This window comes from Dipteris shenzhenensis, chromosome 7 (assembly GCF_047967505.1).
Source record: "Dipteris shenzhenensis isolate YYH24624 ecotype China chromosome 7, Dip_SZ_1.0, whole genome shotgun sequence".
Lineage (NCBI taxonomy): Eukaryota > Viridiplantae > Streptophyta > Polypodiopsida > Gleicheniales > Dipteridaceae > Dipteris > Dipteris shenzhenensis.
The window spans coordinates 53668267-53740355 of NC_141602.1; the positions used below are offsets into that span (position 1 = coordinate 53668267).

Consider the following 72089-nt stretch of genomic DNA (forward strand, 5'->3'; position numbering starts at 1 on the left):
CTAGTCACATGGTAGCAATGGTGCCAAATGTTTGATGTTTCCCATGGCTTCTGTAGGAAGAGCAGGGCATTCTTGGTATGCAGGTTTCTGAGGCTTTTTGTCACCTATAGATATATCGGTGTCGTCGTTTGTAGTATGTGTAGCTTAAGACCTCGAGTCGTATTCCGATGAGAAACTTAGGCTTAAGTATGGTAAGCAAGCATAGTGCATGCATGTGTGAAAGGAACGTGCATCATCATGATTGGGTAATGAAGGCTTTTGCCTTCATTGGGGGTTGAAGGGTTTAGGAGGAGTTTTAAGGGTTAGAGGGAGGTTCAAGGGTCAGAAGGAGTTTCCAAGTTTTAGAAGAGGGTCTAGGGTTTAGAAGAGGTTCCAGGGTTCAAAAGGAGGATCCAAGGTTTAGGGTAGAGTACATGGCAGAGAACTCGTCTCCCTCGTAGATCATAGAGGTCAAGGGTTGAGGGACTAAGGTTTTTGGGGGGTTATAGGAGTGGGAGGGAAAGAAGGTGTAAGACTAGGGGGGAGAAGGAGAGGATGGAGAAGGGAGGAGGAAAGGGAGGAGAAGGGAAGAGGAGGAGGGAGAAGAAGGGAGGAAGAGGAAGGAGGAGGAGGAGGAGGAGGAGGAGGAGAGGAGGGGTTGCAAGGTTGGAGGAGAGGGGAGGAGGAGTTGCAAGGTTAGGACATGCTTTTGGACATGGAGTGCAAGGGAGCATGGAGACTTGGAGACAATTGCTTGGAATACCAAAGTAGAACTCAACACAATGCCCGAAAGAGTGTGGGCTTCATTCCATTATGGGTAATTTATACAAGTTGGATAGCTTCTCTCTCTGCATGTAGGAATTGTAAGACATTCTCTCTCTACATGTAGAACTTGCATCTAGAAGTTGCATGTAGGAGTTGCAAGTTGTTGCATGTAGGATGTAGGACATGCATGTAGAACATGCATGTAGGAGTTGCATGTTGGAGATGCATGTTGAGGATTCCTAAGAGAGATTATTCCTAGCCTTATGCAAGTACAAGCAGAGCTTTGCTGCTACTCTACACACACATTCTGTGCTACCTATGTCCATGTTGGCATAGAGACAACTCTCTCTCTCTCTCTCTCTCTCTCTCTCTCTCCACATGCCCCGACTGAGAAGATGCCTCAGAACCCTTGGTACAATGATGAATGTAAGGAGATGAGAGCTTACCTCACATGTAAGCAAGCCCTAGGACACTTGTCCTCATTTGAGGCACATCGCATCTCACATCGAATGACACGACGTAAGAAGCGAACTTTTCTCACTCGCAAGATTGATGAGGTTGTCGGATCCTTTCGAGGGGTAGACCTGACTATCGGCTGGGGACTCCTATCAGAGGGGAAACGGCCTATTCCCATCACAGACCCAGAGATTTGCATAGATATGGATGCTCCTTATATGACATCCTAGGTCAGATGGCACCAGATATGTCCTCTATGCCCAGACCTACTACTTGTTTTGATACAACACGGTATGTGCAGGTGTCCACATGGTTTGATAGTCACGATATCCAGATGGATAGGCTCCCCCCCTTTCAGTACAGCATGGATGCACCATCGGAGCTCATTCCATATAATGAGATTAACCATATCATTCGGTTAGACCTTCTCCAGCTTCACACATTTTGGGCTTGGGGGGGATCAGGAGTTCCCCACCAAGACCCATTTCTATCATGTCCACTTTCTGAGGATATCGAAGCATGGTCTCATCATTAGGCCCCAGTACCTCGAGGATAGGAGAGTCTCACATGCCTTTTGGATTGCTTTTGGAGAGATATGATTCTCGTCCCACCAGTAGAGGATTGAGGCTGGGAGAGCAGCCGGCATACCTAGAGAACAACGGGTCTGTAGACTATGCACGATGGGGGAGGCTGAGATAGAGGAGCATTTTCTCTATGTCTGTCTGGACTACTATGAGATCTGAGTGTGATACCACTGTCTCTTTTAGGAGGGGCTTGGCTTCGAACCACTCACATGACTGATACATTTCCCTGACCAGGTTTGCATTAGGCTCTACTTGATTGAGCTGTGGAGACATAGAGATTCCCTTGTACTTCAGGCTAGAGATCAAAGCTACAGTTGATGCCTTAGGACACCGAGCTAGACCAAGTACAAACACGTGTCACTAATTTTTACGGATCCGAGCCAGCACTAGATGAGATCGAGGGGGAGGAGCTCGAGGAGGCAAGAGCACTATGGATCAGCAGCAGTGAGACCCACGACAGAGCTCACATGATTTTTGGTGCCAAAATTAAAAGAGAAAAGAATATTTGGAGACCTTCGACATAGCTCATATGATTTTTGGTGACCTCCTCCGACATAGCTGGCTAGTGGTCTATGTCGGAGAGGGTCTCCAAAAATAATTTCTCTATTATTTTTGGCACCCTTCCAGGATAGCTTGCTAGCGAACTATGCTAGAGGTATGCCAAAAATAAAAGAGGAATGAATTTTTGAGACCCCCTCTGACATAGCTCGCCCGACGAGCTATGCTGGAGGTGGTATACACCAAGATGTGGCTGGATGAGAGACACGGAGACCACACATGACACGTGGGACGACCAAAGCATGCACAATTGAGGTTCGACCTATCTCAGCTCTCCTCAGAGGGGATCGCCAGAGACGAGGCATTACTCTCGATGTAGCCCATCAGATACAGAGATCCAAGAGAGCGTGCCCCTCACCACTGGGGGAGATAGCCCGATTGACACAAATACGTGAGCTCTTTGCATCACATCAGAGGGCCATCAGGGATTCGGGTTATATAGAGCCTGCACATATACTTGGAGCTCTGGTTAAGCAGTACTTGATTACTATTTTTCCTACTATATTTTGTACTAGCTTTTTGCATTTTTAGCACTTAGCACTCAGCAAGGGCCTTAGTGAGCCCTTTGCTTCAGCCCACAGTGGCTTGTATGCGTTACATATATCTTGTATCTTGTCTCATAGACACGCGAGGTCTGCTGAAGACGTTAATACACCTCTCTCTCTCTCTCTCTCTCTATCTAATCACTACTAATATGGATTGCTATGATGAAATGCCTAAATCTCTCTTAGAAGGAGACTTCCCAAAAGATATAAATAGGGACCAATGGCGATGCTTGGTTATTCACATCAAAATATTTTTTAATTGCGGGCCAAAGTTACCAGATTGGAATTGACCAACAAATTCATCATTGTATCACAATCATGAACAAGTTGCTGTATTGTAGGAAACTATCAATGTATCACAATCATGAACAAGTTGTTGTATTGCAAGAAACTATCAATGTATCACAATCATGAACAAGTTGCAGTATTGCAGGAAGCTATCAATGGATCAATGGCAGGAAACTATCAAGGAATCAATGGTATCTATTTTATAGGTGGAGTATCTTCCCAAAAAATCTATTAAATGGAGTACCTTCTCAAAAGATTTTCTCGGCTGAGTTGGTTACTTTTTTGTGGGCCACCATCACCATGCAAACTAAAAGCTAGATCCTATGGCTCTATCAAACTAAATGTGCCTTGAAAAATATTGAGAAAAAAGGTAGCTGCACAAATCAGTGCTTCATCAACATAAAACTCTAGCTCCAAGGTAGGTTCACTCAAATTGCCATTTTTAAATGCAATTTTTCCTCCACAACATGAGAAAAAGAAACGATCTTGAAGGAAAGCCTTGTCAATGCCAATCAAATCAAAGCCTCACGTCTCTCAAGTTTGGTGTATGGCGATCAAGGTAGTGTAGGGAGAGGGTGTGAGCTTGGGGTGAGCTTCGTTTTCTGTGCACCTTTCATCTCCTCGGGGGATTGAGTAGTAACGAGCTGAAGAGACATAGATGTGAGAGTCAGGATGGCAAGGATTCTGAGATGTCTTTTGCATTGGTAGAGGTTGGTAAATTAGTATGCTAACCCTTGTCAAAAAGCATGCCTGACTTTAGTTTTGGTTTTGAGTGCGATTCTAAGAAGGGGGATGATAGCCTTGGGGAGAAAGGAGAGAGTTCAAAGACGAAACCCCCGTGTTATGCAGAAATGGTTTCTCGTAAACCAAAGGCATGCTTTTCTCAATTGTCCAAGGAGGTTGTATGGGACATAGTTTGTGTGGATGTGGCAAAGAGAGAAGCTGAACCCTCGAAGCATGATCCCAGCGAGCATGGTGTTAAGCACTCGGTTCTTTGCTATCTTCATTTTGATGCTATTAAGCCTGAAGATGAGAAGTTGGCAAAAATGGGGGGTTTATGTCTGATCTTTTACTGGGAGAGTGCCTACGATCAGGGAGCTGCGAGAGTTTCTGGCTTACGAACGTGACATCCTTGAGGAAGCTTATGTTGCAAGGTTTATGGGAAGAGGTTTTTTCTTTTTCCATTGTGTCTCCGAGGAGATTAGGACTGATATTTTGGATCGTTCTTTTGTATTTATGGGTGCGGTGGTCCTCACTATTCCGTAGAGCCCCTCATTCAATGTGGATGAGTTTCTATCCAAAGAATGTCCACTATCGGTTGATTTCCTCGAGATGCCTGCATGGATGGGGAAATCATTCGATTTGGTGGCAAACTCTTTGGGGAGGATCTTGGTGGTTCCCCCATCTGCAAAAATGGTCTTCAGAGCAAGGAGGGCATGGATACTATGGGATCGCAGCCAGGCTGACTATGTTGTAGTGCATCTCCCAAAAGAGGTGGTGATTATTGAGAAAGTCCGTTTTGGTATGTCCCAGGACACATGATACTTGTGCAGATAGACGAGATATTATGCACATAATTGTCCCTCTAAAGAAGACAATACAAGCATTGCAAGGAAGGACGTGGATGATAACAAGAGAGGACATGAGATAGAACGTTCTGAATTCAAGGAATCGATTATGCAAGAGCAAGGAAATAGTCATGAGAACTCTAGGGGTCATAAGCAATTGGAGGCTACCACGAAGCTCTCATCTCCATCAACACAGACAATAGGCACAAATGGAGTTCAAAAGGAGGGCATGCACGAAAGGATTGAGATCATTAGAGGACGATCGGCATCAAAGAAGGTGCATGTAGAGCTTTCTCGTGAGTTGGATTCGCATGTAGTGGTGGAGTCGACTAAACGTCATGATGAGGGTTCACAAGATCAATGGAAGGTGGTGGGTCAAGAAGGTAAAACAAGGATTGAAGAGCTAGGTGTGGGAACTAAAAAGTTTGTGTGCCCTCTAGAGAGAAAAGGTTTGAATCCAAACCTTTTGTAGGAAGCCCAAGAAAACCATGAGGATGAGAAAGAGTTGCTAGATGCATATTGCCTACAAAGGAGTCTTGGAGGAGAGGCCTCAGGTAGCAAAGAACACTGATGAACAAAGTCCACCGGATAAGTTGCACTCGAATAGTGTTTCTAAAAGACTTAAAAATATGGCCAGGTCTATTGGAAGGAAAGAAAACAGATTGAACTTCATTAGAGATGCCTACAAAGCCATTGCACAATTTGAGAGATAGGGATATTCAGCTGAGAGTAACGGTGTTGTCTTGGAACATTCGCTGAAGTAGGACGGGTGGATTGTAGCCATTAGAAGATGGAGCCTAGATATTGTGGCGCTTCAAGAGATAAAATGCGGCCAGGATGAGGGTATATGAGTCGCCTTTAGGAAGCTAGGATTTGATGTTTTTGTGAACCCCCCTACTTAGGGTAAGGGACGTCTTGTGGTGTTGTCTTCGCCCAGACTAGGGGGGCAGGAAGTCTTTAGCAATTTAGATAGTCATTACTTAGCAATTGAGGTGTTAGCTTCGGGTTTTGCCTTCAATGTGCTTGGATTATATGCTCTGAATGAGTCTTCACTAAGAACTCATTGTTGGTTGTCCTTAAATAGGTTGATGAATGATGGGAAATGGTTGCTCGTAGGAGATTGGAATATGAACTTGTCGGATGATGATAGAACATCGATGGTGGGACATCTAATCGGGTCTGAGTGTGAAGCTTGGGAGGAACTTTGCTTAGACAAAGGTCTTGTTGATGCTATAGAGATAGATAGAGAGGCATTGAGTGGCTATACTTGGTCCAATAAAAGGAAAAGTGTAGAATTTTATGCTAGTAGGTTGGATAGATTTACTTCTCCAGTGAGGGATGGTGGATGTCTGCCTAGATGGGGGGAGAGGTTTGCCTGGATTCTAGGTTGTCGGATCATCTACCTATGTGGCACTTTGCTGTCTGGGGTTTGGTTGGAAGATCCCTAGACTTACCTTATAAGTTTGACAACAATTTGTTGTTTGTAGAGCTGGAGAGCATTGTGCAGGAGACTTTGGTGCTATGGAAACGTGAAGCTAACCCATTGCTTAATCCATGTGAAAGAAGGGGCATGGCCATTAGAGCTGTGGTTAAGACTACCAAACAATGGGAAAAGTAGTTGCAACAAGAAAAGATATGTCTAAATGAATCCTTGGTCGAATGAAGAGCTACTCTGATGGAGGCAAAGGCTTTAGATCTAGAAGATCCACTGGTAAGCACCCTACTTGTAGAGATTGAGGATGCCATTAGAGCTCTAGAATTGGAGAGAGCTGAGAAAGCAAGGATCAAGAGTAGGCTTTCATGGTTATGACTAGGTGATTGCCCTTCCAAGTTTTTCTTCCAGGCGGTGAAGTATAAGCATGCTATGGAGGCTATTGATAGTGTAGAAGACCACAATGGCAATTTGGTAATTGAATTTTGGCATTTGGCGAATGTCTTCAAAATGGAACTTTCTAAGATTGTTGGTGCTATGGGAGAAGCTACTACTTATTGGAGACAAGCATTGGAAGAGCTAATAGGGGGCTTGGAACCTAGGGTGTCAACTAGTCAAAGGGTGGGACTAGCCTACCCGTTTACTAAAAAGGGAATATGGGAGTCCCTGGATTTGCTAGAATATGACAAAGCTCCCGGTCCTGATGGTTTGACGAATACATATGTATTCTTTTGGAGTCTTATAAGGAAGGATTTTGTTGATATGGCCAATTGGGTGCTGTAACATGGAGGCCTCTCATATGTATTCTTCTGAAGTCTTATAAGGAAGGATTTTGTTGATATGGCCAATTGGGTGCTGTAACATGGAGGCCTCTCTGAAGACATCAATGTTGGGTTGACTAAACTATTCCCAAAAAGGTAGAATAGACTCAAGGTCAAGGATTGAAGACCCATCTCCATGTTGAATACCTCCTATAAGTTATTTGCAAAGGCTTTAGCTTGCAGAATTCGTGACATTTATATGACAATGTTGACAAAGAATAGAATGGATTCATTAAAAGGACATGGCATATATGAGAATGTGTTGAATGTTTGAGCTGCACTTGAGTATGCCAAAGCATCAGGGCAGACATGCATACTAATGGGTTTTGGCTTTGACGAGGCCTATGGTCCATTTTGGGATTTCATGCTGGCAATGCTCAAGTAGTTGGGATTTGGGGAAGGTTTTGCAGGATGGTCAGGGCCTTGCTGGCTAATGCTTTGATGATATTTTGTGTTAATGGAGGAGTAGTAGGTCAATTGAGATTGGTGAGGCAAGGTTGCCCCTTGGCTCCCTTGCTCTTTGCCATTTGTACCATTCCACTCATTTAGCTATCAAAAAAGAAGTTGTTAAGGGAAATATCAGAGGCGTGCAACTCCCCAATGGTAACCAATTTTGCTTGTAGTTGTTTTTGCTGACGATATGGTTGCACTTACATTGGAGTCCCAAGACAGTGTTGGGATTCTCTGCCTGCTTCAGTAGAAGTTTTGTGATGCATCAAGTTTGATTTGCAGTTGGCCCAAAACATTTACTTTACGCACTGATTCAGATCCACGTCAGCTGCTGTGGATGGATACCCTTACCTATAAAATGGATAGAAAAACGAGTTATAGTAAGATACTTGGGTGCGCTAGGTGTCGGCATTACACTTAGGCAGAGATTTGATTGATTCTGAGACAAGGTGTGGACAAAGATAAGGGCTTGGCATGGTGCCATTCTGGGTTGGAATGCCCGGGAGCACATAGTAAAGCATGTGCTTGCTGCCTCATCGACATACCTAGCCAGCCACATTTTACGACTACTCCCTAGTATCCTCTTTCCTAAATTGCTCCATATCTTTATGTTCAGCCTCATGGACTCCCTTCTCCATCAAGCCAACCTTATATGTCAAGCTAACCTTATCTCTCAACTACATCTTTGGCCTGTCATCAATGCCAAGGTGGTGTTGTCAATCCTTGATTTATGCCTAGGATCAGTTGAGCAATCCTAATTTCTAGACTGATAAGTCAACCCTCGAATTAGTGCTCAGAGTTCTTTGTCATTCGGGTCCCAGGGGCCGGAGAAAAGGCTGGATGCTTGACAGAAAGAATTTAAAAAAAAAGTTAAGCTGCAAGGATGCTGGGGATCAATCTTGGAGGGAGTAAGGAAGGTACATCGGGAGGTGGGCAGGTGACTGGCGGGAGCCTGCCCTGTTGGGACAGATGTGCCTTCCTAGTCATCAAGGGAAGCCGTGTCTTTAGAGGACTTCTCCACGCATGCTAGTGTGGCTATCTCAGCCCCACTAGCAGACAAGTCTCATAGCCCCATCGAGGGCTAGGGCTATGTGAGAATGCTAGGTTGGCATTGCAGCTCTAGCTTAGCATCTTGAAATTTCAGGACTCTGGCTCAGCCTTGCAATGCCCACAGCTTCTCATTGGCCCAAAAACTCCACTAGCTATGGGATGGGCTGTGAGAGCCTGCAACCAGCAATAAGCTGCATTAAAGAAACCGTCAAGAAGACAATGGATCTTCACGGGGTGGCGAATTCTGCCGGTTTAGTCAGTTGCGAGCGGCGGCGGTGGCGGACACGAACTTGGAAGGCAACCCACCCGAGGTAAAGAGGCTCTTAGTGTTGGAAAGGTCACCTCCCCATCTGTAAGCCCCCATATGAGGAGAGCATGGGGCGGGTGAACCTAGGGTTTGAGTGTCTGTCACATGGGCATCTGATTGGATGCCATGTGGGCAAGAATCAAAGAGATGGAGGGTACCTGGAGCTAGGATGGATCTGCAGCAGCAAAAGGCGAAGCAGTAGCCAGCACAAGGAACCCGGAATAAAAAGCAATCACATGGCGCTGACATCTACAGGGTGTACGGCTCTGTACGGAACTGGGAGAGGGCCTGGCAGAGGCGCAGTTATGGCAGGATGTGCAGGCGCAGATGTGGAGCAGTAAATATGGCTGTCAGTGGGCAGAAGGCATGCCTTATATAGGCTGGACCCCTGCCTTGAATGGAGGGCCAAAGGCCCTGGAAGTTTGGGCCATAAAAGCCCCGGGTTGTGAGCCCTTATAGGGCTGGACCAGGCACAAATTGGTCGGCCAGTCTGATCGGCCAGTCTGCTACAGGCTAGTCGGTATTTTTACCAGCCCTTGGGGCCCTATAAAAGGAGGTCCTTGAGGCCTCACTTCTCATCACTTGCAGCAGCAGGAACCAGCGGATTGGAGCAACCAAGGAACCCTCTCTTGGGCGTATATATCAGGAGGTGAAGAAGGTGACAAGGAGCTGCAGACTGAGAGCTGGGAGAGCTGCCCACCTAGGTTGGTGCAAAGACAGCAAGGTGGAAGGGATCTAGACGGAAAGTCTACAGAAGCTCGAGGTGGAGCACGCGGGCTCGAGTCTAGAGATAGCCAATAGATAGGAGAAGGACCTTGTGGTAAGAACAGAGGACCACATCATTGGTGGGACTCTGGATCTGTCTCTTTTGTATTGTGTCCATAGTTGTGGACGGAAATATATATTTTGGTGGTTTCTCTATTTGGTTGGTTCATTGTCTATTGATGAGTCTGCACACCTATTGTATGCACATAAGTAAAGAAGTTTGTGATTCCACACCCACACCCCACAGTGTCTGAGCTCTTGGGCATTACTATAAGTCTTCCGCTGCGTATACCCTCTGTTGGGTATTTTCTAACACTTAGTGCACGAGTAGGAGACATAAAACCTGTGTAACTTGCAAGTTATTAGGTGAAGGAGGAGAGCTTGTTTTCTTGCCACTGAGACTCTCACAGTCTTTCTCGTCTCCACCATGAATCGCAAGTTCAGCATTCAGATTAACCCGGAGCTCATCCTCAAGCTCACTGAGCCCGATCGCCATCGCCAAGATCGTCGCCATCGCCTCCCCACATCCCCCAGAAAGCCCAAGCCCCAGCCCCAATCCCCTCCCCCCCAGCCCTCCCTCCAGCCTCCCCCCCTCCCCCCTGCCCTCCTCCCTGGTTTCACTCCCCCTCGCCTTGACCCCCCTGACTCTGAACTCGAACCCTTCCGTAAAACTTTGGCGAAATGCGAGCACGCTCTTGAAACTCTTCGGAAACAGGAGGAATCCGACCTCCAGAATGTGCAAAGGCGGGCTCGCGAGCTGCACGAGAAACAGTACAGAGTTCATGAGCCCAAGCCGGTTCCATGTCAGGAGGCCAAGGAGGCTTGCATTCGGTGCTATCAGGACAATGCTGGGGAGCCCCTGAAGTGTGCGGAAAGCGTCAGAGCGTATGCGGAGTGCGCGCGGCAAGTCCGGCAGCGGTTCGTTGCGGCTGGTTTCGACTAACCAGCAGGTGGACTTCGATTTTGCCCTGTGTGGGTGATCTTTCGATGACCATTTTTAGGTTGAGTCTTGGAGCTATGAACTATAAAGCTTTTTAAAGATTAATCGATCGACTACAATATACCTGAATGGGGTGAAACAATCGATTCATGCCCCTACAAACCCTGTACCGCGTCCTACCATTACATCACCTTTGAATAAGTTCAGCTCTCTTTTTTGTGTGCACCTTTTAGCTCACCTGAAATCCAATAAACAACACGGATGTGTTGACTTGTGTTGCTGATCATACCGCTACATCAGAAGCATGAATCTCGACTTTACAGGTTTATTGGGTAGAGTGGAGCTCTAGCTTTTGATTCCAGACCTGCTAAACTGCTACAAGGTTTTGACGCCAAGAGAAGGACAAACATGGCCGTGTGAATCTTAGTCCATTAGTACGAGCATTTGTTTCTGAACTTTTGTCGTGCGTGTGATCTCCGCCGAATCCCCACTCCCTCTCTGCCCCGCTATGCCATTACCTAATTTTGTAGTCAAGGCTTGCTTTGTACATCTTTCTACATTGCATCCATCTTATACCTTTGCAAGCAAGAGATATTGCAAACTCCCAAAATCAAAGGCAGCTTTGTTGAGATCATGTGAGATGCTTTGCTTACACAAGGTGTTCTTTCATTTTATTGGTGACTGTCTCGGAAGTGCTTCTCTGGATAATTGAAATAAATCTGAATCAGACCTTGTGCAATAGGGGATGCACCAAGTGGATGTAATACACGCGTGGTGGATGGATAATTCTTGTGGATATCGAAAAACAGAATGGAAATTGAATGAGGCTTTGTGTATGAACATCCTATCTCATAAAATCACAAATGAAGTTGTATACAGAAGGAACAGGTCAACATCCTGAAGGGCTGAGAAACTGAGGAGCATAGCCCAAGGTAGAAAGAGGTCTATAAGCTAAAACACAGAGCTCTTTTGTCGGAGAAATTTGGCCTTATTTCAAATGCTCACAAGGGTTTGGGACAATGTTAGCCAAAGGGCTGAAGGCAAGGGATGACCTGAAAGTTAGAAAAATGTTCACGGACCCAACTGTGTTACACCATCAGCAACCTGTGTGCAATGTCTGTGCCTGTGTGGAGAGACATCTGCAGCAGTACGTGGCAGCACAGTGATGATGTTTGAGGAGCTTGGGCCTTTACTACTAGTACCTAGAAGAAGCCCGAGAGGAGCAGTACGACAGAGATGGTGGTGGCAAGGCCTTCCTTGCAAAAGTTAAAGGTGATAGAGGTAAGCTTGGAAAGGCAAGCCCAAGGATGATGACGACTTTTAAGAAAGCAAGCCAAAAGACACTGGAGGTGAGAAAAAGAGGAATCTGGACTAAGGGTGTTTCTTTTTTTTTCCCCAGAGAAAAGAAAATTCTATTAATGCTGGAAAAAAACTCCATACAAACAGCTTCCAAAAGGAGCTGTCGATGAAATACAAAAAATGGCTGCCAGCTATAGGGAAACTAGCTTGTTTTTGGTTCTCACGACTCACTGCCTAGAGAGATTTCGAAACATGAGCTAGCAACCATGGTGGTGGTCTATACATCCAGCAAATACCCCTCATGGAAAGGGTGTAGAAAATTCTTGCACGCTAGACCTTGCAGAAGTGTGTCATGATCTGTGACTTATTCCTTTCTCTATACCTTAGACTTATTGATGGTTTGATGAATGGACACTTGTGGAAGGGTATGCCCTTTTGACGGGACACTTCTTATGAGGCAGAACCTTTCACAAGAGACATTCTATTGAAGAGACACTACCATTGTAATGTACCCTCTCATCAAGGGTCACACCCTTCACAAGGGGTACACCCCTCTTCATGCACATACACTTTGGAGTACACACCTTTTCATGTGTGACTCTTCACTCTCTATGTAAGAGAGGCCCAACTGTATGGATGACACTACAGACACTCAAGCAATACAAATTTTCCTCGTTCTCTGCTATTGCAATCTCTTTTCTGTTCCTTAGCACATTTCTAAATATTTCTTACATTGGTATTGTTAGAAATGTCACTACCCCACCTATGAGCCCCTAATTGGAGCGGGCAAGGGGGCATGAGACTGTAGGGCTGAGGGTACCTGGCCGAGTGGAGGATTGCACCAGCACCATGCGGGGGTATATGCAGCAGTACCAGGACCAGCCAGCAGCAGCACAAAGGCCCAACATATGGGGCCTTACATAGGCCAGGAGGCTGGCCCAGAAACCAACCAAGGGGCGGCCATTTAGGCCCCTTCAAAGGTCGGTGCAGTTGGCTGCAGCCGATTGGCCTAGCTGGCCATTTTGAGGGCAGCAGGCCCTCCTATAAAAAGGGCTCCACTCCTCCCTCATTTCTCATCACCTGCACAGACCTGCCTTGCACTGGCAAGCGTGCAGGACGAGGAGTAGACTCAGGGGTTGGTCCAACATCCCGTGGCTGGTTGTATGCTCATCTTTGAGCTTTTGTCTGCCCACATCTATAGATGAATATATATCTGAGTTTTGCTATCTTTCTCTCCCCTTCTCTTTGAGTGTTGTTTGAGCTGCGATCGGGAGTGTGAGGAGTGAGTGATTCTATCCTTTATTTCCAACAGGGTATCAGAGCAGGGAACGGAGTTCCGCAGCAAGAAGGCGACTCCAATGAACACTCATGTGCCCTTATCAATTATACTTGAAACACACAGACTTTTCTTGTGCCTTTGTGAGGTCCTCAAAATCCTTCCATAATTGCTTGCACGTGAAGGCAAGTGTGTTCGATGTGTTTTGGTTGCAGACTGCAAGTGATTGCAATGCAAAACTGCTGAAAAACCTCTGCTCTTTACTGTTGATCAAAAAAACAATTTGAAGATATAGCTTATGCAAGAACTGCATTCTGGGCACTCCACACACAGGCTGGAATCTGTGCCTATGTAGACTGCAAGCTAAGTAGAACTGCACCTCAGATTGCTCTCTAGAGTGGCAGAAAATGTGCCACTAAGATGATTGAATACAAGGGCTAAAAGCAGGCTACTAACCTAGCCAGGTTCAGTTCGGATTGACCAACCTTGGTTAGGCTGATCCGACCCCTGGTTTGGGTGGTTGGCTGGGCCTGTGCAGCCCCAACCCAGCTGGCGATAGCCAGCCCTATCTGACCCCTTGACCAGGTCTTAACCAGGCCATAAACATCTCTCCAATTAGTCCTTAACTCAGCCCATAACCAGCCTGTTTTGTGTTGGCTAAATGCCTTTTGTTGCCCCAACTAACGACATATGTATAGGAAGATTCTAGTTATTATGTCGGCAAGCACACCCATGAAGAAGCCCTGGCTCCCTATAGTACACACATGAGATGGCCAACTTTAACAAGTGCAGCCCCTTTTTACTCGATTTTTCTTTCGACCCTTACTCGGTCCTTGAGATGGCAATGGACCAAGTGCACCTTTATCTCCTCGAGAGGCGATAATATCATTAAAAGTTTTGGAATAATGCATAATGTCTTCCAAGGTCTCAAGCTTGTTGCAGCGCACTTCATTCGGGTAGTCTTTGGGAGGACCAATATAGAAGAATAGGCACCGGACTTGATCAGAATAGGTAGGAAACTTCAAATAATATGTTAAACGTTTGAGTTTAATAAAGTTCTTAAACTCTCGGGTTCTTTATCGAACTTGGGAACACAGCTTGGAAGTCCTCCCACTTGAGAAGAATCTTGGATTTCCATTTGAATTCAGCAAACCATACATGCACCTTATCATGAAGATACATTTCCACGGGCGTTACTTTGTGGTCTCCAGGATATTGTGTAACGCAGACATATTCTGGTTGCTTGTCTTTTTTCTCACTGAACTCCTCAGGAGCGAATGAAGGATGTCTCACTTATATCAGAGAGGCATGTTGAAGTTGTTGCTGTCGTTGAAGAATCATGTGCTGCTTTTCCATCATCTTGTGCAAGCAGTTGGGTTATAGAAGGCTCTTGTGCTTGAGGTGCATCGCTATATTGCGAGCTGGAATGCAAATGCTCTTAATTTAAACCTTTAGCGAGGCATCTTCACTTATGCACCTGAGAGATAGAGAGTAGGAGATAAGGGTAAGAGATATAGAGTCGACAACTGATTGGGTCCTTGCACCCACTGAGGGGCCCCTCCCCCAATATAGGGGAGGATTTGCTTTAAACTTGGACAATCCAAATCCAAAAGACACTTTTCTAGAGCGCACAGAAATGCAACTTAGAAGAGACAATTGTGAACACATATAGCAGACCCAAAGACCTGAGAAAAGCTCCAGCCAACAACCAAGACATGAATGCTGATGTCTACTCTGTGAGGCTAGTGATGAGGTTGGTGCTGACTGTCCTTGGACTAGGGCTCATAATGGGGTCACGGCATACGACAAAATCACCTATAAGGGGATCTACTATTGTACATAAGCACTTGCTGATGATACCAGTGTGTCACAATGCACCTTAGTGCATGGGTGCATGGGATAGGAAAAGAGACCATCCAAGAAGAGAATTGGAGTGGCTCTCTCCCAATTGAAACATGCACTCAAGCATTTGTTAGCTAGGCCTATACTCGAGTGTTTCTCCAAGCACTCCATACCTGCAACACAACAACATTAGCAAGGACCACATAGGGGAGTTGGTGAGCTCACCTCCCAACTGTAGATATAGTATGTTAGATCTCTCACCGAGCTTGAGGCTAGGCTAGTACCAAGACCATGCACTCTTCAAAGGATCTACGTCCCATACCACAGATACACACCTGCCGGGTTTAGGGATCGACTAGGCTTAGGCTTGCTCTAGGCCTTGGTGTCTCGGGGAGCAAATCCTCGTGGGATCTCCAAATGTGAGCCCATGGCTCATGTTTATCCTTACCTAAGGGTGTCCCTAACTTTTAGGGTACCCGTACACTAGGTGTAGTATAGAGTTCATTAACTTTCCCTAACCTTTAGGGTACCCGCACACTAGGTGTAGTATATAGTTCATTAACTCTAAAGCACCCATTTAAACACATGCTAGGACCTAACTTCCATTCTTGTACTAGCTCATATTATGCCATGGGGGGACATAACACAATTGTTCTCTATGTTCCTGATTTTTGCAAGAATCTTCTTTCTTGATTTTTGCAAGAATAGGTTGAGTCAGAATTTGATGACGGAGAAGTCTTGATCCGATCAAAGGATATGGGAAAAGTCATGGCAAGACAAATATAGGAACACATGATGCACAAAATAAGGAAGTATTGGTCCACGTGGATGCAAACTGCTCAAAGTTGTGGCATGAGAGATTTAGGCACGTCAGCTTCGGGACTCTCTCAAATATGCAGGGTTGGTTCATTCTGACATATGCGGAAAGATGTCCACGGCATAATTCTTCGGAGCTGGGTACTATCTCACTTTTATTGATGATTTCAGTAGGATGACATGGATCTATTGCAGTGCAACACCTTCAATAAGTTCAAGGTGTGAAAGACTAGTGTCGAGAAAGAGTCAGGAGTCAAGACATTCCGAACCGATAGAGGGAGAGAACTCACATTAAGGGCCTTTGATGCCTACTTCAAGAAAGAAGGGATCTGTTAGAAATCTACCAACAGAGGGTACACACTGTGGTTTCTAGGTCAACATATCTGGTACTACTGCTGAGGTCAGCCGCCATGTGTCGCCATCATGCAGCCACTCCTCGCCTCTATCTGGAGCTCCAAATCCCCACGGATCCTGGACCTTCTCTAGATGTGCTGCCCACATGACAGCCATGATCCTGTCCATGTGGCAACCCCTTTCTCTCTTTTTCTGCGGGGTACTGCCCTAGTTCTCCCTCCCCCATGCTCTCCTCATATGGGGGCTTACAGATGGGAAGGTGACCTTTCCAACAGGATCAACAGACAATTGACTATGTCACACACATGCCAACAAAGCGATGTCGAAGTGAGCAAGAATTGAGGCGGTAGACAAAAACCATGGTGGTTGAGGGAGTACTCGATAGAGGCATACTATGGTTAGAAACCCATTTTTTATTCTTGCTTGTGTACATGTGAACAAAGCAGATAGAACAAAGTTGGATTCTAGGGGCAAGAAGCGCATCTTTGCTTGGTACATTGAGGAGTCAAAAGCTTATCGGCTATATGACCTTGAGACACAGAAGGTGGTGGTGAGCAGAGATGTGTTTTTCCAGGAGACACTGTCCGAGCCACAAGCAACCGCACCAGAAGCTCTAATTGGTCCCCAGAGGCACAGAGGCAGGCAGAAGAGGTCATGTTTATGGGCAGAAATGGAGCGGGCTTTATAGGCCCCCAAAAGCCTGCCCTGGTCAGCCAGGCCTCAACTGGGTTAACAGACCAGTTGGTTTGTTCCAGACTGGGTTGGCCCCTCTTTTTAAAATCCCCATGGGGGGGGCATAAGGCATTCAGTTCAGGCAGTCGCAGATTGCAGATCTGGTCTCCAGAAGCGTACAAATGTACTAGACAAGGTGGAGAAAAGCAGGAGCATACAAGAACTGCAACAAGGGCACTAGAGAAGGTGCAGACTACAGCAGCAGCAGGGTGCAGCAAAGGCTGTTGGGGTAAAGGCACATTGCCACCCCTTTTATTAAAGTTATGACACCTATGACTGTCTTAAGACAGTCATAGGGGGAAAAACCTAATCCTAATAAAACTTAAGAGTTTGTGGTGTGGCTCATCACTTCACACCCGCACATTTTGGAGTCTGCTCTCTCTCACTCTCTCCCTCTTGTACTTCTCCCACTCACCTTCTCCCTTTAACTGGTATCAGAGCCTACCCCTCCCTCTCTACCCCTGCCTACCTCTTTGCCCTAGTGGGCCAGCAAGGCAGCAGCGCAAGGTAGCGCGGGCTGCAGTGAGGCAGTGCGGGCAACGGCAGGGCAGCAGCGCAGCAGCAGCTGCATCGGCAGCGCAGGGTACCAGCGCAGGTTTGCAGCGGGGTAGTGCGGGCAGGAGCGCGATCTGCAGCAGGGCAAGGCAGCGCCGAACAGCGCCTGCAGCTGCAACAGCAGCTGCTAGTGTTGCAGCTGCTAGCTGCTACAGCTGCGAGCAGGCAAGGCGGCGCGCACGCGTGGGCGCAGGCAGCGCGAGCACAGAGGCGGCGCGCAGGTGTACGGACGTACGGTCGTCCGTACAGCCACACGGACAGCAGTCGTCCGTACCGTACGGACCTCCGTACGGATTGCGATAGGAAGGGATCTGCGTCTATTCTCCTTCGTCAAGATCTGCAGCAAGGGAAGTACATTTTTCGGAAATCTTTTTTTCTGAACCCTGCAGAAGTACAGCAGGTACACAGGTACTCTGCACAAGTACACTGGTACAAAAGTACAGCAGGTACATCAGCTCTTTTTTGGGAGAAAAAGCGAGGAGATTTGGATTTTTCCCGAGGTGCATTGTATTGCGTGAAGTACAGCAAGTACTTTTCCCGAGGTGCATTGTATTGCGTGAAGTACAGCAAGTACTTTTCTTTTATTTCCCTCCTGCTTGGAGGAGGACTTGTGCACAGATATCGTGATTTATGCATCTGACAGAGGATATATGCTTTTACTGGGTTTGAATCTCAGTTTACGGGTGAGCAGATCATAGGGCTTTTGCCCAGCAGTTGATGCTTTGTATGCCTTGAGGTAGTGTGGTGCCAGAGTGCACACATTTGTCTCGATTTCCGCAGTGTGGAGGTGACATTTTCTTGCAGGTCACATTTCTTGTGCAACACTCAGAGAACCTCAGTTGAGCCACGCTTGGCCAGGGCGCATCGAGTTTACTCGGTCCCTAACTGTCCATCGTTGACAGTGCTCAAAAGGTTCCTCATTGAGTGTTTGTACGTTGGGATCTGTGTATGTCATTTCTACACAGGGCAGTATTTGCATTACACTGTTAGTTGATTTTGTCAGAGAGATTTGCACATTGTATGCCTTATCCCTCATTGTTGAGGTTGTTTTCACTTGGTACAAGTGTCAGATCAAGGGGCTTTTGCCCAAATTTTGCTTGAGATCACTTGGGTTACTGTCAGAGATCTTCAGATGCATTTTATTCCCTTGGCAGAAGGGTAATTTCTTGGGATTTATCCCATTTTCTGTTGCAGGTTTTGTGACAGGCTGAAGTGTGTGGAGCTCTTTTTTTTTTTCGGTAAACAAAACAGTATATACCAAGTGGTTTATGCATATTAAATCAGTGCAATACCTCATCTGAGGTGGGAGAAGTGATCAGGACAGCAGTGCAGCAGTGTTTACAGCAGTGTTTTGTGCCCTGTCAGTTGATGATGCACTGTTAAAGCACTTGTGGAGCATCTGCAGCATTCTGAAATTACTGTTTTTTTAATGCCTATTTGAGCACGGTACAGTGTGTCAGAAGGTACAGTAACTGGAGAGAAATTTTTCTGTTGTGCTGCAGATTTTCTGACAGTAAAAACAGCACTATTGTGAGTGCTCCTGGCTCTTGATAGAGCAGGTTTTTTCTGAGAAATCAGAATTTTATTCAGTCTTTTTTTGACTTACAGGAAGTCAGGTACTTTCCTTATCTGATATGGCATCAGGGGGAAGTGAATCATCAATTCTGAACATAAAGAAGTTGGAAGGGGCACACAATTATGCATTATGGGCAGAACAGTGTTTGAATGTACTTCTGTTAAAGAAGATTTCTAAGCCCATAAGGGTGAAGGGTGTCAAGCCATCTGACATGACAAATGATGACTGGGAAGAGCTTGATTTGTCCGCAAGGGCAGCTATCATGCTTACTATTTCTGATACTCTTGTGTTCAATGTTCAGGCTGAAAAGACCTCTTATGGCCTATGGCAGAGGCTAGCAGAGTTATATGCCCAAAAGAGTTCAGCCAGTAAGGTTTATTGGTTGAAGAAGCTGGTTGATCTTCGCATGAAGGAAGGTACAGCTATGACCTCACACTTGAGTGAGTTCAATGCCATCTTTACACAGCTTATTGCAGAGGGATTGAACCTTGATGAGGAGTTCAAGGCTACTTTCTTGTTGTGTACCCTCCCTGAGAGTTGGGACACTTTCAAGACCACCCTGTCAAATTCGAATGTCACTCTTATGTATGCCGATGTAGAGAGCTCTCTCCTTATGGAGGAGATGAGCAGGAAGAATAATGCGAGCAGCAAGTCTTCAAATGCCTTGCAGGTACAGGATAGAGGCAGGACTCAGCAGAAGGGCAGATCTGCTAGTAAGTCCAAATCCCGCAGTCAGTCCCGTGGTAAAAAGGATATTGAATGCTTTTATTGTGGCAAGAAGGGACATGTGAAGTCTAAGTGCTTCAAGTTCATACGGGATCAGAAAGCCAAAAAGGCTGAAACAAAGGATGCAGGCAATGGAAGCAAAGGCAAAGGCAAGGCCAAGGTAGATGACTTGGATGCAGTGAATGTTGCAGCAGAGGACAGTGACAGTGACAGACATGAGGTATTATGTTCTTCTGCTGTAATTGCACATACCTTGGTTATTGATGACCATGACATGCACACCTGGCTCTTGGATTCAGGTGCTTCTTTTCATGTTACTCCTCATAGGGAGTGGTTTACTTCCTACACAGGTACTCATGGAGTTGTTCACCTTGGGAACAACTATGCATGTCAGATTGCAGGGATTGGCAGTATACAGATAGTGTTCCCTGATGGTCGCACATTTATGCTTGATGGTGTTCGCCATGTGCCGCAAATCAAGAAAAATCTGATTAGCACTGGCTTATTGAATGACAGTGGTTACCACACCACATTTGGGGATTCCAAATGGGTGATTACTGATGGCCAGGTTGTAGTGGCTGAGGGTTTTAAGAGTGATACCTTGTACCCTCTTTATGTTTCCAGTGTGGGTAATCATGTTGTTGCCATAACCGAGCTGCCAAAGGTTTCATTGTAGCATAGCCGGTTGGGACACATGTCTGTTAAAGGAATGCAAGAACTGTCACGTTTGGGTTATCTGCCGTCTCTTTCTTTTTCAGATTTGCCTACTTGTGATCATTGCATATTTGGCAAGCATTCTGTGACTCCTTATAAGAAAAGAACTCCCCAGAATAAAGCACCGCTTGATCTAGTGCACACTGATTTGTGTGAGATGCCACAGTTATCACTAGGGGGTGCAAAGTATTTCATTACTTTTATTGATGATGCCACACACAGAGTGTGGGTCTATTTCTTGAAGCATAAAAGCAATGCCTTAGATGCTTTCAAGAAGTTTGTCGCTCAGGTTGAGAATCGGACAGGTCGCAGGCTGAAATGCCTCAGATCCGATAATGGGGGTGAGTATGTGTCACATGCTTTTGTGCAGTTTTGCGAAGCTAAGGGCATCAAACAGGAACTCACAGCCCCTCATAATGCATCTCAAAATGGTGTAAGTGAGCGAATGAATCGAACTATTCAGGAGAAGGTTCGATGTATGTTGTCTTATGCTGCATTGCCCCATGGCTTTTGGGCAGAAGCCGTGCAAACAGCAGTTCACATTATTAACAGGTCGCCAAACAAGGCTTTGGAGTTGAAAGTGCCAGAGGAAGTGTGGTCTGGCAAGCCACCCTCATATAAGCACTAGTACTATGGTGGTAGCGCTCTTGGTAGCCTACGTGTATTTGGCTGCAAGTGCTTTGCTCATGTACGCAAAGAACTGCGCACCAAATTGGAGCCAAAGTCTATCAGATGCATCTTTATGGGTTATGGTGACGAAGGTGAAATGGGGTACAGGTTATGGGATCCCGTTAAACGGAAGATTATACGCAGCAATGATGTCATCTTTAAAGAGGATAGTGTACACAAGGAACCCGTGCAACCTGTGGAATACAGGAGGGTTATTTATGATGATGTTGGACAGCAAAGAATGCCTTTTTATATGCAGCAGCAGGCTGCTGCAGATAACCCTGTTCAAGAGGGTATACAGGCTGGAAATCAGCCAGATAATTTTGCCAATGATGCACCACTGGATATGCCAGCAGATGGGGCTGTAGAACAGCCAGATATGGTGGTACAGCCACCCGTCATGCATGACGAACAGGCTGGACAGCAGCCTAATCCGGAACATTTTGTTAGGAGGAGCACCCGTGTACAACGGCCTCCTGCCAGGTTTGTTCCAGGAGCCAATAATGTGGCTGATTTTATCATGCTGACAGATTGTGGTGAGCCTTCCAGCTTCAAGGAAGCTATGGGAAGAACAGAGAAAAGGAAGTGGGAGAAAGCCATGCAGTCTGAAATGGACTCTCTACTTCAAAATGATACATGGGACTTGGTGCAGCTACCTGCAGGCAGAAAGGTTTTGCCATGCAAGTGGGTTTACAAAGTCAAAGTGGATTCAAATGCTTTACCGAGGTATAAAGCCAGATTGGTTGCCAAGGGATTTAAGCAGGAGAAAGGTATTGGCTTTGATGAGATCTTTTCCCCTGTAGTCAAGATGATTACTTTGAGAGGAGTGTTAGCTCTTGTTGCTCATGAGGACATGGATTTATGTCAGATGGATGTGAAGACTGCTTTTCTTCACGGAGATCTACATGATGAGATCTATATGAGTCAGCCAGAGGGATATGCTGTTAAAGGGAAAGAGCAGCTTGTGTGTAAGCTCAAGAGGAGCTTGTATGGACTCAAGCAGGCACCAAGAGAATGGTACAAGAAGTTTGATGCCTTTATGCAGTCCCAAGGGTATCATAGGTGTGAGACCGATCATTGCTTGTACACTAAACGGGCAAAGGATGGCAGTTTGATGCTACTCATTCTATATGTGGATGACATGCTGATTGCCAGTAAATCTCAGCTTGAGATTAGTGCTTTAAAGAAACAACTGCATAAGTCTTTTGACATGAAAGACTTGGGTGATGCAAACCATATTCTTGGCATGCGGATTACTCGTGACAGGTCCAAGGGACTTTTGTTTCTGTCACAAAAGGAGTACATTGACAAAGTACTGCAGAGGTTTAAAATGGAGGGGGGGAAGTCTATTAGTACCCCGTTGCCTCCACATTTAAAACTCAGCAGTAAGGACAGCCCCAGATCAGATGATGATAAGGCTGAGATGGCCAAGGTTCCGTATGCATTTGCAGTTGGTTCTTTGATGTATGCCATGGTTGCCACTCGTCCGGATATTGCTTTTGTGGTGGGAGTCATCAGCAGGTATATGGCAAATCCAGGCAAGCGGCACTGGGAAGCAGTGAAAGGTGTCTTGAGGTATCTCAAGGGTACCAAAGACTTGTGCATATGCTATGGTAGGCAGGATGCATTGGTGCATGGTTTTACAGATTCAGACTATGCAGGGAATGCAGATAACCGGAAATCTACTACTGGTTATATTTTCACATTTGCAGGAGGTGCTATATCATGGGTGTCTCGGTTGCAGAAATGCGTTGCACTGTCAACCACTGAAGCTGAATATGTTGCAGCCACTGAGGCTTGCAAGGAAGCAATATGGCTTACTCGGCTGGTGGGAGACTTGGGCATTACAGGAGATATGCCAGTTTTGCATTGTGATAGTCAGAGTGCTATCATGTTGGCAAAGAATCCGGTCTTTCATCAGAAGACCAAGCACATAGATGTGAAATATCATTTCATCAGGGAGGTACTGGAAGACAAGCGACTTGAGCTTGTGAAGGTGCATACTGATGATAATCCTGTACATTTGCTCACGAAGAGCTTGCCTACAGAGCGGTTTGCACATTGCCGCCACATCATGGGATTAGGATGAGATCACTCTTATTTTATGGTCTTGTATACAGTAACTGTATATTGCTGTAATTTTTATTCTTTTCTCCCCTTTAGGCATATTGGCCTTTAGGTGGGAGGTTGTTGGGGTAAAGGCACATTGCCACCCCTTTTATTAAAGTTATGACACCTATGACTGTGTTAAGACAGTCATAGGGGGAAAAACCTAATCCTAATAAAACTTAAGAGTTTGTGGTGTGGCTCATCACTTCACACCCGCACATTTTGGAGTCTGCTCTCTCTCACTCTCTCCCTCTTGTACTTCTCCCACTCACCTTCTCCCTTCAACGGCACCAGCAGACCCTAGCACTTGTGAAGAGCTCAGCTAGTGAGCAGATCACAGAGGGGCAGAGGGAGGCTGAAGGAGAGTTTTGGGCTCCTCCTATAGCCACTGAAGACCTCATTGAGAGGCCCACGCGTGCGCATGCACACACTCTTTTTTTTGGGGGTGAAAACATGTGCACACACGCACGCACGCACGCATATATAGCAGCACAAGTGAGCAGCAGATTAGGGCAACAGTGGCTTCAATTCCAGAATTTTGTAGGTCCTGGTTTCGTATTCGCTTATTGGTTGCATATCTTGCTATCTATTCCAGATACGAAGATGGCTTACATTTCTACGTATGTGTGCATATCCTGGGTATGAGCTAGAGTACTCTGGTGTAATCTCATGTGTTACAACACACAACAAAAAATTGAATCATCTGGTGCGAGAAGCTAGGACTTTAGCTAAAGGTACATGTTCATATATTTTTTTAACAACCTGCATGAGCCAGTTGGTGGAATGGTGGTTCAACTCATTGACGCCCTGGGACAAGTCTATATTATAGTGATGTGCTCGCCACTAATGGCACCGAGTGGCAGCTTCACCTGAAAGATTGTATCCTGAGGCAGGCCACTCATGGAACCAATGTCAGCTTAACTTGAAAGATGTATAGAAGCAAGAATACAATTCTTGTTGACCTTGGTGGGGACCACATCGAAGTTATTTTCAAACTGGTTAATCCATGCAACTAAAAATCAAACGGTCAGTTTTACGGTCATACCTTTGGTTAAGCCATGCAACTAGAAATCAAACGGTGAGTTTTACGGTCATTCCTATATGTGAGAGAGAGAGAGAGAGAGAGATAGAGAGAGAGAGAGAGAGAGAGAGACTTTATTCCTGTTTTGTGGTTGTTTTTGTTTCTTGATTTTGTTATTTTTGCTTAGTCACCTTCTTCCTTTCTTCTTTATTTCTTGTTTTCTTTCTCTTTTGTTTTTTTGACGTATTGTAGTAAGCACTGGGTTTGCCCAAGAGACTCCGTGGGTCTTTAGAAACCCAGTATAGCTGCTTATGCTTGGGCACTGATAACGACATAAGTGTTGCTTTGTAGCTGCTTATGCTTGGGCACTGATGACAACACAAGTGTTGCTTTGCTTGCTGAGTATGTCTTCCTTTTGTTTTCAAAAAATTTTGTTACCTCTTTTTTTCTTCTCTTTCGTTTTCTCATTTACTTTCTGTGTAGATTTTTGGACTTTAGAACAACAAATTTTTCTAAATTTGTACGATTGGATAGATTCTAGTCCTACAAAGGTATACCTCTGGAAATTTGAGTTTCTCGTGGAAAGAAGTACTGAAGTGGCTGTTGATTCATCTCCCCTCGACACCTTTGCTTTGATCAGAGATAGGAGTAGAGTTTGATCCTGTTCTTTTGCCTTTTGTAGATCCTCACTGAGCTTTGAAGTCTTTCAGCTCTGCTGTAACAATGGACTGAGCTGAACTTGCTGACTGGTGTCGAAACAATGAGGGGAATGGCCTTTTTTTTATAGATTGCAAGGGCTGGTCTGTAACTGCCATTTTAGAGGGGTTTGTAACTGCTATTTCACATACTGGAGCAGTCTGTAACTGCTATTTCACAAACTACCCTAGTCTAAGTTTACAGGACAGATCTAGGCCAGGTTGAGCCTAAAAAGCCCATCGCCTACTCTTAACACTGCTGAAATTTGCTGCAAGGCCTCTTGCCTGTTCTCTTGTGTGGTTCTGCTGCACTTCTGCCCATGCAGGCTGCCACATGGGCTGCCCTAGATCAGTGTCTTGTGCTGTCCAAAGCTCCTACTACAACATAGGTAGCATGCCATGGCACTTCCTTTTTCAATGAGCTCTTCTATCACAGCTAGAGTTGCCTTTCTCTCATTCTGACCCTGGGTCTTCTCAATTCAATTCCCACACCGACTAGTAGAAGGTTTATAAGTGTGAGACACACCTAGATGTTAACAAAATACGAAAATAGAATTACCCCAAATCTCACAATAGTTAACGAGTGGCATGATAAGAGTGTGGTGTGTGTAGACTTTGGGATTTTTGCAAGCTTTTGAAAGTCAAGTAGGTCCAAAGGGGCCTAGAATCTATTGTTGGATTCTCTGGAAAAAAAGAATCTATTGTTGGATTCTCTGGAAAAAAAGAATCCTAGATATTTTTAGAGAATCTATATTTTTAGACATCCAACAATAGATTCTTTTTTTCCTATAGCAAAAGTTGTCTCTTTTAGCTCAAGTTATGTTAGTTTGATGAATTTCGTAAGTGTTTATCAATTTCTAAAAGGTTTTGGGTTTTCTAAATTTTCATGAAGCCATCTGTCACAATTCTAAGCCCTTATTTATGATTGATCTAAAGGCCTAGAACATGCTTTCGAAATTGGCTCAAAGCTTGTGATACAAAAGCATACGCTATTATAGGTTGTGAGATTTTCTTTCCTCAACTAATTAATCTCATCCATGTGCCTTATGTCTTCCTTTCTTTGTAGCCTCTGAAACTCCGTTGCATTGTCTTAGATGGTGGATGACTGTTCTCGATACTTAAAAAACTCTTCTATACCAAACACTCAATGTAGCCCATTTTCACCTTCTCCTTCCCTCCCTTATTTCCTTTCCCGTCTCTAGCTTTACTATCATTTCCTCACTTTGAGTCCTTTATTCTTACTCTTTAAACCCTCACTTCTCGTTCATTTCGCTGTATCTTAACCCTTACTTCATTAGGAAAAAACGGAGCTCATTTTTTCCTTTCCCGTCTCTATCATTTCCTCACTTTGAGTCCTTTATTTTTACTCTTTAAACCCTCACTTCTCATTCATTTCTCTGTCTCTTTGTTAGAAAAGACCCAACAGAGGGTACGCACAGCGGAAGACTTATAGTAATGCCCAGGAGCTCACACAATGTGCGGTGCTGCTGGTTAGTTGGATGCTGAAATGAGGCAAGAGCCTCTACTTTTATAGGCCTAGGGCCTTGCTGAAAAAAACCGACCAGTCTGCCCTGACTGGGCCGACTGGACAGACTAGGTTGGCTGGCCCAACCGACCTGGTTGGCTCAGCCCAACCAGCCCTATATAAGGGCCCTAGCCAGGCCCTTTTGGGCTGCTGCTAGGCTCCCCTTTTCTGCTGCTGGAGACCCTGCTGCAGGCGGTATACCTTCCCATAGACCCCCACTATACTGTGCCTTGCTGCAGCCCTTTGCCGGCGCCTTGTCCTGGCCGTACCTCTTCCGTACACTCCCTTGCAGCAGCCCGTACAGATCCGTACAGCTTTGTACCCTGCTCCGTACACATGCTGATGTCAGCACGCCTTTCATAGGGTCCTGCTGCAGTCCACTGAGTGCCTCATGCCAGGCCTGATCCAAGACACTGTGTCCCCGCCATCTTCCTGCACATGAGCTGCTCCTGATGCAGCCTTTCATCCTTGGGATACCCCACCAACCATGAATGCTCCAGATCTGTGCCAGATCCACACAGCCAGGTAATCTCTCTTTGGGCACATCCTGCCCTAGGTCTCCCTCCCCCACGCTCTCCTCATTTGGGGGTTTACAGATGGGGAGGTGACCTTTCCAACACCCCCTCTCACCGACACATCTCGGCCCAATGCCAACACGTCGATGAAGATGCTCCAGTAACTCCCTGGTCGTAGTCCTTTGGAACCTTTCGGTGTCAAAATCTTTTCCTGGCTTTTCATCCAGTGGCTCCTGCTCCACCAGGTCCGGTTCCGCTTCCACACACCATCCTGGTACATAGGTCCATCTCTGGTAGCACCTCCTGGCACCACCCCCTTCCGTCACATTCCTGCCTTTGTATTCGAGCAACCCAGCCTCCACGATCTTCCAGTCGTCCCCCTCATAATGAGTGAACAACCTGGAGTCTTCCAAGCACCATGCTCTGAGGGTCTGTTTCAACCCGTCCTTCCAGTGGCAAGGTCTGTAACCAATGAATATTTCCAGATAACCTGGACCATGAACTCTCGTTGAGTTTTCAAGCAGGTACTCTTTTGGCTTCAGTACTCTTTGTCCATCACCTTCTAGCAATCTGCGTCCAAGATTTGAAGAAGCACCAATAGTTCCCCTTCTGCCTTCGAAGAAGGCCAATTCCTTCCAATCTCTTATCACCTGAGACAAATGAAGAGCAGAGTCTCTCCACAGCATCCTATAAAGGCTCAAATGCAGAATATCAAATACATACCAGACTGTTGTACTGCATGAATGTTCGCTCTGAAAGCAAACTCTCATTGAGGCACCCACCAAGTGCTTGTGTAATCCTGTACTGTCCCCTTCTGAACTCCAGCATCCATCTGACCATGAGACCCCAGAGCCCTCCATGGAATCCACCCTCGTGTTAGTGTCGACAGCCACACACCTGGAAGGTACCAAGCGCTCCATGTTGTCCTTCACCTTCACAAAGGCATCTGACTCCTCGTCGACCCACATCTCTATGTCAGACATCCTCACTGTGATTTGTGGATCAACATATCTGACCTCGGTAACACTCGGTGATGTCACTAGGAACAACTCCTTGATTACCACATTTGCTTTGGCCTCTCCCTCTGAATCTGAGTCAGACTCCTTTTTGTTTTTCAGATCCGCCTTTTTCTTTCTGCAGTCCTTTGCAAAATGTCCTGGCGTATCACAATAGAAACACTTCTTCTTATGCTTCCTCTTCGAAGTCCCCTCGTCGTCAGAGTTGTCTTTCTTGGACTTGCCACCGTTAGGCTTGCCCTTTCCTTTGCCAGCGAAATCCTTGCCAACATCGCCTTGTCGTCTTTGTCCTCGTTGTAGAGCTTCTCCCGAGCTTCCTCCTGTAGCAGTAACGGACCCAACTCCTCAAACGTCAGAGGTTTGGTCCTCTGTCTTGCTGTCACAGCCGTAACAAAGCTCTTGAAACTCCGAGGCAGTCTCCTCAGTACCATCAAGGCCAAATGGCATGAGTCTGTCTTCTGACCAATTGCTGCCAGTTGATCCCTCACCACCTTGACCTTTGTCAAATGGCTATGTACCGTATCTCCTTCTTCCATATCAGGATTGTAGAGTTGATGCTGAAGAAGCACAATCCGGGAGGTGTTGTCTGTCTCGTACAGATCCTTCAGGGTGGCCCACGCCTCTATTGACGTCTCTGTCTTCCCAAGCTTCAAGCTCCTCTCTGTCTATTGCCATGAGTATCTCCCCTTTCTTGTCCACCATGTCCTCCGGCTTTGACTTCTCTCCCGTGGTCAGCTTCCACAACTTCCGAGCCACTAAATGACTCTGGATCTTCACTTTCTAGATCGGGTAATTAGTCTCGTCTAGGTTCCCAGACTCTCCAAAATTAGGGATAGTGAAAGAGAGAAAACTGGGGAGGAGGAAGGGAAAGCAGGGGCTCAAGAGGCTGTAGAGGTCGACATCTCTGCTGTTTATACCACACAGCAAAGCCAACCAAACTCAATTTCAGTAAACCAGAACTCTGAACGCATCTGATTGAACCTGAGTCACCCTCCTTCTCGCAAGGGCACAATCCTCCAGTCGTGGAAGTCGATTCCCTAGAGCTTCTGAATCAGGGTCGTCCTTCAGCAAGGTCCCTGCCTTCAGGCTCCCACACCTGTGAGCCTCCTACTTGGGCTCTGATACCATGTTAGAAAAGACCCAACAGAGGGTACGCACAGCGGAAGACTTATAGTAATGCCCAGGAGGTCACACAGTGTGCGGTGTGGGGGTGGAATCACAAACTTCTTTACTTATGTGCATTCAATAGATGTGCAGACTCATCAATAGACAATGAACCAGCCAGATAGAGAAACCACCAAAATATATATTTCCGTCCAAAACTATGGACACAATACAAAAGAGATAGATCCAGAGTCCCACCAATGGTGTGGTCCTCTGATCTAACCACAAGGTCCTCCTCCTATCTGCCGGCTATCTCTAGACTCGAGTCCGCATGCTCCACCTCGAGTGTTTGTAGACTTTCCGTCCAGTGTGTTCTTCTCCACCTTACTGCTTGTGAATCAGCCTAGGTGGGCAGCCCCTGCGAAGCTTTGTCTGGAGCACACAGGTCCCTGTTCCACTGCTCCAACCTGCTTGTGAATGGCTCATCAATAGACAATGAACCAGCCAGATAGAGAAACCACCAAAATATATATTTCCGTCCAAAACTATGGACACAATACAAAAGAGATAGATCCAGAGTCCCACCAATGGTGTGGTCCTCTGATCTAACCACAAGGTCCTCCTCCTATCTGCCGGCTATCTCTAGACTCGAGTCCGCGTGCTCCACCTCGAGCGTCTGTAGACTTTCCGTCCAGTGTGTTCTTCTCCACCTTACTGCCTGTGAATCAACCTAGGTGGGCAGCCCCTGCCAAGCTTTGTTTGCAGCACACAGGTCCCTGTTCCACTGCTCCAACCTGCTTGTGAATGGCTGCTCCAGAAGGTATGATGATCACAACACCTTGCTGCCCTGGAATACAGCCAAGGTCCAGCCTCTAGGAACTCAGTCTGCAGCTCACCTTCAACTCTCCTTCACCCCCAGTGTGAGGCCCAAGGGAGTAGCTCCTGGCTGCTCCTGTCTGCTCCTTGAACTGCTGGTTAGTTGGATGCTGAAATGAGGCAAGAGCCTCTACTTTTATAGGCCTAGGGCCTTGCTGAAAAAAACCGACCAGTCTGCCCTGACTGGGCCGACTGGACAGACTAGGTTGGCTGGCCCAACTGACCTGGTTGGCTCAGCCCAACCAGCCCTATATAAGGGCCCTAGCCAGGCCCTTTTGGGCTGCTGCTAGGCTCCCCTTTTCTGCTGCTGGAGACCCTGCTGCAGGCTGTATACCTGCCCATAGACCCCCACTATACTGCGCCTTGCTGCAGCCCTTTGCCGGCGCCTTGTCCTGGCCGTACCTCTTCCGTACACTGCCCTGCAGCAGCCCGTACAGGTCTGTACAGCTTTGTACCCTGCTTCCGTACACATGCTGATGTCAGTGTGCCTTTCATAGGGTCCTGCTGCAGTCCACTGAGTGCCTCATGCCAGGCCTGATCCAAGACACTGTGTCCCCGCCATCTTCCTGCACATGAGCTGCTCCTGATGCAGCCTTTCATCCTTGGGATACCCCACCAACCATGAATGCTCCAGATCTGTCCCAGATCCACACATCCAGGTAATCTCTCTTTGGGCACATCCTGCCCTAGGTCTCCCTCCCCCACGCTCTCCTCATTTGGGGGCTTACAGATGGGGAGGTGACCTTTCCAACACTCTTAACCCTTCATTAGGAAAAAACGGAGCTCATTTTGGCCTATTTCTTTGTCTCTGAACCCTTACTTCAATAGGAAAATACGGAATTCATTTTAAGGCCATTTAGGTTAGATAAAAAATAGAGATCCTCCAATGAGAGAGAGGCCAATATTACGTTGGAAATGCTTTCTTTAAATTTAAAAAAAAAAGACTTTCTCTCTCTAGAGATGCTCGATACACTGACATTTTAAAGTTCTCGCTCTTGTTTTCTAGTGTATCATAATTGCTATACCAAATTTTGAAAGAGAGAAACTGACATTTTGAAGTTTCTGCTTGAGCATTTTTGTGTCATAAATGTCTCTCCAGAGGTCAAAATGACCAAAATAGGCACCTGACAGAAATGTGCTTACGAAAGCTATTTGGGCACTTGGTCCTAAGCTAAGTGCCCAAATCGCATTCTTAAGCACACTCGTCATGCGCTTATTCTTGTCGTTCTAATCCCTTTGGGATGTCAAATTTAGTGATTCAAAAGTCATTTTGGGGGTTTTCACCTTCTATGGACATATTGGTGATGCCAAATCATCGAATTTCACACCAAAATAATAGAAATCCATTTGGGTTCTTAGACATAGCATTTATGACACACGAAAAAATGCTCAGGTGGAAATTTCAAAATGTCAGTTTATCTGTTTCGCGATTTATATCTCCAATTAAATGCTCCGCCGTATAAGTTTGTGCTTCTTACTTTAGATATTAATAATTGAGCCAAGAAAATTAAAAAATCATGAATTTCTTATAGGGCCTCCGCTTTTTTCTAATGAATCTTTCAGATACTTCTATCCCTTTCGGGTAGGTAGTAGGTCATCACACTAGGTGATGACCCTAGTGTCTTACCTAGTGTAGTGTATCCTGTTGGGGTAAAGGTAGGTACACACAGACACACACCTATAATTTTTTCACACTAACACCTTGTATCATTGTCTAATATTGATACATTGTTTTGATATGATGCAGCACACTTAGATGACATGGTATTGAGAAAGTGGTCTCTATGTGAGCTTCGACGTAATATGCAAGTGTCCAATGACCGTTGAATTTATTAATTGGTACCTTGTAAGCTTTGGAAGATGTGACAATTTTTTACTCTTTTAACCATGGTTATATATTATTGATCCACCTTTATGATTTATCTTTAATGATTAGGCAACCAAAATGGATGCACACACACTGTTGTGCTTACTTAATTGACATGGTATGGACAATGTTACCTTGTTCAATCTTTTATTGCCTATATATGGTTGGTCTTATATATGCATACTATAAATTTGTTTTAACCCTAGATGATTTAATTTTGTACCTTGCAAAATTTTGACATTTTTTGGCTATGTGTACCATGATGTATTTTTAAATCCCTACTTATGGACAATCCTAGATTTGCATACCAACTTTGAGAGGTGCTTTTATGCTCTTTTGTGGTAGCTATCTCTATTTACTCTCCTCACCACCTAGCCTCCACTACCTACTCCCTATCTTCGGTTACCTCTCATTGTCTTTCTTGTTGCGCTCAACCCCTTGCATGCGAGCTATGTCTACTCCTCATGTTACGTAACATACCTACCCTTGTTTCTACGCGTTGTACAATCCTGTTCCTTCATGCGGTATTGTTGAACATGGATTGCCTATCTCTTACAACATATGGCCTTTGCATTTGCACTACACAGAGTTCCGCTCGATGGCACACGCTCCCTACAAGACTTGTCGTTATACCATGAGCTTGGCCTCCTCTTGCCACAAATCTACGTGATCATGACTTCTTAGGCAACCTCTTGTGCATTATCTATTAGCTTAGTAGCTGTAGTACTCTACCCACACTCACCCTTTGACCTGCCTTTGAGCTGCTAGCGCACTATTGCTCCTCCATGCCTCTTTATCCCAAAACCCTTCAGCTCGCTCTCGTAGCCCTTCCTCCGCTCAAGCGTACTTACTCTCTTGTCTATGATCTTCCTTGGTCAAAAGCCAATTCTCCATAGCTAGTAGTTTTCCCCTTGCATGGTCTCCTCTACGATAACATATGAATCTCTCTAGTGGATTATATTGGCATGCGGGTATTTGCCTTTTTATATGTAACGCTCATATGCTACGTGTTATGAATTGCTATGTTGGTTATTAGTGCTATTGCAACCTATAGATCACATCTTGCGCTAGCAGCATGCAAATGAACTCAATCATGAGTGTCTTACACCCCTAGTACAACCTGATATGATGTATGCACGTGCGTGTGCAACTTCTAGCTACCTTGGTCGTCGCGAGAATCTTTAACCCTTGTTAGACATCCCATTCTCGGGCATTTCTTTTTATGATCATCCCATTCTTGATCATTTCATGGTTGTAATTAACGCTATGTGATAAATCGTTTATTTTTTCTTTGTATTAATCATTCATTTCCTACAACCGAACTTTAAAAAAAAAACATTTTTGATTATTATTTTCTTCAAATATATGTCTTTTTGGTTTTTTTTGGAGTCTCTAATACCTTTAATTTATCATGGCACTAATAAGTCTCTTGTCTTACAGGAAGAACCAATAATGAAAATCTTGGTGGACAAAAGAATTGCTAGAATTAATGCTAATATTAAACCTAGTGAAATAGCTCTTATCAATCATAAGATGCAGAAAGTACATGCAGATGGAGCAAAACTTAGGATTAAATCATATTTGGCAAGAAAAGCCAAAAAATGAGTTGATGATTTCTGATTGGGAATCACTGTTGCACTTTGTTCTCTTTAACTATTTGTCGATAATACATTTATCAGTTGAACCAATTACTTAGTTCATCCCAATAATCTCATTGCTCTAGTTTTTTATAATTTTCTTCTTAAAAGTATTATAAACTTTGGACAAGTTAATTTGCTACTTACTTTTGATTAGTCACTAGATAATTCTTCAATAAATTTCCTATTTGATTAACCTATATCCTCTGTTGCATTAATTTATGTTGTATCTTCACCAACTTCAAACCCTGTCAATAAATTTTCTTACTTTTTTCCTAACTTTAAGATCTTTTCCTAACCTTTATTATGTTTTATTTTAAAAAATTTGCCTCCTATATGGAAGGCTAGTAAATTAATGTTTTTTCCTCCTTTATGGAAGGATATGAAATACTTTATTGATTTTGCCTCCTATACGAAGGCTAGAAAAGTAATCCTTTCTCTTACTCATTTTGCCTCCTTTATGAAAGGTTAGACAACTATTTTTCTAAACATCTAATCAACCGTGCTAATGATGTGTCTCCTTGATGGAAGGCTAGGAAGCATTTATATTTATTTGTTGATCTGTCTTAACTTGGATTTTACCTCCTTTATGGCAGGCTATTAATATAATTTTATCTCTAACATTTTTTTTTCCTCCTTTATGGAAGGCTAGTTAATTATGTCTCCAAACCTTGAATTAAACCCCTCCTTTTTATCTGTATGTACCCCCTCTGCCTGTTTTTTAGTCCTAAAATGCAACAAAAAAAATCCCCCTTTTTATTTTATTTTATTAGCCTAGGTATTTGTGTTGTTGAATGATATTATTTGTGATAGCAATAACAAGCGTGGAGGGAACGCTTGGATACTTGTCATCCATTCAATGATCATTTTAGTTCTAACTATGATTATCGTCTGGTTGGTTGGCAGGTATAGTTCCTTCCTCCTTAAATAATTGGCATCAAGGACACAACTACCCTGGCTACACTAATACTATCCCATTGCTTATTACATAGATTATGCTATGTAATTCCCCCCCTTTTTTAAATAATCAAAAAGTGACTTCCTTCTTTATAATCAAATATTGATTAAAATGTTGTCACTTTTCTCTTCTAAATTTTCTATCAATAATATTCTCTTTAATTATACTACTTCAAATTAAATGTATGGTTCATTAGTGTGATGCGATATTGAATTATCTACACACACACACACACACACAATCCTCTCGCCCCGTTTGTGTTTACAAATTTAAATTCGTTTACCTCTTGAAAAAGACTTTTTGTGACCTTATCCTTGACCTCTCTTGCATTTACTTTAAACACCTCCTAATTTCCCTTTATCCCATTTTTCTCCCTAAATTTTGCCTAATTAATTCTCCCTATTTTTTGCCTAAATTTTCCTAATTTTCCCATATAATTTCTCCTAATTTTTTGCTATTTCTCTTCCCCCTCCCCCCTTTTCCCCTAATTTTCATTTTTTCCTAATCTTCCCTAATGTTTTCCAAAATTTGCATGTTTTTTCTAATTTTCTAAAATTTTCCTAATTTTTAAAAATTTTTCTTCTTTTCTACTCTTTCCTAATTTTTCTTCTTTTCTACTCTTTCCTAATTTTTCATCTATCTAATTCTCCAGATTTTCCTCCACTTTTCCCTAATGTTTCCCTTGTTGTCCCCCATCGTCCCTATTATTTACGTAATGTTTCTCTAAATCTTTTCTTTTTTATTCCGTTTCTCTAAATTTCTCTTAATTTTTTTAAATTATTCCCATTAGATTCCTTCATCTCCTACTTTCCCCTAATTATTTCATATGTTTCCTATTTTTTAAATAATTTTTCAAATTTTCTTAAAATCTTCCTAACTCTCCCTTTAAAATTTTTTCCTTTTTTTTCTTATTTTCTTCTTTATTTATTCTTATTCATTCCTATTTTTTCCATATTTCTTTTCTTAAAATTATCCTCTCTTTAATAACCTTTTTTACAAAAAAATTTTTAAATCCAGTAAAGCCCAAGCCCTCCTTTCTTCCTCATCTCTCCTAACTCCCTACATCCTCGATCCTCTCTTTTCCCCGACTGACCAACTCCCTTAGTATAAATTACCTCACCTCCAACCATTCCCTCCCAGTCACTCCAAAATCCCCCCTGCCCCCTTCCGCATTTGCTCTTCCCTGCTCTGTCTGGTTCACACACTATGTCCTTATGCTGACAATGCCTCTTGCAGTCTGCTCACCTGTTGCCTCCTTTACTCCCCATGGCCCCTTTCTCTATGTGTCTCCCGCGACCTGGCATTGCCATCACGTCAAGCTCCTTCTTGAGGTGTCTCTACGATTCTCGCCCAGCCTCAAGCTTTGCCTGCCACGTCTTTTCACATCTCGTTGTGCGGCATGGATTCATAGGTCTAGCATCCCCCTTCTCAACCTTGACTGCTACACCCCCCTGTGCTTTTCTTCCTTATACCTTCACGCATTTTACCCGTACCTTTCCTCATAGTTTCTTAGGTTCTTCTTTCCCCCCCACCCCAAACTTTATTTTGCAAATTTGCCTCCCCTCTTAACCTTTAAGTTCATTTCCTTACATTACTAGTCTTCCCTGTTACATTGATTCATAAAACTCCCCCCTCTTAGGCTTTAAATTCTCCCTCTTCTTATTACTATTCCCCCCATCCCCTATTATCTCCCCCATTACATTATTATTCTCCTCTATTCTATTACACGTATTTCTTTATTATTATTTTTCCCTATTCTCTTAACCCTATTTATTATTATTTTCCTCTAGTAATCTCTGTAAACTCCCTATTGCATTATTATTTTCCCCTTATTATCCTTACTCCTTTTGGTTACATTAGTTTAGATATCTAGAGCTTGTCTACCCTTATAAATTTAATGATTTGTTTCTCTTCTACCCCTGCCTTCTTTAAGTAAACTTCCTTCCACTTTTTTCCCATCCCTTCATATCTAATATCCCATTTTTTTACTTTTTTCCTTTCCTCCAAAATTTTCCATATAAGCTTTATTCATGAAAATTCATTTCTTTACAATATTTTTTATCCTCTAACTTTTTATCCATGAATGATAATTTATAAAGAGAGGGAAACAAATTCTATTATGGATGTTTCTGGTCTCTTTCCTCTACCACTTTCATGACTAATACAATAAGCATTGATACTATCACAGTTAGGCCACCTTAGTTCCTTTTGCTCCAACAATGATCAATGTGGTAGCACTACTAGACGGTAGATTGTTCTTTTTATAGTAATGTCACCAATACTATGGGGAGCAGGTTCCCATAGTTTGCCAATTGTGATTGTAATGATAATTTCCTTGAACTTGTCCCCACCGAATCAATCTTTGTATACTCCATTGGGGGTGGCCTTTGTTTTGGCATTGCCTTGTTGCTTGCCTATGGTTGCCCCTTTGGTTGTTGATGTGACATCATCTCCACTTTGATGAGTGGTTCCTTCTACTTTAGCTCTTGGTTGATCTTCATGGCTGCCTTCTTTTCTTCCCACCATTTTTAATGGGGTTGTTTCGGCTTTGGTTACACTACCCTACCCATGCACGTTGCAATCTTAGTGACTACCTTCATGCCCGCTTTAGTGGTCACTACCTTGACTTGGGGTGCCTTGTTGTCATCTTTGCATGCCTTTGCTAGCATGTCGAGTTGCTTTTTCCATAGTCTACATTCACTTGTTTTGTTTCTTGTTTTGCCTTCTTTTGCCTTGATAGTCCTTCCTTGGCTTTTGTGCCACCTGATTAACTTCAAGAGTCCTCTTCCTCTTGTTACACTAATAGCTTTTGGTGTCATGTCTTAGACAATTGTAGATCATGTAGAACCAGACTGCTCAAAACTCATTTGCTATTTGGCCATTTGTCTTGCATTTTGGCACCAAGCCTCTCCCTTCTTTGGGTTGCCTCGACTACCCATTTCTTATAGGATCTTCTTGCACTAACCTTTTGTGGTGTCCTTCCTCGGTCCCTTTTCTTGTTCTTTTTGTTTTTCCTCCTTGCTCTCCAGTTCTCGAATGGGTTGTTTCTTTTTCTTGTAGGACTCTTTGTTCCCTTATTCTAATGCAATTGCTTGTTTGAGCAATTTGTGATATGTCCACCTTGGGTATGCTATCTCCATTTGGTACAACTTTAATCCCAAGTTGAGGCTACTCAACAAACCATGACCTCATTACTGTATCGTTTGGCGCATTGTCAAGCTGATTGGTCAGCACCCTCATCTTGGTCGTAAAGTCATACACCATTTTGCCTATTGCTTGCTTGAGATTATTGAGCTTTAGCAATACACCTTCCTTGCTGAATTTGTACTTGAACTATTTCAAGAATGTAACCTTCAACTCCTCCCATGTCGTGAAATGCCCATCAAGCTACTGGTTGTACTGTTCGATGGCCTTCTTAGTGAATGTGGTGGGCAAGTATAGTAAGCACTCATGTGGACTTATGATTTGTAGCATTGCAATAGTTCTTAGGAAATTCTAAACATGGGATCATGGATTCTGTCCTTTGACCCCATTGAAATTTTGAAACTTCACTCATATCCTTGGTCTTTGTTAACGAAAAATTCCTTCATCTCCTTGGTATTGGTAAAGTCATCATTGTCTTCATCTCTTTCATTTTCTCTTCTTTGGTCTTCAGTTCTCTCCTTTTTTGCCTCATTTTCCTATTCCAGCATTGCTTGAATATGTACTCTTCTCTATCCTTGCTAATACTTGCCCAAAAGCACTAGAGTTGGGGTTCCTTGACTTCTTTAGGAGGGGAAGAGGGAAGAATGGAAGGGAAGAGGAAGAGGGGAGTGGGGATGAAGAGGGGGAGGCAAGTTTGAAGATAGGGAATTCGTAATCACAAGGCAAATCACAATGGAAGCAAGAAATCACATGCACCAAAGAAAGATGAGAATGAGAGAGCTTGCATTCCAAAAGTTGCATGTATACAATGAAGACCAAAGCCAAAATTTTGGCCTTTTATACATTCCACCTTTTGAACGGAGGGCTAACCCTTGTACTCTCTTGCACCTCTCTCACTCTCTTATTACAAGCACTTGGGCCCATACGGCTCTAAGGCAGATAGCATATAATATTCCTCACACCTTGTCCTACTTCTCCGCTTGTCATTACAATCATGTGAATTGTTAACTGTTGCAGTTATCATTCCCCCCACCCTATTCACAATCTATCCCTAGATTGTGGGCAGTGAGCAATGCCGAACTTAATGGCATTGTTCATGATTAAGTGATGGTCAAAGAGCCTATGGGAGATGTGGTAGAATGGGTGGAGAGGCTCTCTTGAAGATATCTTCAAAGGTAAGGATGTGGTGACCATAAAGATTTCGAACACGTATATACAATCACATAACCTGAGGAAATAGAGGCCCCTTGTTTAAGTCGAACATGATTTTTGAGCAGGGTCATTGATGATTCACCTCGATTTGGGGTTCTATGGTCGGGATGTCCAAGAGAAAAATGATAAGCAGTCGAAAAAAGTGCATGGTGGCCACCACTGCTGGATCGGGTACCAAAGCGAAGGTGGTATTGAACTCCATCTGACCTGCTAGTGCAAAAAATGATCCCACTTCCGAAAAGTTAAACTTGGGGAAGTTATATACAATGTTGGGATTGGCTGCACACATCCTCTCAAAATCTGGCAAACGCCGACGGCATCGTAGAGGCATATGTGTTGGGTCTATTCACTATTCAAGGCCAACAAAACAATAAGTTCTCCAAAATCCCTCATGTTTCAAAAAAGGGACCTGCCATTGAGGTTCTAGACTATGTTATCTATCCATTTTTAGGACTTGAGTGTAATTCGGCCTTATGTAAGCACCCCTTGTCATTTTGTTATGCTCCCACCACCATTTCTTGAAGCTTCGTTGAATTAGTTTGGTGAGCGCCAGCACTTCCATTATGTCTTTCTGGCTAAAATGGAAGTTCTAGAGCTTACCCTTCCATTGGTTAGTATATGCAACATCTCGATGGTCCAAAAGGACATTATGGCCTCGTACCATGTTTTGTGGTCGGGTGTTGACTCCTGTGGTTTATCCTCCTCCTTGTGTGGGTGCTTGCTCCTCCTCAGGATTTTTAATGTCTAAGAAGAGCATGGATTTGAGAATCTTGTACTAGGTGTTGGTACCCGTGTCTTCTAGACCCTTCGGTTTGAGCGGTTGCTGTTGCATGTTTGTGATGGTGTGTTGTGATGTGGAGGGATGCTTCTTGTGCTAGTGTGATGGTGGAAGTGGGATCGTGGCTAGGTGCAGTGTTAGGGTTAGAAGTTGGTGGTGGGTGTGGTGCTATGTTGAATAGAGCCCAGGAAGTATCTGTATATTCTTCTTGGGCAATGGTGGGATAGGCTATGTGAAAATCATCAAACTGGTTGATGCCAGTTTGAATCACTTTTTAGATAGCTTCTAAGATATTGTTATATAGGACTATGATGCCTATTGGCGGACACCATTCGCAGCTAATGCCAAAAAAGCAATTGAAGACATATTCAACATCTCCTTGGCCATATACTTACAACCATTGTAGACTTCGTCCTACGATCTCTGAGTTGCAAGGTAGGTCTTGTAGGGCATTAGGCTTGACTAGGTCAAGCATGGGACTCTCATTAGAGAAAATTGAAGAGTTCTAAAGTATTCTAACCCACGCCATGAAGTTATATACAATTGGGTGGTAGTAGAACACGAGAATGTCCGTATCATCTTGGAGGACCATGTCCTCATGAAAATAGGCCATGGCTATTAGGGGATGGGATGGATAATTAGTGTGGCGAAGTAGTGTTTTTAGGTCGTGTGCTGTGAGTGGGTTATCAAAATTGATGTCATGAGTGCAACGGCAAAGATGGTGTGAAAAAAGTAGTTGAAGGTGTCTTCAACTATGCGGTTTGTGAAGTAGAGTGAGGAGGCACAATTAGATGCGTTCAACAGTGCTCGTGGAGGTTTTTGGGGTCCTGTTGTAGAGGAGTAGATTCTCTGGCTTCCTACAAATCTACCTTGAGATTGACTATTTACTGCTGCCTCTATTGGATTACTGTATGCAATTGTTTAATCAATTATGTTTGCTGGGCCACTCTTGCCTCTAGGGCCTAGTTTTCCTCATGTTCCCTGGTATACTATTTGTGGTCCAATGTGGCTTGATGTTGTAGAGCATCGTAGTTAGCCTGAAGAGTATCATTTCTTGACCGCTCCATTGCCAACTCCTCCTGCATCTATTGGAGCTCCATTTTATACTTCTTGTCGATTTCCATGGCCTTGACCACTGGCTTCAACCACAAGCCTCTCAGTCTTCTCTTTTTGCTGATGCTACAAGTCCATCTCTGGGATCAAGAGCTTATTGGTGGGTTTGGTTGCTGCAAGGTTTTGTTTAGTCGAGTTCTCTTGTCTTCTTGCTAAGATTTATCGTGCAGCTACTATCGCCACCACGGTGGTAAGGGACTCCATAAAATGAGATCATTTTGCATGACCTGACTATTTTCATGCATAAGCTTGGAGTAGCCCTCTGCTGTGATGTATGCACTAGAGGTACCGTGCTTCATTGCTTGTTAGGCACTTATGCGATGAGATTGCTGTGGGTAGTGGCTGTTGGCCTAGACCCATGTTGGCTTTTTGGTTGCACTTGCTTGGACTGTTCTTGAGTTGGATGAGGGGGAGTCTTCCCACTGGGCTCCTGGATCATACCTATGATTTCCTCACATTCCTTGATGGGCCTCTTTAGGTGGTGTGGGGTGATAGCTTATATTATCTACAGATTTCATGAAACCTCACCCGGCTTTTGATATTGAACCCTATGATCCACCAAAGGACTTAAGAATAAGAATTTCTCTCAATTCAGTTGGGGTTTGATGTGTAGAAATACGTGGGATAGAATAGATGCATCTTGGAAGATGAGTGAGAGCACAAGATGTAACCAAAAATGTTGTTCACTATAGATTGTGAGAGAGGTGACTCTCTCTTATAGAAATGGGGAGAAGGTGGCCTAGATCAAAGGCACCTTCCCTACATCAGTGGCAATCAGCCCCTACATCAGTGGGACTAGCCTAAATCTCCTCCTTTTTCACATAGCCCCTTTGTTGGCCTGAGACTAGACCATAGTCAAGAACAAAAGTATGAGATGACCTTGTGGGGAAACTAATGCTCAACCCAGTGTCCCTCTTGCAAAGGAGTTTAGTCAATTGCCTCCAACCAATTTAAAAATGATCTATATGTATACGTGCATTTTTGTGTGTGTGACACAAAATGATATAGACAAAGGATTCCAACCAATGATATGTGATTTTAGTTTGAATGTGCTTGATGTATTGTCCTTTCTATGCATGTATTCAGTCAAATAGTACCATTATCAATAATAGGAGTGCATGAGTAGCTTATCAAATGTAAACTTTCCTTTCGATGTATTAATTTCATAAAGTTGAATAGAGAGCTGAGCTAAAGCTAAAGCAGAACATAAGCTAAAGTTGAATAGAGAGCTGAGCTAAAGCAGAACATAAGCTAGAGCTAGTAGTAGAACTGAAAACAAAAGTTGATGAGAGAGGGGCACACTCTCATTTTATAAATAATCGGAGAGGAATTGTGCCACCTCTCCCAATGCATCAAGCTTGGCCATACTAATCTCCTTTGTATCATTCCAATTTTAGCAAATGTCTTTAAAGAGGCTTTCTTTTTAAAGGGCAGCAATCACATTCATAGTTACCTCCTAAAAGTAGATGGATTGTTTTTGTAGGCATCTCGTCAATGTTTTGAAGAACTACTTGACACAAGGAAACAAAAACATTACGAAAGAAGATCAAACAACCGTGTAAGTTTCTATTTCAAATCATTTCTTTGATTTTTATGGAAACCGCAAACAACACCCAGACGGCTTGCTTGCAGAGAGAGACTGATAGCTTCAAGAAGACCAACCGTAACATGACTGAACAAGATGTCTACAAAAATATTCTCAAGTACAGATTACCTAGAACCTTGCCTGGATTGCCATCTTGGCACCGCTACAATTTAAAGGACATGATTGCGATGGTTGACGTGTGGGTCTTACCAAACATGTTCCTCACTCTTATAGCAACAGCTAATGAAGTCCCAACCACGCATTGGCCTAAGATTGATGACATCGAGGCACTCGTCAATTTCATAAACTCTAACTTGAACTGGAGGGATTGTTCAGCCAAGTGCGTGGTGCTCTTCTACTGTCGATTAAAGATGTTCATGCAGCATTATATCTTTAAGCCATCTAGACTACTCGGTCGCATTGAACCTCATCTCATTCGATAGAGATCCAGAACCGTGGCTTACTTCATGCACACATCATGCTATGGGTACACACAGATGACATTGATAGAATTGTCGACAAAATAGTCACTCACACTCTAGGGGACAACACCGAAAATCCACATAGCTCGACTCTATTGCAAGCCCATTTGCATAACTTGGTGACAAGAAAAAAGATCCATGTCTATAAAAAGTCATGCATCAGAACACCAGGTAGCCAGAAATGCAAGTATGGGTTCCCCTTTGACACACAGCCAAACCCTTCTGCAATCATTGACAAAAAGACATAGCGTTGGCTATATTGTCGACCATGATATTCAAGCACCATAATGTCATGCCCTATCATTCCATTATCTTGATTCTTTGGGGCACACATATGAATATCAGACGTGTCACAAACTCTGGCATCTCGCACTATCTTCTAAAGTACACCATGATATTGGGCCAATGGGAAAACTCGACCTCAACATCGATGATGCAAGACACATGGGCCTAAATAACCTTGACCCCATTAAGCTGAAGGTCATCTCCGCCTTTGTCTTGACTTAGTGGACATTTCCTATCAAGGCTACCTTGAATTACTTGTTGCAATCTTGATCATCAAGTCTAGCGAGGCAATCCACTATGTAGACTCATCACTACCCACACTCTGGTAGCCCTCTGGAATAAGATTATCATAACACATGGTCACACTATCAGCAGGCACCCTATCAATTTGTAATGTGCACAACTGCACGAGATGGAGGCGATCACTTTCTATGACTAGCGCACAAATTACTTCCCACAAAAACATAGGAGGGAAATCGAGAACCATGTAGGCATATATGCACTCAACAACTTTGTTTATTGAACAACTAGCATGGTTTGCTTCACAGAAATCACCTAGGAAATCATAGAGAGGGATTCTTCTTCAATGTCCTACTCTGTCATGTACCGTTCAGAGCTGAGGCATCCTTAATATTGATGAGCAACACCGCTTGGTCCTACTTTGATGAATGCCAAATACGTGGCCTCACCAAGACAGAAGATGGCCTAGAGATGTACATCACCGAGTACAACCAGTGGTAGTTGTTGCTGGTAGAGGACATGATACAATAGATCATGGGCATGGTGTTACAAAAGTGCCCACATGTACGAGTCGACATTATAACATCACCTGAGCTTAGTGAGTTGAACGATAAAGACCCATTGCATGATCGAGCATGGCTATTGGGATTGCTTCATGAGAGTTCAAATAGAGGGAACATGCCAACTTGACCCCAGAGCAATAACAAACAAGATCATGTCAAAAGGTAGTGGACTCTACATCATTTGTGGGATGCCAGGTGCAGGCAAAACATTCTTGATCAGATACATCACCTATCAACTCAACAAGCATGATAAATCCCTCATACTAGGCTGTGAGGACTGATGTAGCAGCAACAACACGCCTTAGCTAGATCGCCTTGACTCTTCATTATCAGTTTATGTTGTCTCTGTGCTAACATGGACTTAGGTAGTACAGAATGTGAGTAGTGGAAAAGCTCCTCTTGTACTTACATGAGACTAGAAATAATCTATCTTAGGAATCCTCAACATGCAAGTTCTACTTGCAACTCCTACATGCATGTTCTACATGCAAGTCCTACATACGATTCCTACATACATGTTCTACATGCCAGTTCTACATGCAACTCCTACATGCAACTTCTACATGCAACATGCAACATGCGAGTTCTACATGCAACTCCTACATTCAACTTGCAACTCCTACATGCAACTTCTATATGCAAGTTCTACATGTAGAGAGAGAATGTCTTACAATTCCTACATGTAGAGAGAGAAGCTCTCCAGCTTGTAAAAATACCCCATAATGGAATGAAGCCCACACTCTTTGGGGCATTGTGTTGAGTTCTACTTTGGTATTCCAAGCAATTGTCTCAATTGTCCATGCTTCCTTGCACTCCACATCCAAAAGCATGTCCTAACCTTGCAACTCCTCCTCCCCTCTCCTCCAACATTGCAACTCCTCCTCCCTCCGATTCCCCCCCCCTAAAATTCAAGAAATCCCTTCGACTCCTCCACAACACAACATGGCAGGGCGCCATTCGCGATGATGGGGATCTTGACCTCGATGCAGGGGGGAACCATTTCTTAAATCGCAACAATTTTGGCAACAATAATAACAATCAAGGTAGGTGCCCCTTGGGCAAACTCGAATTTCCTAAATATAATGGTAGGGGTGATCCCGCCGCATGCCGAGCGGGTGGAGATCAATCCAATGAAACCAAGGTTGCTTGGTTCCCCATGTCCTTAACCGATGAAGCCTCAGAACGGTACCTAGACCTCCTAGTGGAAGAAACAGCCACATGGGACCTGCTACAAACTTAATTCAAGAGGCGCTTTCAAACAGAGAGACTATAAGATGATCTCACTCTGTAACTAAGCAAGCTTGAACAAGGTTGTTGAGAAGATGTATGCATGTACCTAGACAAGATGAAATGATTAATTTCCAAATGTGACCCACGCCCCAATGCTAAGTACCTCATGGAGTGGTTCATTGCAGGACTAAAGAAGAAAATTTGCAAATACATGAAAAAGATTAGCAGTTACGAAACATTTAGTGCTGCTCATGTGGTAGCCATTGACATCGAGGATGGCATGACTGACTCAAACACCAGCAATGATGATGGAAGATCTAGTGCATGAGATAAATGCTCTAAAAAGGGAAAGTCCAAGTCCATTACCGAAACGTCTAATGAAGATCACCTAGAGGCCATGACCATGAAGCTAAAAGAAGAAATGGTGCAAGCCATGGAACAAAAGCTTCACATGTCAACCGCCACCTCCAACTTATCCACGGTGAGAAAATGTATGATGCCCACACTGCATGGCTATTCATACATCAAATGAATGCTCGGTCTTAAGAGCCACGATCATTGCACAAGCAAATCCACCACCAAGGTTGTGGTGCCATATTTGCATAGTTGGTGGCCATGATGAAAATAGTTGCATCTTCAACATGTGTAACAACCCACCTCGACAATACCAACCAGCACCCATACCAGTGTGTACAGGCAACGGAACTTGCACAAGCGTCCCTAGCTTTGAGGCTGAATCCTAATTCTGTTTGGCCACAAGTCTCGCAATTACTCCGGAATCCAAATCCATGACCATATCCAGGAGCGCCAAATCTAGCTCCTCAGGCAGTTCCAATACAACAACTTCAAGCTGAGTAAGTGGAGTCACCATTTGAGTATGAAGATGAGCACCTAGTGTCCTATGTAGGAGACGGAGAAAGTTTAATTCCAGTCTATGCAAATCAACTTTGACCCAACATATATCGAGCACCAATCAAGTGCTACGGTTGTGGAGAAAATCATTGGATCGCAGATTGCCTTCATCTTAGTAGCGCTACTACTTTCCAACCACTTTGCAGAGATTGTGGCATAGGCCATGCTTGTATGGATTGTCCAATGAAAAATAAGGTCCCACAACAAATTAAGGTTAAGCTTGATGTCCCAATCGGCATTATTGGGGTGTACCATCAAAGTTTGAGACTGACAAGCGTAATATCATAACCTATGAATGTTATTACATGCTAGTAAAAAGAGGCCACCAAGGACCCTAATATTCCAATTCAATCAAAACGAATTCTTTAAAAGAAAGCACAAGTGCCTCTACCTCTGCTAAGCAATGAGCCTCCAAGCTCCTCCACATTAGCTCTCGAGCCTCAAATAAAAGAAGCTCAATACCCAAATGCAAAAGTGGAGAAGGCTCGATTTTAGGCACTTCAACAATGGGCACAAAAGGAACAAGCTCAATTTGAGCCTGAGAAGCAAACACAACATCCAATCCCTAACTTGGCTCCACCGTGTATTGATACTATACTCAAGCCTCTATTCCAACAACAGAATCTGCAGCATAATGTACTACCACACCAACTTGAAGGTGCCACACTCTCTAGCATAATAAGTTGCCTTGTGTCAATTCCCATTGGAATCCTATAACGAAATTGTCCCAATCTATGGGAGGGTTTCAAAGGCTGGATTGAACTCGCACATCCCCCTCCACCTATGGAAGACATAGAAGATATCCTTGTGTGGATGGGCGAGAGAGATAGCATACGCAACATCATTGTGCCTTTGATCCACAAGGCATATAATGAAGTCCAAGCCATAGTGGATGGTGGAGCAGATGTAAATGTCCTATCCAAGGAGCTCTACAATGAATGGGTTCTCCCACCAATGCAAAAGGCTAATTTTAACATACACCTTGTCGATGATTCATAGGCAAAACCTTTGGGAATACTGAATGGCATGTCAATAAAAGTCGCAGCAGTCCGCTTTTCCCTTCAATTCACAATCTTGGATCTCCCCAAGAAGTCCTATCAAATCTTGCTAGGACATCCTTAATTGTGGGAAGCATTTGTCCTCCATGATTGGGGAATTGGTTGACTGACAATCCAAAATCGTGACACTGTAGTCAGAGTGAATGTGGGAATAGGAGCAATAAAACCAATTGTGCCTAGAGCGTTGGATGAAACCTCTTCAATGACCATCTCAAGCAAATCATCCCCATTGCAACCGCATGCCATAGCGGGCAATACACAAAGCAATGTCAATAATTGGATACAAACATTGGCAACCATTGACAACTATCATTCATTAGACCCCATCTTCTTGCAAATAAATGCTAGGGTCATGCACGTAGATCCTCCACTCACACATGAAGAACCAACCGATCTAGAAGTGCCGTTCTTTATGGCTGATCTCGAGTGGAATAATGAACCTGAAGAACGTACCCATACCAATAATGACTCAATTTTTCCTTGGGACCTCGAAACTAAGGCTGAGAATGCTCAAATTGAAGATCAAGTCTTCGACAATGACTTAGCCATTCTGCATGCCCTAATGGCAGTGGAGCTTCCAAAAGTTGAACCTCCAAATTTGAATAACAGCAAAAGATCCCACAAGAAAGATGGAGGAAATCATTGAAAAGCCAAGGCCGAATACTTCAATGAATTCGAATGAGTCCAAACAAGGATCATCGAATTGTATCTAGCAAAGCCAGCTCCCTCAAAATCTAAGCCACCTCCTCTTGAATGGTCCCTTAAGGGACTCGAAACATTGATTGCCAATTCATCGTACGAGTAGACCATCAACCAAGGAGCTTATGCTCAACCAAAGGTACTGCTTGATAGCAGTAGATCCTACATCAAGGGATGCAATAGCTACAACAAGTACCAAGCATCATCGGCCTAGCTACAACCAATGCAAACTTAAGCGACAAGCTGACAATCAACGTACTGCAGCAGCAACATCAAAGCAAGTGGCAAAGATAGTATTGCAACCTCATCCACCACACCTTTCACATAGTCCAAAAGCCTTCATCTTCATTCCTTTGTGCATGACACTGTTGCTACTCCAAACTCTGCAAAAGTCTCAACACTAAGATTTTGCCACGTGTTAGATTGGGTAGCAGATAAGGTAAGGTTTCCCTAAGGTGAAAAATTTCCCACATGGCCCGCCATCATGTACAATTCCTTGCTAAGCACAGTCTTCTAAATAGCATATGAATGTACATGCCACATCATCAATTGGACCCCCCTCTTTGATCAAAAATTTTGACAAGCCATAACTTTTAATCTAGGAAGAATTTGCTTATGATCCAAAAAAGAAAATAGATCAGATTTGTAAAACCTGCACACTTTAACATTAGAATCATTGGATGCAATTAGACACTACTAATATTGGAAGAAACTAATGTTGAGAGTTCACGCTCAACATCATGTGATCATGTGTGCATAGCACCATCACGTGATCATATGTGCATAGCACTAACCTTATAGAGTGCTATAAAGGAAAGGGTTAGATCCCCTAACCCTAACCCTAAAAGGGTTTGTGTATATTCTATTTTTTCAACTAATTCTAGTGTACAGTTAGTCATTTGTGGTGTGCTCTCTAGCTGTGCCCTCTCTCCTCATCTCCACTCTTCTCCTCTCCTCTCTTCATATTTTGTCATGGTATCAGAGCTCCCTTGTCTTCCGCTGAGACATTGAGATTCTTGAGAGTGTGAGAGAGATTGTGAGATTGAGAGTTCTCTTGAGTGATTGTGAGATCCTTCCCTTCACTTCCGTTGAGAGAAATTTCTATTCATGTGAAAATTTCTGTCCATGAGAGATTTATGTTAATCTCCTTCCATTTGATTCATTGTTTGTGAGAGATTTGAGAGAGTACATTTGAGTGTTTCTTCTTTCTGACTGAGAGAGGATTTCCGTCAAGAATTCCTTGAGAAATTTCTTGTTTCAAATATTTCCATTGAGAGGCAAGCGCCCTTGCTCATGCTGTAGGAATTCTCTGTGACAGTCTTCACTTTCATGTTTTCCTTCACTACCTCGGCAACTGTAGTGAGGAGCTCGAACTTCTCGATTTGCTGTGTTAAGGCCTTATTGCACTACTCCAGCCATTGCTAAGCTCTAGCAACCGCCATCAACAACTCTCTGCTGCTCTCCAAACAGCAGCCACGACAACGAACTACATTCAGTAGCTCCTTTGAGCGGTGTACCTACAACGACCGATGGGCCATTTCCAATAGAAGCAACGGAATAAGGCATCCCAAGTTCCAAACAGCCGGCCATCATCATTTTCTTGTTCCTAGGATCGTCGTGCGAATATGAGACGACACAGCTACCTTGCATGCACAACTACCTAATCCTCATGGCCGGCAGCCTTTGTAAGCCACCTCCAATGTCCTTGAATGCAGCTGAGCACAACAGCTCCATTTAGTCACTAAGCCACGGGCTACAACGAACTACTCTCGGATGCCATAAACGAGCACTCCAACGCCGCCGCTTGAACTACGGACGACCTCCAAAGCAGTCGATGCCAGTGAAGCGGCTCCTACACCGTGCTCCAAACAACGCAATAGTCTTCTACGTGCGGCTCACCAACTACAGCCTCAAGGCACTCCTGCAACAGGGAAGCCCAAGCCTCCAGCCGCACCGACTATTAAGCCTACACAAGAGACTCAAAGGCCTCCTCCACCAGCCGCTCTTCTACTAAAACACGGGCGCCACCAACGAGCCGCCTCTCCAAATGACTCAGTAAAGTCTGCATCAACACCTACGACGAGCCGCGCTCTCCAACGAACTCCATCGACGGAGAAGACGACAGAATCCGAAAGATTCCATCCGAATCTTGGTAGATTTCGGCATTCCAAAAATTGACACGTGGCCCGTGTGCCACATCATCTTATCTGCCATGTGGCAGATAAGCGTCTCAAAATTTGCCACGTGTCAATCCTATCTGCCACATCATCAACCTATCCACACTACCACGTCAGCATTGACACGTCAGCAATCCACATCATCAAGCCACATCATCATCGACTGCCATGTCATCACTGATTTCCACATCATCACTGACTACCACATCATCATCGACTGCCACATCATCACCGACTGCCACATCATCACCGACTGCCATGTCACTTGACATGTCATCAGTGACACATCATCAGCCACATCACGTGACACATCATCAGTGACACATCATCAGCCACGTCACCTACCATGTCATCAGTGACACATCATCAGCCATGTCACCTGTGCCACATCACCTTGCTGACATCATTTGTGCCACCTCAACACTGCCACCTCAGCAATCCAGTTAGCACTGACCCTCTGCAGGCACAGTCCCTTGCCAGGCACACTGTGCACACACTACATGTGCATACTCCTGCCACCTCAGCATAGAGCTTCACTGGCACACCTCTTGCTAAGCATAGTGCCACATCATCACTGCATGTGACTCACAGTGACACATCATCATTGAGCACCATTTGCACTCCTTTTGCCCCTCCACCTAGATCAAGTCATATCTCTTGAGGGTACTCCAAAAGGAAAGTCGCTTGTTTTTTCGTGCTCTATGCGCTCGTTACATCACACGCACATTTTGGCGCAAGTTACACTCACATTTGTGCCTCGTCGACAAAACGACTTCCTTCACGCACATTTGCCTCTACATCGATGCATCTGACCCAGCACTTAAAAAGAACAAAAGAAAAGGAATTATTTGCTGCTCTTTCATCGATCGACGGTTGGTTTAGATCTAGATCAGAGTAGACTAGATCGCCATAGAGGGGACGCTTTGAATTTCCCCAAGTTGCCAATCTAAGCCATGCCCGAAATTCCCGACTAGTACCTACTCGGAGTCAGTCCATATGCTCACATCCGATTTCACATCATTACATTACCTGAAACCTTATGTTCATCAGTTCAGTGAGCAGACTTCAGAGTTCAGAGGCATTGCAGATTGATTCAGTGGGCAGATATCATTTGATTTCACACACACATGCCACCATTGTAAAGCCTATTTGGCTATCTCACGGCATCGTGCACATCATTTCAGCCTTGTAAAGCCTCTTGGCTATTCCCGGCATCATTGCCACAAGCCTTGTAACATAGATCAGATCTTATATACTGCAGTTCTATCTTCACCAACGGTACAGAGATTTCACTTGGCATCTTCAGTGTATTTGCAGTTGATTCATACAGAGTTTTCCAAGACACTTTTTTGAGTACATTTTTTGCACCATGTCGACTAGCAACCTCAATCTGGAGGCATCTGCTAAGTTAGACAACTCCAATTACAGTACATGGAAATACCGAATGGAGACCATTCTTGTGCTTCAGGACAAATGGGAGTATGTCGATGGATCTATACCTAGACCATTGGCCGATCCAGCCACTAGTAGCTCTACTCCATCTGTTGTCACAGCACTAGCAACAAAATCTACAACGGGATCTACATCTACACAAACAGTTTCCGCACCAGTAGCAGATCTTGCCATTGCCCGAGCTCAAGCAGAATGGGATAAGAAAGACAAGAAAGACAAGTATGCCTATCACCTGATCAAGCAGAATGTGCAAGATGTCATGCTAGGACAGCTCAACACAGTCAAGACATCAAAAGAAGCATGGGATATGTTCGCAGCTCTCTACGAGTCCAAGAACACATCCAGGATTCTCACCCTGAGAAACCAGATCAACCAGAGTTTCCGCAATAGCAATGAAACCGATCATGCTTATGTACTCTGCATCAAAGACTACAACAATCAACTTGCAGCAACAGGAGAGACTATGAATCCCACAGAAATGGTTCAAGTAATCCTGAATGGACTAGGAGAAGGATATGAGAATCTAGTCCAGAGTATTGCCATCCAACGGCAAATTCCAACACTGGAAGAACTTCAGTCAGTTCTACTTGGTGAAGAACTCAGGACTCAGGCCATTCAAGCACGTAAAGGTCATTCTAATGATCAGGCATTCACAACTTCAGACAGAAGCAGAGGCAAAGACAGAAACAGAGGTAGATCATATCAAAAAAGTGGTCATCATCAACAAAATCAAAGTCAAAATCAGCATCAGCATCAGCATCATCATCAACAACATTAGAATCAGCAAAGAGGAAATCATTCCAATCGAGGAAGATTTCAAGGACGAGGGAATGCATCCACCAATGTGTCAAACATCCAGTGCAACTACTATCACAAGTTTGGACACTATGAAAGAGATTGCCGCAAGAAGGAGTATGACCAAGGCGGTCAATCCAGCAGTAATCGAGGGAATTCCCGAGGAAGAGGAAATCATCGTGGTGGACATTCTAGTCACTGTCATTTTGCAAATGAACATGGAAATATGTTTCTTGCAAGAGGAATTGCATCAGACTGATACAATGCACCTAGACAACACTGATTTCAATCCCAAAGAGGATTTCAGCTATCAAGTCGACCAAATGGAACAGGATCCTTGGTACATCGACAGCGGTGCATCATCTCATATGACAAATCATCAGGAATGGTTCATAGAAATGAAGCCATTAGAAGGTCAAAAGAATGTCATCTACACAGCAGACAATACACCGAATCCGGCAGTTCAAGGGACAGGTGTTATCCCTATGAACAATTTCACTGGTACAAAAGGATTAGTCAAAGATGTGCTCTATGTTCTGAAGCTCAGCAAGTACCTTTTGTTAGTAGGTCAAATGACGCAACACAACTACAAAGTCATCTTCGACGATGATGAATGCACTATCAGAGACAAATCCAAAAGCGGTCAGCTAGTAGCAAAAGGTGTCAAGGAAGGACGCTTATACAGGATGCTAGCTACAGTACCAGATAAGCATGCCATGTCAGCTCAAATGCAATAGATGCCACTATCTACAAAATGGCACAAGAGATATGGTCATGTCAACTTCAAGTACTTGTTAGATCTCAGGAATCAGAATATGGCAATTGGGATTCCGAAGCTACAGTTTCTTGGAAAAGTTTGTGAAGCATGCTGCTTCAGCAAACAAAAGCGAACCAACTTTGTCAGAAGTACCTCTCGTGCACGAGGTATTCTTGATTTGATTCATACAGATGTATGGGGTTATGCCCAGACGTGCAGCATCAATGGTTCACTTTATTACTTGACCTTCATCGACGACTATAGCAGATATTGTTGGGTCTACTTTCTGAAAGAGAAATCTGAAGTGTTTGCCAGATTTCAAGAATTCAAAGCCATGGTAGAAAACCAAACAGGCAGAAAGATCAAGGTCATGAGATCAGACAGAGGAGGTGAATACATGTCTTCAGCATTCATGAACTTTTGCAAAAATCACGGCATTCGAAGACAATTCACATGTGCAGATACTCCTCAGCAGAATGCAAGAGCTGAAAGGAAGAATGTGACTTTAGCAGACAGTGCTAGAGCAATGCTTAGTGAAAAGCATCTTTCGAATCAATATTGGGCAGAAGCAATAGCTACAGCTAACTACTTGCTTAATCAGCTTCCTACCGAACCGATACAAGGTATGACTCCTTATGAAGCATTCAATGGACACAAGCCATGCATTGGGCACCTCTGCATATTTGGTTGCATAGCATATGCCCACATACATGATGATCATCGCAGGAAATTGGATGCGAAGTCACGCAAATGCATCATGGTTGGCTACAGTGAAGAAAGCAAAGCATACAAATTGTATGATCCCATCAACCGCAAAGTCATTATCTCTAGAGATGTAATCTTTGATGAGGAATCAGAATGGAAAACCTCACCTACACAAGAGATAGAAGCATCGACTTCACAGTCATCTACAGAACAAGTTGATGAAGAAGAGCAAGAATTGCCAGCAACACCCCAAGCAGCGCCACAGCAGCTCAGACGGTCTACTAGGGAAAGCAGACCACCAGCCAGATTGACATATGCTCAGAAAGGCAAAGCAATTCAGGTGGAAACCAACAACTATGCTCTTATGACTACCATCATGGCTACAGCCAGTGTACTTCGAAGACGCAGTAGACAAGCCAGAATGGCAAACTGCTATGAATGAAGAAATGGATTCTTTGTATAAAAATAACACTTGGGAATTATGTGACCTTCCACCAGGAAAGAAGGCCATAGCCAACAAATGGGTATACAAAGTGAAGTACAATCCAGATGGCAGTATTCAGAGATACAAAGCCAGATTAGTTGCAAAAGGATTTGCACAACAATATGGCCAAGATTATGATGAGACTTATGCTCCAGTAGCAAAGATGGATTCCATACGGTTCTTGATATCACTAGCGACACTCAGTAAATGGAATGTGTATCAGCTCGATGTCAAGAATGCATTTCTCAATGGTTATCTAGACGAGGAAGTCTACATGCAACAATCAGCCAGTTATGTTGAACCAAGAAAGGAGAACAAGGTTTGCCATCTCAAGAAAAGTCTCTATGGCTTAAAGCAAGCACCCAAAAGTTGGTACAGCAGAATTGACAAGTATTTTGCTGATCTAGGATACATGAAGTCCAATGCAGATCATACTCTCTACTACAAAGTTTAAGGGGAAGATATTACTATTGCACTTTTGTACATAGATGATCTGATTGTGACAGGAAGCAAGGATAGCTTCATTAAAAAATTAAAACAAGACTTATCTGCAGAGTTCGACATGAAAGATCTTGGACTTATGCACTATTGTCTTGGAATTGAGTTCTGGAGAGATTCAGATAGCACATTCATGAGTCAGCTCAAATATGTTGACAGTCTCCTGAAGAAGTTTCATATGGCAGATTGCAAGATTGCAGCCACTCCCATGGAACAGAGTTTGAAACTTACTAAAGATTCAGAAAAGCCTACAGTCAATGACAGATATTACAGGCAACTCATTGGATCTCTTATATATCTAACAATCACACGGCCAAATATTTGTTATGCAGTAAGCTCACTAGCACAGTTTATGGCAAATCCAAAACAGTCTCACTGGAATGCAGCCAAAAGAGTATTGAGATACATCAGAGGTACAAGACAGTTTGGGATAGAATACAGAGGAAGTCATCCACGGTTGCATGGATACTGTGATAGTGACTATGCTGGAGATCATGAGACCAGGAGATCGACACAGGGATATGCATTTTTCCTTGGTCAAGGTGCTATATCATGGTTGTCAAACAAACAACCAACTGTTTCTTTGTCTTCGACTGAAGCATAATATAGAGCACTCATTACAGGTGCATGTGAGGCTATATGGCTCAGAAGACTATTGTCAGAAATAGATTACTTTGATGAGTCAAAGCCAACAACAATATACTATGATAATCAATCGGCTCAAGCATTGGCCAAAAATCCAGTATATCACTCCAAGACAAAGCACATTGATGTCAGAGAGCACTTCATCAGAGAAAGAGTGTTACTTGGTGACATCACACTGCAGCATTGTGATAGCAAAGAGAATGTTGCAGACATCTTTACCAAACCACTCGGTAAAGAGCTATTCGAGAAACACCGACTAGCTCTTGGTTTGATGCACAGGAAGGACATTCCCATTAAAGGGGTGTTGAGCGTGAACTCTCAACACCTTCCCTCAAGATCAACATCATGTGATCATGTGTGCATAGCACCATCACGTGATCATATGTGCATAGCACTAATATAAAGGAAAGGGTTAGATCCCCTAACCCTAACCCTAAAAGGGTTTGTATATATTCTATTTTTTCAACTAATTCTAGTGTACAGTTAGTCATTTGTGGTGTGCTCTCTAGCTGTGCCCTCTCTCCTCATCTCCACTCTTCTCCTCTCCCCTCTTCATATTTTGTCAACTAATTAGTAAGACCTTTGCAATAAGTTACAAAGAAAAGCATGAATGCACAAACCACTATCGTAAGCATGCCAATAGCACAAGTGCTCTACAAACATTACAAATGTGCGTGCCAATTGCTGTGTGAATGTTGTGCCATTTGTTTCCTCCCCCATCAATCTTCTCCTTACACTTGATTGATTTTTAAGACTTCATCTCTCACAACATTTCTCTACTTCTCTTGCGAGCCATGACAAGCTACACTATGCGATAATATATATTTTTTAAAGAAAATGAACCAAGAGCAAAGACCAGATAGCCTATTTAGAGAGCAAACATTGGAAAGCAATGACTAACCTGAAGAAATGACTAAAATATCTCTCGTCTCACTATACCAAATTTGAATCAAAGAGTGCACACCAAGAGAGCAGTGAAACGAGCATGGATAGGGGGAAGGACATGTCAAAAAAGCATGTAGGGAAAAACACTACCAAATTGAAGTGCATGCTAGAAGAGGAATGTGATAGGAGTACAGGGTTTGATTGAATTTTCGGGGAGAATGACGTTTGATACAATTGGTAATATATTTGGGACTTACTAGAGTAGAAGACATGAAATTTTGAAAGCCAACACAAGAACGTGAAGTTTTGGGAAACCAATACTCATAGTCTGCCTCCTTTGACCGTACACGAGTTATCTAACAAAATTACACTACATGACATAGTGGTTAATTAATAAAATATTACATATTCGAGTTCTTTTTCTGCATTTTTCAAAACAATGTTTTTTTCACAATCATCAGCTTGTAAAGGGACCACATGAAGTTCCACTTCATACCTTTAAGTATCTCTGTAAAGATTTGCTTGTATGGGATATTTGTCTTTGTTTACTAAATTATGGGGTCACAATGATTTTTTTGCATTATTCATAGTTGTTTCAAAACAATGAACATGAAGTCCTACTTTGTATGTTCAAGTATCTTTTACTAGGTTTTTCAAATGATATCAAATACCAAATTAATCAATGTGTTTTTAGTATCTTTCCATCATGGTGTCCCTACTGATCAAAATTTAGTATTTCATTTAATTCTTGAAAGGCAAATAAATTGCCCTCGACATATATGCTTCATATACAAGAGAGGGACCTAAAGTGTTGTGGGGTCTCTTTGTGGAGTTCTTAAGTTACTTGTGAAAATGAGATACTTGTCTTTCTTGAGAAAAAAGATTTAGGAGTGTGTGCTCAAGAATTGGTAAAAAACTACACATGGTTAAGTGGGAGCTTTAGATAGCAACTCATCACAAAGTTACTCTTAAAGAGTGGGATGCATTACCCTAGTCCCCATGGACTCTGCCATAAACTTGCTCCAAATTTGCAAACCCACTAACTCCCAAAATTGTCTTTTATTTTGTGGGTAGTATACAAGGTCTCCTAGAAATTAATTATCAACACTCAAGTTTTTTTGCATCACATGACCCTACATTAACAGAGGATCTATGTACTTTGATGTAAAGGGGGATTCTGATGTGGTATTTGTGCAACACAACTAATGACTAATGGTATGCAAAAGGTAACAAAATTAGATTACACATGGCTTTTAGATTAGCAGTACATGATCAAAGTTGGAGGATAGGTGAGCTAGTGGACATGTAGAATGCTAATGTTAGAAATCTTTGAGTAGGAAGGCATGTTAAGTTGAGAGAGGAGTGTATTTTAATATTTTATGAGAAAAGTGCCTTTAACAAGATTACTTGGAAAGGGTAAATAGAAGTAAGCATAGAGAATGCAACTATAGAATGAGACATCACCCATACAGACTCCCCCCCAAAGTTTTGGTTGAGTTGGAGTCATTCTCTATCTAGGTGTCAGTAGGGGAATTTTGGACTCAAAAAAGCCCTTGGATTAGTCCCTCAAGATTTGTGATTAGCAAACCAGCCAATGGGAAGGCTTGGGCATTAAAAGAATGGAGGATTCCATATTGGCCTCTCATTGGTGGAGAGACCTCCTTGGTCCCCATTAGGCTTCCACTTGCCTCTCTCTTACCCCACCACCTCTTTAGGCATTTACTCGCCCCCTTTACTTTTGGATGGTCCCCATACCCTCGTAGGCTCTCTTGGTAGGCCCCCAAATCCATGACTTTTTTTTCCCTCCAAAAAATAAAAAATTTCCAAAAGTGTCCCTAACACCCCAAACTCCTCCCAAGAGTCTCCTCCCAGGAGTCTCCCCAAACTATCCCCATTGATGACTCCCCACCTTTCTCTGAGCCTCTTCCTCCTCTCAACCTCCTCCCAACCTCTTCCTCCTCTCAACCTCCTCTCAGCCTCCTCCTCTCAACCTCTTCCTCCTCCCAACCTCTTTATCTTTGCTTGCTCCCATTCTTTCTACAATGGTGAAGCACTCCCCTTCCCCTAGGCCAAATCTATCAATTCAATCTTGTGTGGGCTGCATTTTGAAGGACAATAGTGATATTTGGATCCCTCAATAGTTTAGGTTAATGTCCTGGGTCACAATGCAACCATTTGAAATAGGTCCATTCATGGTTTCTAGGAAGGATAGAGCAAAGAAAGAGAAGCATTGGAAGGGTCACATTGTTGGGTTTCGTAATACAAAAAAAAGGACTTAAGGTGAAGGTTCAACACGTGTACATGGCTCAAGACATGAACTTGGACATGCCAGTTGAACTTACTTTCCTTCAAATTGTATCTCTCTTTTACATTAACCTTTTTTCATTTTCAGTTCAATTGTGCATTCTAATGATTGCATGTGTGCATGCATTTTGAGAGAGGGTGTCTTGTGGTGATAGTAGAGGGGGAGGGGGGGAGAGAGGGAGAGAGAGAGATGGGGGGATTGAGGGGTGTTAAGGGGAGATAGTAGAGGGAAGAGATTTGTAAGAGAGCGAGAGAGAGAGAGAGAGAGAGAGAGAGAGAGAGAGAGAGAGAGAGAGAGAGAGAGAGAGAGACAGATTGATTGGCCCATTAATATCTTTCTTTGCTTTCTATGTAGATATCTTTCCCTCTACCAAAGTTGAAACCCAGCCTCTGGATAGTCTCACGTGAATATTTCAAACTTTCCATTCAAATATCGGGGAATTAATGTTCTCAGGACAAAGTGTTGCCTCCTTGACAAAGTCTAGTTTTTTTCTATATAATTCATGTTACCAAGTTCCTCGAAGAGAAGGTGCATATGGAAGCCTCTATCCTATTCCTCTCCCTAACTTTGATAGTCCAGAATGGCCTCTTTTTGATCCATTCTCTATAGATGCATTTAGAATGAAGATGAGATCAGATATTCAATCATCAATGAAGTTTACTTTCGGTTCAAAATCTATGGGTGTTAGTTAATTCATGCCCTTATTTATTTTTTTAAATCAGTCTTCATTCACAAGACAAAGACCATCTAGGTATGCAAAGGCCTAGAATGTAGAGAATTTGCAAATCCCTTAGTCCAAAACGTTTTAGAAGGATTTCCAAGGATGAAGAGTTGGATCTGCAAAGCGGGTCCTATAGGAACTCGTTTTGTATCCCTAGAAATAGCATATTGTGTAATTCTTTTGGAAATGGAGGACACAGATGCACCTCCATTCATCAATGTAGAGCCACCTCTTCTTCTAGTAGCAAAGCAAGATGTTGAAGTTGAGGAGAATCCCGATGTGGTTGTGGAAGCCACCATTGCTCTAGATTAGTCTAGTGCAACTTTGGACAAGGGAAAGCACACAGCAAAAATAGTGCAGACGATAGAGTTGGTTGTGGTTCCCAAAGCAAGCAGGACATCATCCCCCATAGGATAGCTAGAAGAGGAAAAGGAGGAAGGAGAGCAAAAGGAGGAGGATGAAGGTATGACGGATGAGGTTTTGATGCAAACCCTTCCACATATTTTGATTGAAAATAGAGAATATTTATTTTTGATTGACATTCAATACATTAAAAATTTGAGAGAAGCTGAAGTACAAGGGGCACTCTCCGCTTGGGAGAGTAGTAGTAACTTAGGTTACCCAGAAGAGGGGTTGGATAGGTGCACAGATTTGGCACCTGCAAACACTTTGGAGCATCTGATATTAATTGTGTGGGAGGAAATGCAAGACTCTACTAATGCAGCAGTTACAGAGACGGAGTTCCATGAGGTCCAAGAAAGATTGGAGGTAGAGAGGGCGCAGAAATGCCAGAGAGTTGAGAATATTGTAGAGGCCTCATCATCGGCACCACCTCAAGCAATTGATGAGAGCAAAAGCTCCATTGATATAACTCGGTCGGGAATGGACGAACAAGATGCTGCCCACATTGTAAGTTCATGATATTTTGTCAATATAAATGAATTTATGTTCTTAGTTTGGTATTGAGAAGATTATTGATGTTATCTCAATTTTCAGGGTCATCAAAGTTGATCAGTTTGCAACATGTAAAGGGGGTCGAGGCGACAGCATCGGTGTGGATTCAGTACTAGGACACTACATGGGAATGTTCCAGTGCCATAGCCTAGTGTGCTTTCATAATTTGTTCTCCCCTTATGGGAAGGAGGAGATGATAAAGTGCAGGGCACTTTCAAAGCTAGTCTCCCTTGTGCCTTTACCCCCTTCTACGTGCAAGTGTATTTTGGTGAGGCGGGATTTGGTACTATCTACTTTTGGAGAGAAACTAGCAGGAAGAATCATGGTGGTTGCTGCTATGGATGCTTCGGCAAGTGTTTATGATGTTGGGCAGCTTGTAGAATCTTTCAGTGAACCCACTATTTGTCAACTCAGAGGAGAGCAGCAATAGTACCTAAAGCTAAGCAAGCAAATATTTTGTAAAAAGTGCATCTATTGGATGCACTATACAAGAAATATTGTATAAACATCAAATTTAATCTATATTTCCCTTATTTTCCAGATGGGTGGTGTTTTGCATTATAATTGAGTTTCATATCTTGGATTTTAGTGTATTCTTGTATTCTCCAAAATTTGCATCAAGTAGGGCTTGTTTTTAAATTAAAAAAGTCAAGTAGGACATGAGGCTAGAGCAAGAGGGAGAACACTGTACATGAACTTGATGAACTACAAAAGTGGATAATTATAAATGATACTATGAAATTCCTTAATGGCAATGATACTATGAAAATCCTTAATTTAAATATACGGTTGATTTTGAAGAAAAGTGCATTCCCTTATCAAAGGTTTCAAGAATTCTTCAAGTTACTAGGTGTATGAATAGACAAGATCAAGATTGCCGATGAACTCTAATCAAGATTGTTGGTGTAACACGTATTTGGAGCAGAAATGTCTTCTATATTCATATATATGTGTATATATTGTGTGTGTAAATGGGGCCCAATCCACCAATTAAAGGGATTTCTTTTATAATTGTATATATATATATATATATATAATCCACAGACACATGGCGGATTGGGGCACCTCCCCCCCTTGGGGGGTGTGTGTGTGTGTCTGATGGGGGATGCATCTCACACACACACCCCAAGGGATGAATCCCCCATCTCAGACACACACCCCAAGGGGCGGAGGTGCCCCAATCCACCATGTGTGTGTGTGTGTGTGATGGGGGGATGCACCCCCTCCAAAAAAAAAAAGAAAAAAAAAGCCCCAGAGGGGCCGTGGTGGGCACATGCGCGACTTGGGGCCAGATGGGGGCGGGGATGCATCTCACACACACACCGGGATGAATCCCCCATCTCACACACACACCCCAAGGGACGGAGGTGCCCCAATCCACCATATGTATGTGTGTGATGGGGGGATGCACCCCCCCAACAAAAAAAAAAAAGCCCCAGAGGGGCTCTAGTATGCGCAGGCACGACTTGGGGCCCGTGTGTGTGTGTGTGTGTGTGTGATGGGGGATGCACCCCCCCCAAAAAAAGCCCTAGAGGGGCCCTAGTGCACGCAGGCGTGTCTAGCCCCAAGTTGCACCTACGGACACCAGGGCCTCAGGCCCGTCTGGGCCCAAGTCGCGCCTATGCGCACTAGGGTCTCTCTGGGGCTTTATTTGGTTTTTTTTTTGGGGGGGGGGGGTGCATCCCCCATCACACACACACACCCACCCACCCCAAGGGGGAGAGGTGCCCATTCCACCATGATTGTGTGTGTGTGTGTGTGTGTGTGTAATGGGGGATGCATCCCCCACAAAAAAAAACAAAAAAGCCCCTGAAGAACCCTAGTGCACGCAGGCGCGACTAGCCCCAAGTCGCGCCTACGCGCACTAGGGTCGGTCGAGGGCTTTTTTTGTTTTTTTTTGTGGGGAATGCATCCCTCATCACACACACACACACACCCATCACCGGGGGCCCAAAGTCGTGCCCCCCTGTCTGGCCCTAAGTCACGCCTGCGCACACTAGGCCCCCTTGGGGGATTTTTTTTTGTTTTTTTTAAATGGGGATGCATCACACACACATCATGGCACATCTCATTTTTTGTTTTCTAGCACACTATGAACTTCCAAATTAATTAACACCTTCAACATACAATGATTTAGGCCCCCAAATTTGACTCTTTAAAGTTGATGTTGAACCACCTTCATTAATTTCATTAATTTGCCCAATATATTATTAACAACTTAAAAAATTTAGAGAATATTAAATTAACTTTGCACGAATGCAGATTATATCTACAAGAAACATAATTTCTAAAGGTATTCTATTACAAAAAATATTTACAACCATCTTTCCACAAAATTGGTTTTGACAACCAAAATTGGTGTCCATAGTGAATACAACAAAAAATCTAATCTATGGCCTAAGTTGTGGGTCTTCTCTGATCCGCCTTGCCAGCTGCATGTCTTTTGCCATGATCGTAACCCTCTTGGCATGGATTGCACACAAGTTTGTGTCCTCAAGAAGGGTTATTACAGCCACTTATGCTACTTCTTGTATGGCGGCCAGTGCGATTGATTGAATACGATAGTCATCCCTATAGGACTACAAAATCTCTTTCACCAATCAAGCAAATGGAGCTCTTGGGATTAGAAGGTTCAGGCTACTTTGATACTTTCTTATCTCTTGAAGCACCTTCATTCGAGGCTTTCTGTGGTGTCTTCTAGAAACTCCTCCACCACCTCCTCCTCCACCTCCACCTCCACCTCCACCTCCACCTCCACCTCGCCTACTGCTAGCTTTGCCTTTTTCTTTTGCTGTGCGATGCAATTCTGGCAAAGATTTTTCACCCTGTCTAGAATGAGGAAAGTCCTGAGTGGCATTGTGCCATGCGAGTCGTCATTGTTGGCTCTCCATTCATGCCCTTTGTTGTTGAGCCAATTGAATCCGCATTTGCCTAGCATCTTCTTGTCCTCTGGCCCATTCTTCCAATCTTCTTGTCCTCTGGCCCATTCTTCCAATCTACACCTTTTGCACTCTTGTTCTTCTGGTCTGCTTTCTAGCTCTTGAGTTGCCTCGGGCTCACTCTGAGGATTTGATTGCCTAGCATCTTCTTGTCCTCTGGCCCATTCTTCCAATCTACACCTTTTGCACTCTTGTTCTTCTGGTCTGCTTTCTAGCTCTTGAGTTGCCTCGGGCTCACTCTGAGGATTTGATTGCTCCCCATGATCTTCTTCATCATCATTTGTTTGCTCATCGGTTTCTGTCCTCTCCTCCTCCTCCTCCTCCTCCTCCTCCTCCTCCTCCTCCTCCTCCTCCTCCTCCTGCCTCCTTTTTCTTCTCTCTTTGATCATTGCATTGTATACATCGAGAAGGATTGGGCTATAAGAGATGTGACGGTAGGAAGGAATGTACTAGTATGAGAGAGTACTGGTGGTACTGAGAAAATGAAGGTATTTGCATATATATAGGGGTACATTTATTTTGTGCATCATTATTAGTAAGCCCCCCCCCCCCCTTTTCCCCTTTACACCCCCTCAACCCCTCCTCCCCCCCCCCCTATTTGTCATCACCCCCTCAGGGGTTAACCTCACAAAATTTTGGTGTACCACATGCATTGTAAAGAAGGGATATTTTTCAAAAAAATTACTTAGTTCATTGGGTTTTTTCATTCAACTTTAGGAAAAAATTACGTAAAGAGGGGTGTTTGTTTTGGGGAAAAAAACTTATTTAAGGGGTTTTTGAAATTCCCCTTGAACTCCTGTGATACATAGGGTTTCTTAGCCCAAGGTCGCTCCCCCAACCTTTTCTCATCGCCCACTCTTGTTGGGTCCACAAGTACAAAATCTAATGCTTGTTTTTTTTTTTTAAGAGCCAATTAATCAAATGTCCACAAGAAATATTGAAGTGCGATTTTAATTAACATCAAAGTACATTTGGTTTAGCGATCCAACGCTTTCCAACACGACTTCTGGTTGCTATGCAACTTCTATGTTTTTGGGAAGCTTGCGAAGATATCCATGAATGCCTTCTTTTACTCGTTTGAGTTCGACAAACTGCTTGGGCTAACTTTGTTTGCAAAGCTAACTTTAAATGATCCAAACCCTTCAACTTGAAGCAACTCTCCTTTCATTTACGCATCTATGACACTTGGAATTGGAGATCTATCAAATACCCAGTTCAAGAATGAGTGTGTCTCTTTAGGAAGCTCAAACATGACAAGCCACCAAATGTGCTTTTCCAATTGCACACTAAAATCTTCCCTAATTTCCTTATCTTTGGCATGTCTAAGGGATTTATTCATCAAAGTAATACTAACTTTCTCTCCAACTTGTGGCCTTTTACAACCTCACACTCATCCAATTTGATAATGAATACTAACTTTCCTTCACAATCTGAAAGATTAAAAGATTTACAATATTAGAAAAGATTTCAATAAAAATTGCAGTTCTCTAACCAATATAATTTTAACCTACCCCATGCTTTCATGTTCTAAAACTCCACCACTGCAGCTTGGACCCTACGTAAATCCAAAAAAACATTATTATGCTTTGTGTACTCAAAGGTTCTTGGTCCTTGCCTTGCCCCTTTGGTAGTTGGTCCTCCTTTTCTTTTGCTATGTTGGACATTTGTCTTATTTGTGCCTTCCAACATCATGCTTTCTGAGATGTGTATAAATCCACCCAACAAATCTTGAACATCAAAATTTGTTTCTTTCCTTGCATTTCTAACGTATACTGGTCTCTACATCAAAATGGTTAAGTACAGCAAAATTTGGCACATCCAACAATGAACAATATTGCATGTCGCAATGCACGCCGACAGGGGTCTCTAAGAATAGAAATGAATTCTTTCTTCTTAACTGCACACTTTATGACACAAAGTTTGTTAAAGGAATTTCTTCCAATAACCTCCTCCATAAAATTTCTACAAAAATCATGATAACATTAGAAAAATAAATGACTCATTTGTAAGTAATGCTTCATAATTACAAAATATTTTAAATATACATACCTTGTAGCTTTCACCTTACACTTCCTTGCTCCACCACCATATGCCAAGATCTCCATTGGTTGTACGGGCTTAATTTTATGCTTGTAACCTAGAGGGGTTCTTTTTATCCTTTCTAATCTCCTAGTCAATGTAGCAAGCTCTTGTTGGATACACTAAGTCTTTTTCAACAGTTTGTTCTTCTCATCTATTAATCTTGTGATTATCTTATCTTTGTCTCTCCTTCCATTCTCAACAAGTGAACCTTCGCAAAGTGTGCTTTAGCATTGGAATGGCCGATGCGTTTACAATATCCTAGTAAGCCTTGAAGACCATCTCCTATGTATTGAATCAAACTCGTCACATTTTCAAACAAAGGTGCAGCACCTATCAAAGGATCCACTGGATAGAGTCCACCAATACTCCATAAGTCGACATGCTTTGTTCCTTGTAGTCGTAATTGATCTAGTGTACCTTTGCCGACAACCTTGTGGCCATAACATTGACGAGTCGTGGCATACTCTGGTGCAACTTCGATGTGCAAGGTGCTTTTTCGTGGCTTGTTGGTACAATCTTCCAATGGAGCCATGAGAGGGATTTAGAAATAAGGCCTTGGATCAGTTCAAAGAATAAAATAGAATCAATGGAAACAAGTTCGGGACAATGGAAAGACATAATAGGATCAATGGAAGCAAGTTTGGGACAAAATGATGAGAAGAAATTGGATTTGGGTGTTGCAAAGTGCTTACGATAGGAGTATGAATGTGGGATTGGAAGATGATTATGGTGAGGAGTAGGGTTTAGATGTTGAAAAGTGATTGGGGTGCATAGGCATTGTTTGGGGGAAGGTTTTGAAGGGGCCATTTTGAGCACTTTTGAAAATTCTTAAATTTTTGGACTAGGGTGTACCCGCGAGATACTTTTTGGAAATGTGGACCACCTAAAGGTTTTTAAGAGTGGGAGGGCCCTCCAACTGGGAGAGGGAGGTGCACTTTTGGGGACCACCAAGGACCTAGGGAGATGTACTTTTTTGTCCCCATATGGGGTGATGGGACCCTTTGTAGGCCTTATGAGTTCTTAATCCATTTTGCTAATCCATTCCTTATGAGGCCCTTTTTGAGTCCAAAATTCCCCTAATGCCAAGTTATCGAGAATTGAAGGGACTGAGGTTGGGACTGCACCTGTCCACATTGCAAAAACATTGAATGTGACTTGCCACACAAGCAAATGCTTGCTCTTGTGATTTTTGGCACCCGCCCAAGCTTGGGTGGGCAAGGGCCCCTTATCCTTGGGCTTGGGCGGGGATTTTCTCATACAAAAACTTGAATGGGCTTTAAGTCCGATTGCACCCGGCAGAATTTAGACCCGTCACCTAACCCCACTAAAGGAATTCTTTCACCACCAAGGTGTCACAATGTGTACACCACCATGCCCACCCAGAGCCAGATTATTGAGACATTGTGTAGTCCCCCTTAAGCTCAAGACCAAGTTACCCGAGTTGAGTTGATGGGGGATGAAGGGACTCGAGGTCAACGCAAACATTGACGATGAAGAAGGTTACTTTGAAGAAGAAAGACCGAAGCTACTCAACTCGCTATGTTGAGTTGTGTGGTAGTGGCTATGGCTATGGCTATGGAGCTCGCCCATCTGCATCTTTCCCTTCACCCTTATGTCCAACAACGTCACCAACATGCTTGCTTCGTGCTCGATCGATTGCTTGATGATTGCGACATGCATACCACCAATGGTCGTACCTCCCTCTCACAAGTTGCATCGCCTTGAGGATGTTCAAGTATCTTTCACAAAGTTGTTCAAATGGTATCAAATACCAAATTAATCATTGCATTTTTAATATCTTTCCATTGTGGTGTCCCTATTGATCAAGATTTAATTTTTCATTCAGTTCTTGGAAGTTGCCCTTGGCATATCTGCTTCGACCTTAGTGGTAGTACAATTGAATCATGCTCCCTTTTTATTTTTTAAAAAAGTGATTATATTATATACATTCATGCTCTCTTGCTACTTATATTATTTGAGATGTCGCAATCGTAAACGATACAATTACACAAGATGGGCACCTAAAGTGTTGTGGGGTCTCCTTATGGAGTTTTTAAGTTACTTGTGAAAATGAGATACTTGTCTTTCTTGAGATAAAGGATATAGGAGTGTGTGCTTGAGACTTGGTAAAAAATTACACATGGTTAAGTGGGCTATTCACATAGAAACTCATAACAAAGTTATTGGCACACACTGGGCCAAGACTCGGCTCTAAACTTTCCAACGCACTAAATCCTTTCGTTTTGTAATCGAGAAAAAGTGGAGTGGAGGCAAGTTAAGTTACCCGAGTTGAGTTGATGGGGAATTGAAGGGGCTCAAGCTCGATGCAAACGTGGACGACGAAGAAGGGTACTCTGAAGAAGAAAGGCCGAAACTACTCAACTCACTTTGTTGAGCTGCATGGTAGTGGCTATGGCTATGGCTATGGAGCTCGCCCACCTGCATCTTTCCCCTCACCCTTATGTCCAGCAACATCGCCAATGCTTGCTTCGTGCTTGGCCGACTGCTCGGCGATTGTAACGTGCATACCAGTCCTACTTCCACCACCTGTTGTAGCTGTTGTTCCCTCTCTGCAGTCGCATCGCCTTGAAGTGCCTTGTCTAGCACTGTGTTGCCAATGCTCTCTGGGAACGATGCTGCTACCCATGCCCTCAGATCAGGTAATTGCTCTCCGAACCCATCGAAGCTCGTTGGCCTCTTCCCCGTTACCATCTCAAGTAGTATGATTCCGAAACTGTATACGTCTGCTTTATCGCTCACCTTCTGGGTGTATGCACATTCTGCCACCAAGTTCAGAAAATGAGATCTCCGTCCCGATTGAAACAAGCAAAGAATCGAAGACGGTTTTCAAACGAGGAATTCTACTTGTGTTTCGCATTTGAAATACCTACAAGCTTGACGAAAATCGTTCGTAATCGGACAATTGCATTGGATCGATGAATTCCCTTGGGGAGAGAAAGGGCGAGCAGTACCTGGTGCTACATACCCGATGGAGCCTCTGAACTTGGAAGCCAGAGTGACCAATTGCTGGTCTCGTTCTAACAGCCGTGAGATTCCGAAATCGCTAATACGTGGCTCGAAATCGTGATCTAGCAGAATGTTGCTGGGTTTCAAGTCCAAATGGAGAATTCGGCCAAAGCCGCTGTCATTGTGCAAATAGCATAATCCATGTGCAATCCCGATCGCAATTTTCAAACGATGTTCCCAGTGCAACAGGCAAGCATGTCCACCATGCAAATGCTCGTCCAGGCTCCGGTTAGGAATGAAGTCGAACATCAAAGTTAGCATGGAGGGACTGGTGCACGTGCCCAGCAGCTTCAACACATTTCTATGCCGAATCTGGCCCAGGATTCTGCATTCCGCTAAGAAACTGCGTTTAGCCTCGTTGTGACTCGACATTCTTATCTTCTTTACAGCAATTACTTTACCATTGCCGAGAACACATTTGTAGACAACGCCCATGCCGCCAACCCCTGCTATATTATCCTCGTTGCACCCTTCTATGGCTTTGAAAAGCTCTTGCTCAACGAGCCTCAGACTCTCGTCGAAAAGATGGATGGTAGGACTCTGCCGATTCGCATGCAGCCGCTTGCGACGTATGCAATAAAGACACCACAGCAGAGCGCCCACAAGGCAAACCAAAAATAATGCAGCAACAGCAACAATTGCATTTTTGGCATTCCGCCCAAGAGTCTTGTTGTGATGTCTTGATTCATGTGGTGCTGGCGCTGGTCCTGACGGGAAGCACAACAACGAGAGTGGAGGGCCACAGAGGTATAAATTACCGAGATAAGAGTTGCTGCCAAAAGTGGTGAACTGCGTACCTAGAGAACATACAAGTGCAAGTCTTTTAGAAACTGGAGAGAAACAACATTTCTACGTAAGACACCAATTGAGGCAACAGCTTGCCTCGATATCTAGATCCAGTCTAAAACATCTTACGAACGAGAATTAAAAACGCGGGTTTAGTGTCTACCTTGTGGTATTGGACCAGACAAATTGTTGTAGGAAACATTGAAAGTTCCAAGCTTTGACAACTGGCCCAGCTCCTGTGGAATCCCCCCAGCGAGGCTATTGTTGGAAAGATCCAAGGACTCCAGCGATTGGAGATCTCCAAGGCTCCTGGGGATGCCTCCTTCAAGTGCATTGCTGGAAAGGTTTAAGTTGAAAATATATGTAAGATCCCCTATCTCCTCTGGAATGTGGCCTTGCAAATAGTTCCCGGATAGATCCAGTGAAATAGCGATCGAAAGCACATAAGTGAAGGTGATATCGGTTCCTTTGGCAACGATCGAAAGATCGTCGTTCCACAGCGTGTCTCGCTGTTCCCCTGTTGAGTCCCCAGGCTGCTGGAACCCGAGCAGCTGGTTGAGATGATTGGGAATGGTGCCATTGAACAAATTGTGAGACAAATCAATCAACTGAAGCTGGGTCAGGTTCCACATCCAGAAAGGCAGGGGACCTTCGAACCGATTGTGGCCAAGCAAGAGCGCTCTCAGATTCTGGGTATGAGACCAAGAGTCTGGCAATGTCCCGCTAAAATTGTTGTGCCCCAAATCCACTACTGTCAAATTACTATAGGCAAACCTGTCTGTAAGCCTTCCGCTTAGATTGTTGTTATGCAAGGAAAGCGTATGAAGTTGAGTAAACGATGAATATTCGGGTGGGATCTGTCCACTTAGAGAGTTATTCTCCAGCTTGAGCCATTGAAGGTTGGAACAGTTTGCCAAAGCGGGTGGCAGAGTTCCAGAGAGTCTATTGTTTGAAAGACGTAGATAAGTTAGGTTCGTAAGGTTACCCAACGATGGAGGTATGATCCCTGTGATGTGTACGTCACTCATTTCAAGGTTCTGTATGCTTTCCAACTCTCCGAATTCTGGGGGTATACCTCCCGAGAATCGGTTGCCTCCAAGGCCAATGTAAAGGGCATTCTTCAATCGGCCTAGCTCTGGCGGAATGGGTCCTTGAAGCTTGTTAGCAGACATAAAAAGGTACTGCAAATTGGTAAGCTGGCCAAGCTCGGCAGGGATTGGCCCTTCTAGCTGATTGAAATTAAGTTCAAGCCACTGCAGATTGCGTAGCTTACCAATATCCGGAGGAATGCTTCCAGACAGATTGTTGAAACTCAGGTATAAGTATTGTAAGTTGCCGAGTTGACCGAGCTGTGGTGGTATGCTGCCTCTAAGGCTGTTGGAAAACACATTAAGCTGCGTCAGTTTTGTAAGGTTCCCAAGCGTGGAAGGAATGGACCCTGAAAGATGATTCTGATGTAAGGCTAGAATCAGCAGATTCTTTAGTGCTCCGAGCTCTGGTGGTATTGGGCCGGAGAGGTTGCAGTTGAACAAGTACAGATATTGCAAGGAAGTAAGGTTTCCGAGTTGGGGAGGTACTGGGCTTCCCCGAAAATCTGTATTGAAAAGCTTGATAGATCGCAAACCTGTGAGTTGGCCGAGCTGGGATGGGATATTGCCTTCAAGTCGGTTCTCGTAGGCGGCAAATTCCACCAGGTTTCGGAGGTCGCCAATCTGAGGAGGAATGTGGCCAGTGAGATTATTGTGGCCGAGACAAAAGTGCGTGAGATTGGAGAGCTTGGTGAGCTCCACAGGGATGGCACCAGTGAGGTTGTCGATATGGTGGAGCTGAAGCACGCGGAGGTGGAGGAGGGAGCCAAGGGAGGGAGGGATGGGGCCAGAGAGGGGGTTACGGCTGAGGTCGAGGAAGGAGAGGGAGGAGCAAAGGGCAAGTTGGGGGGGGATAGGACCGGAGAGGAGGTTTTGGTGGAGGTCAAGGATGGTGAGGGAGGGGAGAAGGGAAAACTGAGAGGGGATAGGGCCAGAGAGCTGGTTGTCTGAGAGGTTAAGGGAGGTAAGGAAGGGGAGGTGGAGGGGGGAGAGGGAGCCGGAGAGGTTGAGGGAGGGGAGGGAGAGGGAGAGGGAGGAGATGTGGGGGGAGCAGGAGACGCCAGGCCAAGAGCAAGGGGGGAGGGAGGAGGTGGTATGAAAAAGGAAGGGGTGGGAAGAGGAGGGGAGGAGGAGGAGGAGGAAGGAGAGCAAGGACTGAGCTTCAGGGGAGGAGGAGTTGAGGGAATACTGGAGGGTGGGGAGGGGTTGATGGAGGAGGAAGAGGAGGAAGATGAACAAGGTGATCAAGGAGGACATCACTCACTCACTTCGAACAAGAGCTTGTGAGGAGCTGCATCTGTAAGACCAACTAGCAGCTACAAGCATCTGTAAGAGCTTGTGAGGAAGTTGAACAAGGTGATGAAGGAGTAGAGTAAATGGATATGGAGTACTCAATTCCAACAAGAGCTCGTGAGGAGCTGCAATATCTGTAAGACTGAAAAGCAATTATAAGCATCTGAAAGAGCTTGTGAGGAAGATGAACACGGATATGTATTATGAAACATTTTCCTTGTGTGATTCAACATTCCAACCGAAGTGAAGACCACCACGTTCACCGACTTACAGTCAATTTGACTGAAAGATGTCAACAACATAAAGATATTATATCTTATCATATGGTCAATCCCATCCTCATTATTGTTTTCCTTGTTATCCTCACCATGGCAAGTTTCACACGAGTCTCGACACGTCGGCTGCGAAAAGGTGTTCCAACTTCTATGTACGGTACCCATGCTAGGGGAAAACAAACAGAATGGACATGGATTTCATCCAATTATTTTGTGCCAACTATTAATTCAACACCCCTTCACCCTCCCATTGTCCAGACTCCGGAGATGTGTGAATCTTTCCTAACCTGCTCACGCCTTTCCACACCATTCTAACCTCCCCACACCTTTGACTTTTTCCACCTTTGTTGCATTGCTCGCTTTCTTCTAGGAGAACAAAATCAAATTTTCTTCAAAATTAAATAACAAACATGCACAAAATTTCCAATACTTCTCATGCTCGAAGTAAATTGTCTTACACACTCCAATGCCCATTACACCCCACGTTTGTTGACACTTCCCTAAAGAGAGTGCTCTCTCCTTTAAAAAGT

At 43.8% G+C, this 72089-nt stretch overlaps 2 protein-coding genes across 6 annotated transcripts; one reads left to right on the forward strand and one right to left on the reverse strand.

Moving 5' to 3' along the window:
* Window positions 1-9825: 9825 nt before the first annotated feature.
* LOC147900500 (copper ion binding protein) lies at window positions 9826-33275 on the forward strand. Of its 5 annotated transcripts, none has more exons than XR_015541323.1 (2): window positions 9826-10569; window positions 33236-33275. XR_015541323.1 is itself a non-coding variant. In XM_087377184.1 (2 exons), exon 1 carries the CDS (start codon window positions 9996-9998, stop codon window positions 10509-10511), a length of 516 nt encoding a protein of 171 aa, XP_087233310.1. In that variant the 5' UTR covers window positions 9826-9995; the 3' UTR covers window positions 10512-10540; window positions 31676-31915. The 5 variants fall into 5 exon arrangements, 3 of the variants coding, with proteins under 3 accessions (XP_087233310.1, XP_087233309.1, XP_087233311.1); XR_015541322.1 differs by lacking the exon at window positions 33236-33275 and adding an exon at window positions 31676-31915; XM_087377184.1 differs by lacking the exon at window positions 33236-33275 and adding an exon at window positions 31676-31915 and having other exon boundaries at window positions 9826-10540.
* Window positions 33276-67103: 33828 nt separating this feature from the next.
* On the reverse strand, window positions 67104-71419 carry LOC147900501 (uncharacterized). The gene is made up of 3 exons (XM_087377363.1): window positions 69067-71419; window positions 68063-68914; window positions 67104-67870 (listed from the first exon to the last, which is right to left on the reverse strand). The coding sequence occupies exons 1-3, from the start codon at window positions 71246-71248 to the stop codon at window positions 67371-67373; spliced, it is 3534 nt and encodes a 1177-aa protein (XP_087233489.1). The 5' UTR covers window positions 71249-71419; the 3' UTR covers window positions 67104-67370.
* Between the last annotated feature and the right edge of the window lie 670 nt (window positions 71420-72089).

Excerpts from the sequence above, each read along its gene's own strand:
- LOC147900500 (XM_087377184.1), top strand. The coding sequence starts at position 9,996 with ATGAATCGCAAGTTCAGCATTCAGATTAACCCGGAGCTCATCCTCAAG.
- LOC147900501 (XM_087377363.1), bottom strand. The coding sequence starts at position 71,248 with ATGTCCTCCTTGATCACCTTGTTCATCTTCCTCCTCTTCCTCCTCCAT. Across the intron at positions 68,915-69,066 it reads GTCTGGTCCAATACCACAAG|GTACGCAGTTCACCACTTTT; the intron begins GTAGACACTAAA and ends TATGTTCTCTAG. Across the intron at positions 67,871-68,062 it reads CATCGGGTATGTAGCACCAG|AATGTGCATACACCCAGAAG; the intron begins GTACTGCTCGCC and ends ACTTGGTGGCAG.